Source organism: Malus domestica, chromosome 05 (genome assembly GCF_042453785.1).
Source record: "Malus domestica chromosome 05, GDT2T_hap1".
NCBI lineage: Eukaryota > Viridiplantae > Streptophyta > Magnoliopsida > Rosales > Rosaceae > Malus > Malus domestica.
Window position 1 is genome coordinate 28,824,025 of NC_091665.1, and position 72,089 is coordinate 28,896,113.

The 72,089-nt window shown below is 37.1% G+C and overlaps 5 protein-coding genes across 6 annotated transcripts in view; 3 read left to right on the top strand and 2 right to left on the bottom strand.

The window, feature by feature from the left end:
• LOC103435891 (probable xyloglucan glycosyltransferase 6) overlaps positions 1–3,526 on the top strand; it is a 3,837-nt gene extending 311 nt beyond the window's left edge. The window contains exons 1-5 of the mRNA XM_008374319.4: positions 1–581; positions 906–1,214; positions 1,800–2,090; positions 2,170–2,283; positions 2,449–3,526. The exon at positions 1–581 is cut by the window's left edge and continues 311 nt beyond it. Of these exons, the coding sequence (XP_008372541.3) occupies positions 1–581; positions 906–1,214; positions 1,800–2,090; positions 2,170–2,283; positions 2,449–3,084 (1,931 nt within the window). The 3' untranslated portion in view covers positions 3,085–3,526. The remainder of the gene's footprint in view (positions 582–905; positions 1,215–1,799; positions 2,091–2,169; positions 2,284–2,448) is intronic.
• A 28,398-nt stretch (positions 3,527–31,924) lies between these two features.
• LOC103419953 (uncharacterized) lies at positions 31,925–33,536 on the top strand. Its single transcript, XM_029103651.2, has 3 exons — positions 31,925–32,255; positions 32,401–32,559; positions 33,031–33,536. Exons 1-3 carry the CDS (start codon positions 31,925–31,927, stop codon positions 33,534–33,536), a joined length of 996 nt encoding a protein of 331 aa, XP_028959484.2.
• A 238-nt stretch (positions 33,537–33,774) lies between these two features.
• LOC139187507 (ankyrin repeat-containing protein NPR4-like) lies at positions 33,775–35,663 on the top strand. Its single transcript, XM_070821639.1, has 3 exons — positions 33,775–34,031; positions 34,115–34,560; positions 35,028–35,663. The coding sequence occupies exons 1-3, from the start codon at positions 33,914–33,916 to the stop codon at positions 35,637–35,639; spliced, it is 1,176 nt and encodes a 391-aa protein (XP_070677740.1). The 5' UTR covers positions 33,775–33,913; the 3' UTR covers positions 35,640–35,663.
• A 10,332-nt stretch (positions 35,664–45,995) lies between these two features.
• On the bottom strand, positions 45,996–49,590 carry LOC103435889 (peptidyl-prolyl cis-trans isomerase FKBP62). The gene is made up of 13 exons (XM_008374316.4): positions 49,171–49,590; positions 48,973–49,059; positions 48,277–48,537; positions 48,108–48,182; positions 47,936–48,016; positions 47,651–47,845; positions 47,466–47,558; positions 47,209–47,384; positions 46,973–47,095; positions 46,740–46,886; positions 46,528–46,655; positions 46,318–46,438; positions 45,996–46,220 (listed from the first exon to the last, which is right to left on the bottom strand). The coding sequence occupies exons 1-13, from the start codon at positions 49,349–49,351 to the stop codon at positions 46,170–46,172; spliced, it is 1,719 nt and encodes a 572-aa protein (XP_008372538.2). The 5' UTR covers positions 49,352–49,590; the 3' UTR covers positions 45,996–46,169.
• A 4,234-nt stretch (positions 49,591–53,824) lies between these two features.
• LOC103435890 (peptidyl-prolyl cis-trans isomerase FKBP15-2) lies at positions 53,825–57,564 on the bottom strand. 2 transcript variants are annotated; one of them, XM_008374317.4, is made up of 7 exons: positions 57,260–57,564; positions 56,642–56,784; positions 56,498–56,541; positions 55,804–55,866; positions 55,008–55,098; positions 54,253–54,357; positions 53,825–54,136 (listed from the first exon to the last, which is right to left on the bottom strand). In XM_008374317.4, the coding sequence occupies exons 2-7, from the start codon at positions 56,688–56,690 to the stop codon at positions 54,057–54,059; spliced, it is 432 nt and encodes a 143-aa protein (XP_008372539.1). In that variant the 5' UTR covers positions 56,691–56,784; positions 57,260–57,564; the 3' UTR covers positions 53,825–54,056. The 2 variants fall into 2 exon arrangements, with proteins under 2 accessions (XP_008372539.1, XP_008372540.1); XM_008374318.4 differs by having other exon boundaries at positions 57,385–57,551.
• Positions 57,565–72,089: the final 14,525 nt, after the last annotated feature.

Sequence of the window (72,089 nt, forward strand, 5' to 3'; positions counted from 1 at the left end):
AAGACCGCTCCCGCAGCGCCCGCCAGCTGTCCTGGGTCTGCCTTCTCAAGTTCCAGCAAATCGCCGCCTCCCTCACCTCCCTCGGCAACTCCTTTCTCGTCCTCCTCCGGACCGCCAATCGCCGCGTCACCTCGCCTGATTCGCCCGCTGACTCGGCCTCCTCGCGCCTCTACCGCGCCATTAAGGTTTTTCTGATCGTCGTGCTGCTGCTGCTCTGCTTCGAGCTCGTGGCTTACTTCAAGGGATGGCATTTCAGTCCGCCGTCGGTGAGATCGGGGGAGCTGGCGGAGCTCGTGTACGCCAATTGGCTCCACGTTCGAGTCAATTACTTGGCTCCGCTGCTGCAGAGCTTCACCAATGTCTGCATTGTGCTGTTCCTGATTCAGTCGGTGGATCGCGTTGTTTTGGTGCTCGGATGCTTCTGGATCAAGTTCCGTAGAGTCAAGCCCAAGGCGGTCATGGAGTACAAAACGACATCGTCGTCTTCCTCAAACAATGTGGAGGAGGGGAATGCTGAGAATGTGAATTTGGAGGATTATCCGATGGTGCTGCTGCAGATTCCTATGTGCAATGAGAGGGAGGTAAGCTGATGTAGGTTTCTCCTCCTAACGACACCGTTTAGATGTTTCAGTTGCTCTTTAGTTATACAAGCTTCAATCTTTCATCTTTTTGGATAAAATGGTAGAATGATATTACATGAGCTTGAAATTTGAATGGCATTTCATATGTTCTAGATTTTAGTTGCCAAAACAAATGAGAAGTGATAAGTTAGAATCCGGCTTCATTCGTTATTCTTTTGGATACACTGATAGAATGATGGGTGAAAAGTGTTCCGCTTGCACTTTCTAGCTACCTCTTGTCACTCATTTGAGTGTTGATATGGGCTCGTATTGGGTGTTGAACAGGTTTACCATCAATCGATTGCCGCAGTTTGTATTCAGGACTGGCCGAAGGAGAGAATGCTTGTACAGGTTTTGGACGATTCTGATGATAGAGAGGTTCAACAACTTATTAAGGCAGAAGTAAACAAGTGGCAACAACGGGGTGTTCCCATATTGTACAGACATCGGCTGATACGCACAGGGTATAAGGCAGGGAATCTGAAATCTGCTATGAGCTGCGATTATGTTAAAAATTACGAGTTTGTAGCCATATTTGATTCAGATTTTCAGCCGGAACCTGAATTCTTGAAGAAAACTGTTCCATATTTTAAGGTAACTTTTCAATCCCTGCTAGAACACACTATTCTGGTTAAACAGCTGAATGTTTTGGATAAATATATGCTGTATAGAATGGGACCATTCATTACACTCCTGTTGTGTACGTGATATGTTCACAATACTTCAATGACTGGAAACACAATACTTCAAGGACTGGATATGTATATTTTCCGCAAACACTAAGTCATGGTTCACAAATCACAATCTTCTCTGATGATGTCTAAAGTGCGACAATTAGGAGCTCACCCTCCCTCTCAATCTCATATTTTCTTTGACATCTTGGTAAAGGTCATCCTATCCAGATTGCCTGAAAATTTCAATCACACTCATTGGCAATTTGGTATATGGATATTATATGTTTTATTATAAACTTAATTTGTATCTCGTTTTCATACACTAGAACTGTGAGCTCAAATGTCAGTTTATGTTCAACTTAGCTCTTTTCGTAATAATGTCACCAATGTGGGGCATTGGGAAATACTAACTACCTCTTGACCTGGTGTCATGTAGTTTTTCAATTTCATTGCTTGGGCTTCTTGTTTACTGGACTGAAAGTTGGTTTTATATTTTGTCTTGAAGGGGAATGATGATCTAGGCTTGGTTCAGACAAGGTGGTCTTTTGTAAACAAGGATGAGAACTTGCTTACTAGACTGCAAAACATAAACTTGTCGTTCCACTTTGAGGTTGAACAACAAGTCAATGGTGTGTTTATCAACTTCTTTGGTTTTAACGGTACAGCTGGTGTGTGGAGGATTAAGGCTCTTGAGGAATGTGGTGGTTGGTTGGAACGAACTACAGTCGAGGATATGGATGTTGCAGTTCGCGCTCATCTTTGTGGGTGGAAGTTCATATATCTGAATGATGTTAAGGTTTGTGTAGTGTCCATGGTCAGAGTTTCTTTGTACAATTTGAAACTTGTATTGTTTGCTGACTTGCTGCTTTTTGTAGTGCCTTTGTGAACTTCCAGAGTCCTATGGGGCATACAAGAAACAGCAACATCGCTGGCATTCTGGTCCAATGCAGTTATTCCGCATGTGTTTCTTTGACATACTCCGTTCAAAGGTATAGAAGTTCTTTTCTGTTCATTAAATTATTAGAACAGTATGACAAAAAGAGACTCGCGTGGTCATCTAAGCCTCAAGTCAGGAATTATTTGGCTGTTTAATATAAGGGTTCTTTCCAATTTAAGTAAACATGAATGCAACCTTTATTGTTTTCATATTCCAGGTGAGTGTGACTAAGAAAGCGAATTTGATATTTCTCTTCTTCCTCCTGCGAAAGCTCATACTGCCGTTTTATTCATTCACTCTCTTTTGCATCATTCTTCCACTGACAATGTTCCTGCCAGAAGCTCAGCTACCAGCATGGGTTGTTTGCTATGTTCCTGGAATTATGTCTGTCTTGAATATCCTTCCTGCACCACGTTCATTCCCATTTATCGTCCCCTACCTTCTGTTTGAGAATACCATGTCGGTGACCAAATTTAATGCCATGATATCAGGATTGTTTCAATTTGGGAGTTCTTATGAGTGGATAGTTACAAAGAAATTGGGAAGATCATCAGAGACAGATCTAATTGCTTTTGAAAGGGAGTCTGAGCCTCTAGTGCCAACTACCAGTCTTCATAGGTCGGCCTCAGAATCGGGCCTTGAGGAGCTGACTAAACTCGAGACAACTAAAAAAACTGGAAAAAAGAGAAGAAATCGTTTATACAGGAAGGAATTTGTAATTGCCTTTGTACTGTTGACTGCTTCAGCAAGAAGCTTGCTTTCTGCCCAAGGAATTCACTTCTACTTCCTACTATTTCAAGGGATCACCTTTCTTGTTGTTGGTCTTGATTTGATAGGAGAGCAGGTGAGCTAACCTCTGAGAAATGTTTTCGAGTAGTGTTGAGCTCTTCCCCAGAATGTTCCATGGGGAGCTGGTTATTATGACCGGAGCATTGAAGTCCATATCAGCGAACTGATGACAGAGCTGTAGTTGGCGGCCAATCCCCCTAACCAAAGCAATTCCGTTGTGCTTGGCCTGTATTTTGTATACGATAACTATGCTTCTCAGTGCAAAAATGTATGTATCATTGTTTCCGTTGCCAAGCGACATTTTGTGAAATTGTTTAGACAAGGGAAAAGGGTCCTTAGAAATAGTTTGTAGGAGGATTCATTAGTATATCCGATTTGTTTGTCCAGTATAAAACCAATGTACAACTGGGTGGCATTGTTATATCATCACATTTGTTATTCTTTATCGCTGTCATTAACGAATTGTGTATGATAAAATATACTTTGATTTTATTGTCAGTTTTAAATTTCGTTGTTGTTTGCAGAAAGCTTTTGCAATTCGATATGTTAAAAGCATCTTTGACATTGTCAAATGGATGTCAAATACTAATCGGCTTCGACCGGATGCCATGTATCACGATGAAAATGTGTCCACAGAGGTGAACTCCAGCCTAACGGTTCAGTCCACATGAATCATCACTTCCTCCAATGGCGAAGCTACAGAGGCGCAAGGAGGGCCCCCCTCTCGCCGGAAACCTGCAAGAATTCCGTGTTTGCTCTGCTGCTGCGCAGCCTCCGGTGTGCGCAGTACTTTCTTTTTTTATGAGAAATCCAAACGAAAACGACATCATTTTAGACCTTGTAAAAACAAAAAAAAAAAACAAAATCTAAGCAGCAGGTGGTCGTTCCCTCTGTCTAGTTGTGGAATATTGATCAATGATCTATGCATATTCGTCTCGGGCATCACCCCTTCACGATTCCTTAATGGTAGACATCTCCTCAGTGAATGGGTTTAGATAGTCCTCAAGGCTCTCACCATCCTTGTGCTTGGTACGAAAGAGGACCTAGACGTCCTTATTCTTCTAGTTATGTTGGACTCTAATCCAACGGTTAATAGGTCAATATAGTTAATAAGGATTGATGTGGAATGTAAGTATGATTAGGGTTTAGTTATAAGTTATAACTTGGACTCCAAGTAAAGGTATATAACCTAGTTATAATTGGAGATAAGGGCTCTTGATACTATCCTATTTGGATTGAGATTTGGTAGATTATATCCTTGTGCAATAAGGAATATTAGCATATGTTTATGGGAATGTATGCTAGGGTTGTAGTAGTATAAATATCAAGGGAAGGGGGCATGCACCATCGAAATATATACTTAGAGAACTCCCCATAGGTTCGAGTAATACAGTGGTGGTGAGTGTGCAGAAGACCATCCTTTGAAGTTCAAAAGGGTTCGAGATTGCTTGCTGCTACTGCAGTGCTTGCTGTGCAAAGGAAGATGTCTTCTCAAGGTTAGTTCAATGAGTGTTTTCTTATACATGAACGTATTAGGTTTAACAGTTGGTATCAGAGCCAACGTTTGTGTGATTAAAATCCATAAAGAACTGACATACATGAAATCATGCATGCAATATGAATGAACTGATGTTTCTGTAAATTTTCGATTCCGGTTCTTTTCCTCTGCTATGGTTAAGACTTGCATGTATAAAGGGTTGAGATACTTTCCTTGCATATCTATAAGAATCTCGACTAAGTATAAGACTGAGTAATATGCATAAGAGACTGCAAACAAGCGCCATGAGTGTTGTGCTTTCATTCACAGAAACCCTAAAACTGTCTATCATGCATAACTAGTGTAAAGAACCGTTTTTGGCCTATTAAAACTAAGAAATTGTTTGCTTTAGAAGTTCTGATTGTTAAGCATGTCTGATAAATCGAAAGCTTTAAGGTTCATAACATGCTGAAAGTTATATCATGATCAATGTTTTTTGAGATGTAATTGAATGATTGAAGCATAAAAAATTCGTTCTAATCATTCAAGAACTGCTAAAAATTCAAGTTTTGAATTGATCAACTTGTATCAGTAGCCATAACAATGAGGTTATATCCCAAAATAAAGGTGTGACTAATCAACATTGGTTCGGTTACTGATAGCTCAGCGAGAATATATAAGATGCATGAGCTGTGAAAGTTAATTGCCAAACAAAGGTGGATGGCTTTCATGTTGTACAATTACTTGTGCAACTTATATGTTTTGCACCGATACTAATTAAACTTGAAAAACCAAACAAAGGTTGAGTTGTTTCAGCTACATAGAATATAAAGTCTTGAATGCTTGTTTTTCGTTTGAAAATCTTTCAGTAATTAGCTCCCTGAATTCAATTCAAACATTCAATGGAACCAACTATTAGAAGTGGAGGCAAGATATTGAAATACCTCTAGGGCTCATGGATTTCAATTTAGCTTTAAGAGATAATGAACCAGCCAAGCCTACTGAATATACAACTGCATAAAAGAAGAATGAGTATGAAAAATGGATTAAGGCTAACATAATGGCATTACTGCTAATCAAAAGATCAATGTCTAATCTCGTTCGAGGGGCAATCAATAAATCAGATAATGCTAAGGCATACCTTGACTCCATCGAAGCAAAGTTCAAGGAATCCGAGAAAGTAGAAACATGAACACTCATGAACACTCATATAACCACTAAGTACCTTGTTGGTGATGTGAGAGCACATTTTCTCAATGGTTGATGTAGTTGCAAAGCTTAATTCACTTAACATTAAGATAGAAGACCTTTTTCTAGTTCATCTTGCCTTGAATTCCTTACCCCCTGAGTACTCTTAGTTGAAGAGTACTTACATAGCTCAGAAAGAAAAATGGCTCCTGAACAAGTTGATTGCCATTTGTGTGCATAAGGAGAAAAATATTCGACAAGATAAGGGGAAGAAGCAAGTCAATGCAGTGCAGAATGTCAACCTTGTAAATTCTCCCAATGAGAAGGATAACCCTTCATAGAAAAACAATAAAAGGGTTGCATGAAGGGTCAATAAGGGCAATAACCATCTAAGAATTCATAAGGGTGTTGGAATGAAATGTTTCTTCTACAAGAAGGTGAGACATCAGAAAAAAGAGTGCACTAGGTATAATCGTTTGAAGGAAAACAAAGAAAGTAAGAAAAACAAAGGTATGGTGCATAAAATTTCAGTTTGCTTTGAATCAAATATGGTTGAGATATCTTTTGATACCTGGTGGCTTGATACTGGTGCTACAATTCATGTAACAAACTCATTGCAGGGATACATTAGTAAGAGGGTGCCAAACAAGGATGAGGTGTCAGTGTTCGTGGGCAATGGAGCTAGACTTGCAGTAAAGTTCATTGGAATAGTTTGGCTTGAATTATTTTTTGGTTTTTTGCTAGATTTGGTTGATGTTGCTTATATACCTTCCATGAGAAGGAACTTAGTCTTAGTTAGTAGACTTGTTAAATCAAAGTTTAAGTTTGATATTAATAAGATTGGTTTTTCAATATTTCGAAGTTCCAACCTAATTGGTGATGGAGTGTTGACTGGTGACATGTTCAAGCTTAACTACAATATACCAATGAGTGTAGTTAACACAATAGGGCACACACGGACATTGACAAACGACACCTCATCCAAGTTATGGCACAAGAGATTAAGGCATATTTCAAAAGAGAGAATGCAAAGATTAACTAGAGAACAAATTATGCCATCACTGAACTATGGTCGAAATCTGCACTAACTGCATTAAGGGAAAGTTGACAAATAAGAAGAAGAAAGGTTCAACTAGAAGTAAAAAGCTACTAGAACTAATCCACACAGACATTTGTGGACCTTTCCTAACACAAACACATGATGGCTACAAGTATTTCATCACATTCACATATGACTTTTCTAGGTTTAGGTATGTATACTTGTTGACTGAGAAGTCTAGTGCATTTGTTGCTTTCAAAATTTATAAAGAAAAAGTAGAGAATCAATTAGAGTGAAAAATCAATGTGGTAAGGTCTGATAGGGGTAGAGAGTACTATGGAAAGTTCAATGAGTCTGGTCGACAGCCTAGTCCTTTTGCATTGTTTTTGCAAAGAGCATGGAATTGTTGCTCAATACACCAATCCTGGTACCCTTGAGCAAAATGGAGTTAGTGAAAGAAGAAATAGAACCTTGATTGAAATGGTAAGAAGCATGATGAGTAATTCGAAGCTGCTTACTTTTCTTTGGGGTGAAGCAATCAAAACTACAAACTACTTGTTAAATATGGTCCATAGCAAGTCTGTTCCTAAAACACCATTCGAGTTGTGGACTAATAGAAAACCAGTGCTAAATCACTAGAGAATTTGGGGATGCACTGCAGAAGCAAGAGCATACAATCCAATGGAGAAGAAGCTGGACCCTAAAACAATCACATGCTTCTTTGTAGGGTATCCAAAAAGAAATAAGGGTTACATGTTTTATTGCCCTAATCATACTTTGAGATTCATTGAAACTGGGAGAGCCAAGTTCATTGAAGAAGTTAATGATGATCAATAGGAAGAGAATCTTGACTGGAATGAAGAGACCACAACAATGCAAGAAGAAAACCTAAGTGATGCTATGACAGATGAAGTAGCTATACCAATTCCAGTGCAAAACGACCAAGTTACAGAACCAACACAAGCTGTTCAACAAGAAGAGATAATTGTAGTAGAACATGTGCAGTCGAACAATGCACCAACCCTTTCAAAAGAGAACCTTGAGCCTGTGCGCATGGAAACCAGAAGATCCACTCGCACAAGAAAACCTGCAATCTCAAATGATTTCCTTGTGTATTTGCAAGAGGCTGAGTTCAGTAGCCAAGAAGAAGATCCATTAAACTTCAAAAAGGCAATTGAGAGTCTCAATAATGCATATTGGCAAGAAGCTATGCAATCAGAATTGGATTCCATGAATAAGAACAAAGTGTAGGAGTTGGTTGAGCAACCACAAGTGTGATATCGAAAGATACAAAGCTAGGCTTGTAGCTAAGGGATATACTCAACAAGAAAGAGTTTATTACAATGAAACATTCTCTTCAGTCTCTACAAAAGACTCTTTTAGAGTGATCATGGCATTAGTGGCTCACTTCGATCTACTTCTGCATCAAATGGACGTTAAAACTGCATTCTTGAATGGAGATATTGAAGAAGAGATCTACATGAAGCAACCAGAGGGTTTCATTCAAGAAGGGAGAGATAATTTGGTCTATAAACTTAACAAGTCCATTTATGGATTGAAACAGGCATTGACACAGTAGTATTTGAAGTGTCGAAAAGAGTCCTAGTGATGAGTGTGTTTACAGGAAATGGAATGGCAACTATTTTATTTTTCTCATTCTTTACGTAGATGACATATTACTAGCATGCAATAATGCATCATTCCTGAGTGACACTAAGAAATTTTTGTCCAAACATTTTGAGATGAAATGCATAGGAAAATCAGTTTTTGTTCTTGGTATTCGGATCACAAGAGATCGAAGTAGATGACTGCTTGGTTTATCACAGAGAGCATATGTTGAAAATGTACTTAAAAGGTTCAATATGGAATACTCGAATGGTTGTGTTGTTCCCATGACAAAGGGAGAAAAGCTCAGTAAGGATTAATGCCCTAAGACTGAGTATGAGAAGAAAGAAATAGCTAGCAAGCCTTATGCTTCTCTCGTTGGGAGTCTTATGTATGCACATGTATGTACAAAACCTGATATTGCATATGCTATTAGCATATTGGGAAGATTTTTGTCTAACCATGGCAATGCACACTGGATAGTTGCCAAAGTTTTGAGATATTTGTAGAGAACAAAAGAGTATCAACTAGTATACAAGAGGGATTCAAAACTTGAGCTAGTAGGCTATAGTGACTCAGACTTTGCAGGCTACCTTGATTCATTTAAGTCAACTTCAGGTTATATATTCACGTTGGCAAATGGGGCAGTGTCATGGAAGAGCATGAAACAAGACACGGTTGCTACTTCGATCATGCAAGCTGAGTTTGTAGCTTGTTATGAAGCTACATCACAAGCTATATGGTTGAGAAACTTCATCAATAGTCTCGAGATCATGAATTCTATAGCAAAACCTGTTCAAATTTGGTGTGATAACAAAGTTGCTGTATTTTATTCTACGAATAATAAAAGGTCTCCAGGAACTAAGCACTTGAACACCAAATATGCATTGACAAGGAAGAAAGTAAAGTCTGGAGAGATCAAGGTTGATTACATTAACACTCATGCAATGCTTGCTAATCCATTTACAAAGGTATTACCAAATGTAGTTTTTCATAAGCATGCAGTCAATATGGGAGTGACTGCGACCCTAGATTTGTTGAACTAGTGAGAGTAGCGATAGTATATAGTATAATTATACATGTTAGTTATTATCGTGATAGTGAGTATTAAGTTTTGGTTTTATGATTAGCTAGTTGCTGCACTTGGTTGAATTGAATATTTAATAAAGGGATGTTGTTTTAGTAATTCATACATTGTTTCAATATAGTTCTAGTTCATATTTTATGTTGGAAATAGAGGTTGCTAAAAGATCATAAGCAACTGATGTGTATTGTTGTGAGACAATGTAGTAGCAAAAGTTATTGGCTGCAATTAGTTGTGCCAAGAGATAAATTGGCATATGAACTAAGTATTTCACAAAAATATATGTGAGCTATTCTCATAGCTTGAAAGCTTCATAGGAAGCATTAAGCAGTCATATATAAGGCTGATTAAGTGGACCTAGAAGTGATGGAGTCGATGCTTTTGACTCATGGTTTTGTGACTCACTTCTGTACCAAGTCTGTGATCGATTACTTCATGTAAGTAAGGGTCTTTGTTCAGTGATTATAAGAGCTCATGAACACTTATGTAAGTTCATAGTCTCTGATAGTTCTGAATGAGCAATCTTTACTTGACAGAAGTGTATGCAAGAGGCTTATTAGCTAACTAAATCCATTGGCCAATAAAGAATCATACTTATAGATTCATTAAAGTTCTTTCTTGAATTAACTAATTGACCTAGTGGGAGAATGTTGGATGTTGGACTCTAATCCAACGGCTAATAGGTTAATATAGTTATTAAGGATTGATGTGGAATGTAAGTATGATTAGGATTTAGTTATGAGCTATAACATGGACTCCAAGTAAAGGTATATAACCCGGTTATAATTGGAGAATAAGGGCTCTTGATACGATCCTATTTGGATTGAGATTTGGTAGATTATATCCTTGTTCAATAAGGAACCCTAGCGTATGTTTATGGGAATGTATGCTAGGGTTGTAGTAGTATAAATATCAAGGGAAGGTCTTTGCATACACCATCGAAATATATACTTAGAGAACTCCCCATAGGTTCAAGTAATATAGTGGTGGTGAGTGTGCAGAAGACCATCCTTTGAAGTTCAAAAGGGTTCGAGATTGCTTGCTGCTACTCAAGTGCTTGCTGTGCAAAGGAAGATGTCTTCTCAAGGTTAGTTCAATGAGTGTTTTATTATACATGAACATTTTAGGTTTAACAGTATTGGGATATCACATGAATGCCTTCATATATTTTGGCTTCAACTGCTTGAACCAAAGTTAGTATCACATGTTGAAGGAAGTGATTGATATGTTCAATAGGGTAAATCACACATTCAAATGACTTGAACTTTGGTCGAGGGTACTTTGCAAGTTTATTAGGGCCTATTTGGTATGCAATTTGAATATGTTATGATTTATCTCCCTCATTTCTCCTCTGCCTTTCTCTTTCTTTCTTTTCCGATCTTTTCCCTCAACTTTCTCTATCTCACTCTCAATTCTCTCTTTCATCTCTCCTTTATCCCTTTCTTTCGATATTCTCTCTTCGATCTCTCCCTTTCTTACTCCTTTAAAGGAAAATTAGTGAAAATGACTTGAAAACTTTGAGTTTTAACCAAAAACTACTTAATAATTTTATTTAATGGTTGGGACAAATCCAACAACAAAACAGCCAAACAAGTTGGCCCAAACAATAAGCTTCTAATTTTACCCCTGATGGAAATCCTTTACCCGTTTAATCTGTATCCTTTTGTCGATCTCTCTGCCGATCTCCCTTTCTAGATCTCTCCACTTCACAAAAACAAATTTCTATTTTTGGTTTTCTCGACTCAATCTCTCTCGATCTCTCTACTCAATCTCTATTTTCGTTTTCCATCGGTTAGAATTCAACCATTTTCCGAATAAAAAGGTCAGTTTGTACTCCTTTATGTGTCCAAGATTTCAGCTAAAGAGGTCAGTTTCAGATAGATTTGTTGTGGGTTTTCTAAATTTTTTGATCTGGTGTTGAATTTGACATTTATATGATACGGGACTGGTATAATTTAGTCTCAGTTTATCCGGGTTTGATGTTAATTGTGGATTTCAGATTGAATTTCTTATCTCTTATTTGATGTGAACTCATTTGGGTATTCTGTTGTTTTATAGTTGTAGCTTCTTCCTTCTTCTTCATCGGAAGATCAATGCAATCTCTTCCTTCTTCTTCATCCATTCCAAGCCTTACATAGGGGAAGAGAATGACACGACAGGACGTAGCTTTTTAGTTGATTTTCCAATCGATGTCGTCCAATACTCTTTTAAATTTGCAATACTCTTAGCAGTGCAATAGAAACCGCACTCACGTCACTATCAAACTTTGGTATTCCAAATTGGTATTGGGCAGAAAGGAAGTCTGCCATCGGACGTGTGGAATAGATTTGTGTGTCCAAGTCAACAACTTGAAAGAACTTCAAAGCTATTTATACCTCTTCCAACCCTGGGCTAAATGCCAAATTACCCCATTTATTCCCCCCCTAAACACCACCTAACCCAAGTTAAAACATTGGGCTAAAAGCCAAATACTAAAACTGGGCCAAATATCCCCCCAAAGGCATGGACTCGCCAAACTTTGGGCTAGTCTCGGCCCGCCCACTTGCTGAAGCGCCACACACGACCCGCCTCCATTTAGCTCCTGACAACGGGAGGCCTACTGTCAGGGCCCCTGTCGGCCACTTCCCCGAGCCCAACGACTCTTTTCCGCATCGAACGGCCAGCATTTAAGGACCATTGGTTGATCCAATGGTCCAGATTCAATTTTTTTTTTTAAAAATGCTATTTTAAAATACATTGAATCCAACGGCTGAATATAATCAAATCTAACGGTAAAAAAAAAAAAAAAATCTAACGGCCCAAATTTAAATCCAACTACTAAAATTATTTAACTCAAAATTCACCCAAAAACTCTATAAATACCTATGTATTTGTTCAAACATCCACACAAAACTCAATTTTCTCCTTCAATTATTCCAATTTATCTTTCTACAATTTCTTTCCATTTCCAAATTGTTCAACATGGCAAGAAAGCATATTGGAGGTCGTAATTGAACCTGTGAGGAAGATGTTGCTTTATGCTTGGCATGGGTTTTTGTTAGCGAAGATGGTGCAGTTGGCACAAATCAAAATAAAAAGGTTTTGTGGGATAAAATCATTGCAAAGTTTCAAGAAACCTACAACAACGGCGGGATCGAAGGTGGTGGTGTTTACGATCGGTGGAAGACTATCAACAAAGCATGCACCTTAGGGAAGGGAAGCTTGGAGAGAGCCGTGGTTGACATGGCTAGTAGAAGGAGCGCCACAGAAGTTGTGAGTTTTTTCTGGATATTTTATTTGTCATGTACATAATATTATTTTTGCAACTAATTGTTTCTATGTATTTTTTGCATAGGGTGACAAAATAACGGAAATTTACAAGACAAGAGTAACACCAAAAAAATCAAGTTTTTAAGTTGCAACATGCTTGGGACGTCCTCAAGGATTGTCCGAGGTGGGGAACCGATATGGACCAACAATGGGGAAGATTATTTGAATGTGAAGCCGCACTGACAAATGCCAGAGATGAAGGTGTCAATGAAGATGTCGATGAAATGACACCAACTCTTTCTTTTGCAAGGCCCCCGGGAAGAGAAAAGCAAAAGGAAGTAAAGAGAAAAGGGAAGTCCCAATATCCTTCGAGTGGACACATTGCTATCAGAATTGCAAAATTGAGCGAAACCTATAGTGCTCGCCACGAAGAAGCGGCCCGAATGCGTTTGCAAATGAAGGAAGAAGGGGATAAGGAGCAAGAGAGGTTCGAAATAAATTTGATGATGGAGGACCTCAACAAATACACTCCAGAGAGGAAGAAGTACTTACGTGGTAAGCAAAGGGAAATTTTGTAAAGGGATGCTAGAAGAAGTATATTTCAAGATGATAATTCATCTGAAGGCTATATCCCAAGTCCACCATCACAAAATCAAGATGGTGGATATCATTATTAAGTTTATGTAGTTTATGAATTTTCGATTGTATTAAGTTTATATAGTTTATGTGGTTTATTAATTGTCGTTTGTATTAAGTTTATGTACTTTATTAATTGTCATGTGTATTAATTATTGTTTCTATTAATCTAGATGCCTTCAATAATTATTGTACTTATTATTCCACACTTTGATGTAGAGTAGATGTCTTCAATAATTCAACCTCCATTCAATAATTTATCCAACGTACTACTGATAGGAGCATATTTATGCAACTTAGTTAGCTTGTTTCTTGGCATTTACTTAGTTTAATTCTAGTTATTTTAGTACTTTAGGCTATTTTCGTGTGTTTGTAGGTTCGAATAACAAAGTTAGCAACAAAGTGCTATTTGGAGCATTTTGGAGCATTTTTGGGCCAAGATTGGATAGTGCAAGCATGGAGACATGAGGATGGACGTTTTTGAAGATTTGAAGGCTAGAAATCAACATGTATGTGTGCAAGTGTGTTGGCCTACAACTACAAACATCCATCCACTACACCCATTACATCCACTCATTACCACAACACTCACCCACTACACCCATTACATCCACTCATTACCAAACATCCACCCACTACACCCATTACATCCACTCATTACCAAACATTCACCCACTACACCCATTACATCCACTTATTACCACAACATACACCACTACCACCTTAATTAGATGGTGGTCCTCTCCCTAGCCTATAAATACATCCACCCTTCACCATAACAAGGGAGAAAAAAATCCATCCAAAACACACACACATCATCTACACAATTCTCCACTCTTTGCCGCATTCAATACAACCTTCATCCAAACACATCCATTCATCTTCACATCCATTCCTCCATACAAACAAACCTTCAAACACTTACCAACAACTTGTGCCGTAGCAAAGGAAGGGAAGGAAAATGCTTGGACGTGCTTGCTGTCCAACTTGGATCGTTGGAGCGTTTAGGTGTTTTCTTTCTTTTGTTTCCAATGTTTAAATTCATTTTCTTTTGTTTTGTTGTGAATATGAGTGGCTAAACCCCTCTTGGCTAGGGGTGATTTCAAAGCCATGATTATGTGTGCAATATAATTTGATAAATTCCAGTTATGAACTCTTGAATCGTGAATGCAGTTGGCTTAACTATTTGATTGACAACTTATTTGTATTTGTTAATTAAGGGTCGACACTTAATTGGCATGCATAAATCCGTTGCTAGAATATAAGGAAGTTTCACATAATCGTTACAAACTTATATTCACATGTAGTGAATGTCGCTTATAAACGATCGCGTTAAGTTCAATTCCTAGCATGAGTGACATGATGTCATAGTTGCAAGTGCTTTGTCAATGCTTATGATTTTCATTAAATGTAATGATCTTTTATTGTATCTCTATTATGATGTCATGTAGGGAACTTTAGAAGAATGTTTTGGGTTGTCGAATGATGTCATCCAATCCAATAAAGCAAGGAAAATCTGAGAGTTAACTAGTGATGTCACGGTTAATTTGGAGCATTGTTGTTCATAATTCAATGAAGTAGTAACTGGAAATCGAGTTATTTGCATACATGTCATGTGTGGAGAAAAAGTCTCTAGCTATCCCATCCATCATCTTATTTCTCAAATTTGTTTTACAATCTATCTAGTTTTTCATACTTGTTTGTTTGTTTCAACTTCGTCCAAAACTCAATCCCCCTTTACTTTAGTGTGTCTAATTAGTTAGAATCTATTTTAATTTGTGTTTTTAAATGTTTTGATTCAAGTAAAAGTCAATTTTCGTCCAAAGTCATTCCTAGTGTCTAGTTTAAGTTTATTTAGTTGTTCTAAGCTGGTTTGAGTATTTTAAGTTTGCTTTGAGTCTTGTGAGTCGTGTGAAGTATTTTTAAGTTTAGTTTTATGTTTTTGAGTCAGTTTAGAGGTTATTAGCAAGCCCTCCTAATCCCCGGTCCAGAACGATCCCTACTTATACTTATACTACAGTTGTCAAAAGAGGGTTAAATTTGTGTGTTAAGATAATTTTCGCATCAAGTTTTTGGCGCCGTTGCCGGGGATTAGCAACTTTCCTAATCCCTTGTTATTTCTTTTTGTTTATTTTCATGTCTTTTGTTTTTAGTTACTGACTTTGTTTCTGTTTGTGTTTTTTTGTTTTGTTTTACTTTTGATATTTGATTTAGTTTTGTTTCCTTGATTTCAGGTACTAGAGAAGTAAGACATGGATTTTGCTACCATTCAAGCTCAATTGGCGGAACTTACTGCTCAATTGTCACAATATGCCGAAAGGACCACAATGCAAAATGTCCTTACATGTGGTATGTCCTATGGGCAAGGATATCCAACTCAGCAATATTCTTAATTCACTGCAAATGAAGATGCTTGGGGTTATCAAGGCCATAGCCAATCATGGGACAACATGTTTTCCACCGCTTACAATTCGGATTGGAGAGATTATTCAGATTACATAGAACCTCAACAATTCCAACAAGATGGATATTGGTAGCAAGAAGAGGAGTTCCATTCAAGACCTATGCAGCCATCACAACCTCATATACAATATGCTCAATCAAACTCAGGTTCGTCAATAGATTATGATCGAATTTTTGATGAAATAAATTCTTTGGTGCAAGGCTCACAAAATCAAACCAAGGAGGCTCAACAAGATGGATATTGGCAGCGATATGAGGAGTTTTATTTAACACCTATGTAGCCACCACAACTTCCCATACAACAATTCCAATCAAATTCAAGTATGTCCACGGATAGTGATCAAATTTTTCAATTACTAACCTCTTTAGTGCAGGGGCAGCAAAATCAAAATGAAACAATGCTCAATCAAGCTAAGGAGATGAGCGAATTGAAAAATCAACTTGGAGAGATTATGGAGTTCACGACACAAATTCAAGAGCAAAGTGAGCTCTCCAACTCAACTATTGAAAATTTGAAGGAAGATTTTGAAATCCATGATGCTATCACTTTGGGAAGTGATATGGAGGTTGGAGGTGAACCCAAGACATCCAAACCAAGCCAAAACATGGATGAACAGCTGTTGCTTGAAGAAGAGGAGAATAACAAGGCCACGGCAAGGGAATAACCACCCTTGCCGCAACCCCATATGCCCTCTATGCCGTCCATTACAACCAAGGTAAGCCTAAATTCAATTTGTCTTGACCCCGTTTCACCAAATGTCCTTATTCCTTGCAGGATCATGCAATCCAAGAAAGAAGAAGGTGAGAAAGGCATCTTCGAAACCTTTCCAAATAATCAAGAGCAAGAAGTGGATGGGGAATGTCTAGAATTCATCAAAGAAGATACACTTAAGACGAAAATTCCCAAAGAAGTTGGATTTTATGACACGGGAAAAGTCATAACTCTCAAAACACCAAATCTGGCCAAGTCCCATATCCCTAATGTGGTGTTCGTAATTGAGTTTGTGTTGGAACAAGCAAGTAAGCCATCTTCTCAAACTTCGATTTTATTATATACTAACTTGCTGATTTTGATGATTTAGGCACCTACACTAGAATTTAAACCATTGCTGGATCATGTCAAGTATCACCTTCCATTCAAGGATCAATTCCATGCTATGGGCCCTATCCAAGTTTAGAAGGGAGTTTCGTCCGGCTGGAAGACGTTAAAGCAAGCGCTTCTTGGGAGGCAACCCATATATTCAAATAAGGAAGATTTTTTAATTGCCCCACGATTGGTTTTGCGTTCCTAAAAACCTTCCATTTTCTGCAGTTTTATTTTGCCATGATTGTCATTTTGATTTGTTGCTTGTTTAATTGTTTTTGGTGTGGGTTTATTTTTGAAACATTGACAGATATGCAAGGTATTTTACATTCATTTTCATAAAAAAAGGGAATATTAAGCAGAAAAATACAAGAGAGAGCCTTCACAAAGGCTTCTTAGGAGAAGTCTCAGTAGTCGGCGGAGCCCCAAAAGGAGGAGGCATCAGAGGTTGATCATTTGGAGCTTCATTACGCGGTACAGCCCTAGAAGACGAAGGCAAATGCTGTTGGAACAAACCCACAAACCTCTGATGATCAAGTAAAATCTGACCATCAGATTCCTGCATTTGGTCAATCTTCATCTTCATGTTTGTAGCATAGTTATGTGTGAGCCTGTGCAACTGTTTATTCTCATGCTTGAGCCCTCTAATCTTCTGTTTGAGACTCATCACTTCAGCCGCCAATGATTCAACTTGACGGGTTCGAGCAAATAGGCTTTGGGCCATATTAGACACAGAACCTGCACACTGCACACTAAGAGCCAGAGAATCCTTAACAGCCAACTCATCAGACCGTTTGGAAAAGAGTTTGTTATCTTTGGGAGTGACAAGGTTCTGGGCCACCACCGCAGCGGTCATATCATTATTCATCACCGAATCCCCAACGGTAAGAGGACTAGTATGGGATATGAAGGATGGGCGTTATATGTTGTCTGGAGAAGGCATGGCTGCCTCTTCACCAAGGTTCAAGTCAAAACGATGGTCGGAGGGGCCAGACATTTTCAAAGGTGTTGAAGAAAGAAGAGGTTGGACAAGTCAAGATTGTAGAAGTGCAAGAAGGGAGTTTCTACAGGCATAAATTCAAGTGTGCTTTGAAACATACTGCGCGCCTTTATAAAAACCAGCACTCGACGAGATTTCAGAAATCGAATAGGCGAGCTCAGAAATCGAAGAGGCCAATTCAAAAATCTAAGAGGCGCTAGCTTTTTCAAAAGCTGGGCTTGCTCAGAAACCACAGGTCAATCTTTTTTTCCAGATTTGTCCGTACTTGTCACATGCAACCTCTGCACTAGACGGAGCTCAGAACTCGAAGAGGCGAGCTCAGAACTCGAAGAGGCAAGCTCAGAAATCGGAGAGGCATCTGTTTTTCGAAACGTGTTAGTGCCTGTCACATACACACTCAGCTTTACGGAAATCACGGGCAGTTTGTCGAAGCGCCGATTCCAGATATCGAAGAGGCATCAGCTTTATCCAGACCTGTTAGCATCTGTCACATACACACTCAGCCTTGCGGAAATTACGGGCAATCTATTGAAGATTTCTGGTGAAGTAGAAAACACGTGAAGTTTACTGTTCAATCGTCCAACGGTTGCCGACAAGAGTGAAAGAATAGTACCGGTTATTATTTCCTATAAATGTTGACCTTCACCCTCCATAGCAAGGAAGACATACATAACCTTCCGTCATCTCCGAGAATGCCTTCCCAATGAAGCCTCTCGAGTCACTCAGTGTTCCTTATTCCTTGGGGTACATCTGCAAACAACTCATCCAAAGCAAAAGTATTTCATATCATGAAGGTTGAAGGCAATAGTATCTCATATCATGCTTTCTTCCTGTCTTTCTCCTTATCGTTGTTTTCATCTGCGGGACAAGGAGAAAGAGAGCAATCAGCCAGTACTTGATATCAATCTTTCGATCTAGAACCGATTGCCTGGAACCCCTTCCTGATTGCTTACCTAGCCCTGCTCTCAAGTACTCATCTTCAACATCTTATGCTTCCTCTTCATCTACCACATCTGCTTGGGGAACAAATAAGGGAAATGAAAATGATACCTCGAAGCATGTGGAGGCAATATGCTAATTCATCCTTAGCTAGGGACAAGGAGAAAGAAAGCAAGAGGTGGGCACTTAGAAAGATCGAAGAAAGAAACAGACCATCACCTCTAACTCGTGCCTGTCTGTCGTGCAGAAGAAACAAGCAAAGAAGAATGCAGACTGCACAATCAAATTAACCCAGCAGAAGGAGTCTGATTTGAAACCAAGGAACTCTCGCTCGGAATTCCGAACCAGTTCGAGATCAAAGCTGTGGAAAGACAACAAGATCATCTATCTCCAAAACCAGATTTGCGTTCTTAAACTCTACTCTGTCTGGTTTTTACTTTGCCATACTTGTCATGTTTATTCGTTGTTTGTTTGATTGTTTGCTTGTGTTTTTTGAGTTTATGCTTGAAACATTGAGAACAATGTTCGATTTAAGTGTGGGGGGTAACCAAGTTATTTTGCATGAAATTCGTGGAAGTTTATCACCCATTACTTCTAGTGTTGTTCCTTGCTATTTTAAAGTGTTTTTATGTTGTTTTGGAGTGTTTTAGTGTGTTTTGACATAAAAATCCAAAAATCTCATAAAAATTTGAAAAATTGTTTTGAAAAACCCAAAAAGAGTTGTTTTTGTGTGTTTGTTTGTGTCTTAGGGTACCTTCCAACACAATGATGATGATTTGGTTTTTAATTACATGACTGTTAAAGAGAGTTATAAACATGGATGAAAATTTGATTTACTCTTTGGTGTATGCTTTGTTGTGGTTATAATTTATGAATTCACATGCAATCATAAAGGAAAAAATCAGTTTTTGTAACATGCTTGAAAGAAGGAACTCAAATGAACGCTACAACCTTGTGAGACTTGAGCCTAAACGTTTATTTGGAGAGTTAATAATCTGTGCATCATGGTTTTCTAAAGTCGTTGCATGATCTCATTATTCTTTGCTTGGTTGCTTCTTAGAAGGCGTTTCATCATTTAGTTCCAAATGCTAGAACTCATGCCTATTTCATTCAAAGCATGCTATTGATTTGCATAACACATATTCAAGATGAAGTTGTGTAGTGACCACCAAAGCCAAATTGCCATGCCCCTATTTCATTATGTGTTTAAGTTTAACCCCATTGAGCCTTGTTAAGCCTATGTTCTTTGTTAACCCACACTATCCTTACCTAGCCTAGTGTTAGGACCATCCATACCCTTGTTCTTGAAGCATAGTAAAGCATGACTTAAAATGAACTCCTTTTATATCAATGTATTGCAGAAAGTAAGTGTGGGGGAAGTGATTCTTGTGTGTGTGTGTACCAGAGTCTTTAATAAGGCATGGGTAGAGAAAAGAAAAAAAAAGTATGAAAAAGAGCTCTAAAGTGTTATTTGTTAAAAAAGGGTCCAAAACATTGAATTCAGCCCTAAGTGTTGCATGAATCTTGCCTTTGTATGTAAAAGTTGATTCTGCATTCTAAAGTGATTTCCAAGTGTCTATTTCATTGCTTTGCTTGCTATCGCTTTAAGAACATTTGTTATCCCTATCCTTTCTTTGTTAGCCATTACCCCCAAGCCCTGTTACAACCCTTGACTTCAATCTTGAGTGTTGTGTGTTTCAATTTGTGGAGTTCGAAATTGGTATGAGCATATGGTGTCACTGGTTCTCGCATCTAAGTAGTAGCATTCCATTCATGAGATCATATCTAAACATGCTTAATAACTCCAGAAAATTGCTTTCTTTGTTATAACATATGTGAGTCCTAATCTTTCGTGTTTACATCAATCTTCTCACATATACTAGTGTAAGGTGTGTAGTCAGAAAATGTGTGTGAAAATAGAGAGTATCTTGTAAGGAATTGAGCAAACTCTCTAAGGCATGTTACTACATTCAAAACATCGTTTTAATTGGTTAATTGTGAACTAGTAAGTGGTGACTGTGATTAAGTATGTGCTCAAGTGTAAGGATGACCAAAATCTGTGGGAATGATGATTTTTAACACGTCATGTTTCGTTAAAAGTCCCTGAGGCAAATGTTGGAAGGTTAGGTTGTGTTTTGTTTGTTTTGTTTCATTTTGTTTGTTTTGTTTTGCTCGAGGACTAGCAAAAGCTAAGTGTGGGGGAATTTGATAGGAGCATATTTATGCAACTTAGTTAGCTTGTTTCTTGGCATTTACTTAGTTTAATTCTAGTTATTTTAGTACTTTAAGCTATTTTCGTGTGTTTGTAGGTTCAAATAACAAAGTTAGCAACAAAGTGCTATTTGGAGCATTTTGGAGCATTTTTGGGCCAAGATTGGATAGTGCAAGCATGGAGACATGAGGATGGACGTTTTTGAAGATTTGAAGGCTAGAAATCAACATGTATGTGTGCAAGTGTGTTGACCTACAACTACAAACATCCATCCACTACACCCATTACATCCACTCATTACCAAACACTCACCCACTACACCCATTACATCCACTCATTACCACAACACTCACCCACTACACCCATTACATTCACTCATTACCAAACATCCACCCACTACATCCATTCATTACCATAACACTCACCCACTACACCCATTACATCCACTCATTACCAAACATTCACCCACTACACCCATTACATCCACTCATTACCAAACATCCATCCACTACCACCTTAATTAGATGGTGGTCCTCTTCCTAGCCTATAAATACATCCACCCTTCACCATAATAAGGGAAAAAAAATCCATCCAAAACACATACACATCATCTACACAATTCTCCACTCTTTGCCGCATTCAATACAACCTTCATCCAAATACATCCATTCATCTTCACATTCATTCCTCCATACAAACAAACCTTCAAACACTTACCAACACCTTGTGCCGTAGCAAAGGAAGGGAAGGAAAGTGCTTGGACGTGCTTGCTGTCCAACTTGGATCATTGGAGCGTTTAGGTGTTTCCTTTCTTTTGTTTCCAATGTTTAAATTCATTTTCTTTTGTTTTGTTGTGAATATGAGTGGCTAAACCCCTCTTGGCTAGGGGTGATTTCAAAGCCATGATTATGTGTGCAATATAATTTGATAAATTCCAGTTATGAACTCTTGAATCGTGAATGCAGTTGGCTTAACTATTTGATTGATAACTTATTTGTATTTGTTAATTAAGGGTCGACACTTAATTGGCATGCATAAATCCGTTGCTAGAATATAAGGAAGTTTCACATAATCGTTACAAACGTATATTTACATGTAGTGAATGTCGCTTATAAACGATTGCGTTAAGTTCAATTCCTAGCATGAGTGACATGATGTCATAGTTGCAAGTGCTTTGTCAATGCTTATGATTTTCATTAAACGTAATGATCTTTTATTGTATCTCTATTATGATGTCATGTAGGGAACTTTAGAAGAATGTTTTGGGTTGTCGAATGATGTCATCCAATCCAATAAAGCAAGGAAAATCTGAGAGTTAACTAGTGATGTCACGGTTAATTTGGAGCATTGTCATTCATAATTCAATGAAGTAGTAACTGGAAATCGAGTTATTTGCATACATGTCATGTGTGGAGAAAAAGTCTCTAGCTATCCCATCCATCATCTTATTTCTCAAATTTGTTTTACAATCTGTCTAGTTTTTCATACTTGTTTGTTTGTTTCAACTTCGTCCAAAACTCAATCCCCCTTTACTTTAGTGTGTCTAATTAGTTAGAATCTGTTTTAATTTTTGTTTTTAAATGTTTTGATTCAAGTAAAAGTCAATTTTCGTCCAAAGTCATTCCTAGTGTCTAGTTTAAGTTTATTTAGTTGTTCTAAGTTGGTTTGAGTATTTTAAGTTTGCTTTGAGTCTTGTGAGTCTTGTTAAGTATTTTTTAAGTTTAGTTTTATGTTTTTGAGTCAGTTTAGAGGTTATTAGCAAGCCCTCCTAATCCCCGGTCCAGAACGATCCCTACTTATACTTATACTACAGTTGTCAAAAGAGGGTTAAATTTGTGTGTTAAGATAATTTTCGCACCAACTACACAAAAAACTTTGCACAAGAAGACACTTAAATTTATTACTAGAAAATACGAATATAGTACACTTAACATTATTACATAAATGCTCAACCAACATCATTAATGTTTACCTTCTCGGCGCCATACATGCTCAACCAAATCCTTGCGGAGTGTGTCATGACCTTGAGGAGCTTGAATTCAATTTAAACGTCTCATTTACTTACTCAATGTGAGCCTATCATGTCGGGTCTCATATGTGGTTTCAGCGAGATATTCAACATCTCTTGCAATAGCTTTCGCATGTGTTGGTTGGTCATCATCCACATCTTCGTTTGAATCTTCTTCAATTTCGATGTACTCATCTTCCACAATCATGTTGTGCAAAATTATGCATGTCATCATGATTGAATGGAGGTCTTCGGTATGCCAAAGTCGCACATACCCTCTAACAATGGCCCATCGAGCTTGTAGGATCCTGAACGCTCTTTTCACATCCTTCCTGTAAGACTCTTACCTCTGCGAAAATAATTTCTTCTTTGCACTTTCGGGATGAGAAAAACTTTTAACAAAGGTAGACCAACTAGGATAAATACCATCAATTAGGTATTAACCTAGCTCATACCTACTACCATTTACCTTGTACCGAAATTCTAGGGCCCATCTATTAACAACATCATCGAATAGATGAGAAGACCAAAGAACGTTGATATTGTTGTTTGATCCAGGAGCGCCGAAGAATGCATGCCAAATCCATGTGTTGTAAGACGCCACAGCCTCAAGCACGATGGTTGGCTTGTTATGATGGCCCTTGAATTGGCTAGCCTAAGCAGTGGGACAATTCTTCCACTCCCAATGCATACAATCGAGACTTCCTATCATGCTATGGAAGCCTCTTTTGTTTGCCTTGCGTAGAAGCCTTTTCAAGTCTTCATGATTTGGCTTGCGGAGGTATGTGGCTCCATATATGGCTTGAATTGCCTGACATAAGCGCTTTAGGCTCTCAATAACAGTACTCTCCGTAAGTCGGCAATACTCATCAGTTGAGTCTGCAGAGCACCCATTAGCTAGCATCCGAAATGCAAAAGTGAGTTTCTGATAAGGTGATAGACTTTGTCAGCCGACGACATCTATCTTCCTTGCAAAGTAGTGGTCATGATTGACAACTACATTCAAGATGCTATCAAAAAGCTCTATCCTCATCTGAAACTGCCTCTGAAAATCATGAGCAGGAAATCTCGGACGCTCGATGAAATAATCTTTCATCATTCAGTCATGACACTTTTCTCTATCATGTTGCACAAATGAACGCCCCATGACAGAACCACGATGGCTAGATTCGACATGGTGCTCGTATTGCATAAGCGAGTTTGCAAGTTCAGCTTCGGCGTTGATCATTTTAGCATCCTCAATGTCAAGCCTTGCTTGGTATTGTGCCATCTACATTGCCTTGCAACGCCTTCTTCTATCACCCATTAATGAGATATTGAGGATTTTTAGGAAATAAAAACACTTTGAAAGTTGAAAGATTGATGAATATAAGGGATGATTGAAGGTTGAAAGATTGTGTGATCAATTGATATTGGACCTGTGTTTATATAGAGGATGAAAGTTAAAAGTTTGGTGAAAGTTGAAAGATTAGTGAAAGTTGAAGGCTTGCTTTGTGGAAAGATTTAATGATTTTTCAATATTTATCGGAATTTAAATATTTTTGGATTAAAATGTTCATAAAATTAATTTACGATGGTCTACATAATTTGTTTTTTTTTAAGTTAATGTAAGAAAAAAATTAGCCTAAGTTCATTCTTTAATAATCTCGGGCTAAAATTTTAGGCCAGAAGGGTTGGAGTAGAAAAGCTGTTTTTGGGTTAAAAGCTAAATTTTCCGGGCTAAAAAATTTAGCTTTTAGCCCAAGGGTTGGAGATGGTCTTAGGACTTATTTTTGAAATTGAACCAAAATAACCTACATTATTTCTGAAACTGAACGAAAATAATTTTACATTATTTCTGAAACTACAGCAAAATGATACATTATTTTTGAAATTGAACCAAAATAGCCCGCAATATTTCTAAAATTACAGCAACATAACGCACTCTATTTCTAAAACCGAATCAAAATAGCCCACACCTATTTCTGAAAGTGAACCAAATAAACATTATTTCTGAAATTACAGCAAAATAACCCACATTATTTCTAAAACAAAACCAAAATAACCACACTATTTCTGGAACTATAACAAAATCACACGCATTATTTTTGAAATTGAACCAAAATAATCCACACTATTTCTGGAATTACAGCAAAATAAACCATATTATTTCTGAAACTATAGCAAAATAACCACACTATTTCTCAAAGTGAACAAAGTGAACAAAATAAACACTATTTCTAAAAATACAACAAAATAAGAACAATGTTGAATGACAAACACCCAAAACAAATCCAAACAAAAATTCCTTTTCTTTCCCAAAACTAAAAGCAAAAAGAAAATTAATTACCAAATAACTGTTAATGTGCCAAATGTAGAGAGAAACAGAGATTAATTGGGAGAAATTCCATTTCTAGAAAATTGTTGCAAAAATATATATAATTTCAGAATTTAATTAATTAAAAAAGTTGGGAGGAGTTGGAGAGAAGCTTCCAGTTGTTGCCACACAAAAAGAAATAAACAGAAAAGAGAAGTATGTACAATAAAAACTCAAATCAAATTCCAAAACCTCCCCCCTCCCCGTATTTTATTGCAGGTTGTGAAACGCCCTACCAATTTATTTCGGAATTTACATTTAGTGGTAGGCCAAAAATGTCTTGGTTGTTATTAACCATACTAACATTTTTTTCTTTGACGATTTTCCACTAATATTTAATCTTGTTTATTTTATGGCTACATCTAATATCTCGTTAGACTATCTACATACCCTTTGGAGGAATAAAGCCAATCGTAGTTCACAATTCATTTTTAATTTGGGTGTACTTGATTCGACTCCAAAACAGCTTCGATGCATCAACCAATGCATGGGCTTTGTTCCAAGCCTTAAGGGGAGTCCACAGGTGGTGGTAATTGAAGGGTTTAGCTTCAGGATTTGGAGGAATCGCCACCATGAACCCCGTCGCACCAACTATGAAGATTTCACCATTTCAAGGCTAAATTTCACCAAATTTGGGGTGGAATGGGTAGAGGGGAGGTCGAGGAAGGGTTTCCAGGTGGTAGCTCAAAGAAATTTGTCGAAAAACACATGGAAGCCCAGCTAAACCTGGTCAGGTCGACGGGTTTGAGAACTAGTCCAAGGGATCTGGTGCCTTCCCACCCCCCTCCCCCCAATTTTCCTTTCCCTCCATTCCCCTTTTCTGATTAGGCTTCTCCCCCTCTCTCTTAGCCACAACCACCCACGTGGCACCTCAAATTTTTCTAAAGCTTTCCAGATTATGGTCAAATGACCATTTCACCCCTAATTTTGCTCGTTTATATCTTATTCGTTATAACTCCATTTCACGAATGCTTTTTGCCTACGCGCTCGTAGGACGGAGTTCTATCCAAATTTAACAAGAAATAATTTAATATGTATGAGTATAAAATACATCCTCATATAATTAAGTAAAACCAACTAGGACCATTTTCATATTTTTCACTTATCGATACATTTTACGACATAAATTATAATAATTTCTGGTAATAAAACTTTAAAATTTCTCAATTAAATTTTCATAATCATAAATCGATTTATTTTTTATTTTCTCCACATATTCATAATTATGAATATCAAATTCATATACTTAAATTTTTCAGGGTATTACAGGTTGGGCTTTAATTCGGCCCGCGTTTTTAATGTTTGTAGGGCTGGTATATGAATAGTTGTGTTCTTATGGTTAAATCTCAAGCCTTTTTGGTTAAATAAAAGTTTAAGGTGGTTTTTTTTATTTAAAAAAGGTTGCCCCAACCTCTTTTCATTAAAGCTCCCTTTCTTTAATTGTTAAGATTTAAAAATAATTCTTAATTTCATACCAAACAAAATTTTGAATCTTATAAAAAACTGTTCTTAAGAAATGGTTCTAAGAAATATTTTGAAAATGATGAAAAACTTTGAGTAGGATGTCAAACAAACCCATAGGATGTCCTCCATGGTGATCTACAAATAGCACTAAGCACATGCGTCATCGGGGGCGTGTAAAAGGTGTAGTGGCACATGGTCCCAAATTTTTTAGGACCTCAAAAATTTTCATCGTCCTATATATTACATTTTTTTTGTCGTACCCAGTGCACAAGGCTCCCGCTTTACGCAGGGTCTGGGAGAGGTGAATGTCGGCTAGCCTTACCCCCATTTATAGAGAGGCTGCTCCCAAGTCTCGAACCCGAGACCTACCGCTCATGGGCGAAGGCACTTGCCATCGCACCAAGTGCGACCTCTGTCCTATATATTACATATGAGTATAAATTTTTCTAACAAAAAAGTTTTTAACTGAAATGATATATCATCATCATTTTATCTATATCACAATTGATTAAGTGGAGTCTATACTTAATATATTAAATTTTCACTTTTCTCTAACAATAAAAAAAGTTGTGTATTATTTTCTTCCACTTTTCTCTAGCAATAAAAAACTAACTTGTTTATTACTTTATTCCACAAACACAAGCGTATTTCGTATCTCTCTTTCCGTCATGCTTTTTTTTTTCATGGATGAACCTTAAATCATTATTTCATGAAAATTGAAAATTATTCAATTAGTAAGAATGAGATTCTGATTTTAATTAAATTTGAATATTAATTATTGAATTATGTATGTATATACTATTGAAAAATTATTATTTTTTAAAATAAAGATGACCTTTTTAATTAAATTCAGGCCTCCGAAACGTTAGGGGCGACCCTGGCACTAACTGCTGGAACATGGTGTATTACACATAGGAATGATGCCACATATTGCTGACCAAATACAACACGCTTCCAAGGTGTTTTATGGAAAGAAACCATGAACGCTTCAAAGATTCGTAGAAAATGGGAGGGTAGTGTAATTGCAAAAATTCTTCGACGCTCAAATCAGAATACATACCTTAGGGTTTAAACTCGACTCTCATAGCATTTCACTTTCAGTTTTCTAAAGATCGATAATGCCCTCTCCATCCTCTCGTATAGTCAAGAGTCCAGTAATACACACGATTGCTGCTAGCAAGATTACATAGGAACTAATTGTGTGCAACTTTGAAATGTTTTATTTTTATTTTTATCACAAATTGGCACACGCATGATACGTACAGATGCAATCTACATGGTTTGGCTTAAGGACTTCTGGCACAATCTATGCTCATATTGGAAGTCTAAAGCCATATTTTTTTTTATTTTTCATAAATTGGCACAAGCAAGATGCAGATGCAATCTAGACGTTTTGGCTTATGGACTTGGCACTATCCATGCTCATATTGGAGATTGGATCTCAATCGTTTCAAGAGTTCACAGTCAGTCGGATTAGTATTTCACTATTACATCGATTTGGTCTCAACTTAACTATTTACACATCCCAACCGGTTCTAAGTTTTATCACAAGATGTTTTGGTACAACTAAAAGTAGAACTATTCAATATAAACTATAATTTATCGATATGAGATTGCTATCTTTAACTACTCATTATATTAAGAATTAGGAAAATGAGTATTGACATTAGACAAAATCTCTTTGAAGCTTCATCTGTTCTGTTGGTACCTTTTTAATATTAAATAAAATAATTATAATTGTCACTATTTGGTTGTTAGTGAGAATTAAGTCCGTTATGTGTAAATATTTGTTATTAGTAAAATTATAATTTCCTAAGTCTTTGATATGAGATTCAGCCACTCATTATATTAAGAATTAGGAAAATGAGTATTGACATTAGACAGAATCTCTTTGAAGCTTATCTGTTGGTGCATTTTTAATATTAAATGAAATAATTATAATTGTCATTTTTTGGTTGTTAGTGGGAATTAAGTTTGTTAATATTTGTTATTAGTGGGGAATTAAGTGCAGTTTTTCAACCTTTTACCAATCGTAACTGTTGTATCTCAAGGCTGTCACCATCGTTGTGCTTGGTACGAAAGAGGACCTAGACGTCCTTATTCTTTAGAAAACTGAAAGCAAAATGCTATGGGAGTGGTGTTTGACCCTACGGCTACGGTACGTACTCTTATTTGAGCGTCGGAAAATGTTTTGCAATTACAGCACCCTCCCATTTTGTACGAATCTTTGAAGCGTTCACATCACAATTTCTTTTCATAAAATAAAGAAAGTTTTAATAAAATACTTCCAATATTGTTTATTTATAACGAAAAACCACATTTATACCTTTATCTGTTATTATTTATTATACCTTTAAAAAAGATTTTTCATTAAAAGGGAAGTTTTTTAGGATTTTTCGTTAGTTTTCCTTAAAATAAAACACCTTGAAAGTAGATATAACAATTTCTTACACGACCCGTTACCACGACACGTAAATGACACGAAAATAACGGGTTTTGGTCAACACGTAACTAATCGGGTCACTATTGGGTTACACGATAATAACCCGTTAATAACGGGTTCTTAACAAGTTTACACGAGAGTGACACGCGAGTAACCTATTTCGACACGATAAAAAAAAATTATTTTGATAATTTTAATTTTTTAAACTACTAAAAAAAAACTTACTATATAATACAATAGATATAATGAATATGTATATATTGTTTATTAATTATTATTCTATATAAATTTTAAATTTTAAGTTTTATTTATTTATTTATTTTTATAGTATATTATAGGCAAAGATTGAGATTAAAAATCATAAAACACATTAAAAATAAAAATATCAAGTAATTTAAAAATACCAAACACATTAAAAAAATTATAATAATTAATTTACATGCGCGAAAAATATGAAAAAAATATGCAAACGCTCGTAGTCGCATCATCTACGCTTTGAGGATGGCTATATGATCGTTTGAATTCTTAAAATCATACAAACTCTCATGAATAGTATTTTAAGGGAGTTCAAAATAAACAAAATTCATAATCATTAATATATAAGTATGAAAGATGTGAAAGCATAATAAACGTTCATAATTGCATCCTCAACGCTTAGACGATGGTTACATGGTCGTTCAGATTTTTAAAACCCTCCAAATCTCATGAATAGTGTTTTTATTTGACTGCAAAATTAATAATAATTATTGTAGAAGTGTGAAAAATGTAATCACTCGTAATGAAAAACTTTACAACTTTCATAAAAGGGTCAATTCTGAAATTTAGTATTATGTTTTACATTTTTTTGGGTCAAATTATGTTTTTCATTTTCATTTTTATTGATTTAAAATATATTTTTCTTAATGGGTAACGGATCGGGTCATATTACTTGATAATATTAACGGGTTGATTTCAGGTTGAGTCATATTACCCATTTACTTTAACAGGTATTACACAACACGACCCGTTAAGCTATCGGGTATGACACGAAAAGTGGAATCATTTCTATATGTAATACATCATGTTCCAGCAATTAGCGGCTTAGGGTTAATATTAAGTCACCACGGAGGACATCCTAAAAGCTAAGGGTCCATTTGGTATTCTACTAAATTTTTTTTATCATTTTCAAAAATAATTCATAAAACCATTTATTACGAATAGTTTTTTATAAGACTCAAAAACTTGTTTGGTATAAACGAAAGGGAGAGAGAATGGAGAGAGAATTTGGAGTGAGAGAGAGAGAGAGAAAGAGAGTTAAGGGAAAGGATCAGAAAAGAGAGGAGAATCGAAGAGGAGAGAAGAGGGAGAAAAATCATAATAGATTAAAAGAGAAGCTAGAAGGAAATGATCGGATAAGAGAAAGGAGAGAAAAGACGAGAAGAGAGAAAAATCAAAACAATTAGAAAGAGCTAGATGAGAGAGAAAGAAGAAAATAGGAAGCAATAAGATAGAAAGAGAAGAGGAGAGAGAAAAATTTTAAAAATAGTCTTAGAAACAAAAATTATTCAGTTGAGACTAAAAAACTGTTTTTGAGTTAAAACAATTTAATTCAAATTGGATGCTAAACAGGCCCTAAGAAACTTGCAAATTCACTCAACCAAAGTTCAAATGAACACAAGCAGTAGCTGCTAGCAAGATTACATAGGAACTAATTGTGTCCAACTTTTGAAATGTTTTTATTTTTATTATTATCATAAATTAGGACACGCACAATACAGATGCAATCTAGACATTTTGGCCTGTGGACTTCTGGCACTATCCATGCTCATATTGGAAGTCGGATTTCAATCCTGTCAAGAGTTCACAGTCGGACCATTATTTCACTAGTAATCACATTGATATAGTCTCAACTTGACTATTTACACAATCCGACACATACTAAGTTTTATCACAAAATGTTATAGTACAACTCAAAGTAGAACCATTAAGTATAAATTATAATTTATTAAGTTTTTGATATGAGATTGCTTTCTTCAACCACTGATTATATTAAGAATTAGGAAAATGAGTACCGACATAATTTCTTTGAAGCTTCATCTGTTCCCTTTCTGTGGGTATGATGTGTGTGTGTATATATAGAAGTATATAACCAATTAATAATTACGTAAACGTCACCAGTCTACTTGTTATTTCAATGATTAATAATGATATATATAGATGCATATATATACCTTTGCAGTCAAGGACATTATCCTTTTCCTTGCCACGAAAATTCCAGATTCTTTCACGAATACACAAGTATATTATATATCCATATGTGTGTATTCGTATGTGTATATATACCATATCGTTGTGCTTCAATATTCCCATAAAACTTTGTGTTGAGTCTCCCTCCAAAATTGGAAAGAGCACGAGCTTTTCCAAGTTAGCTTGTGGTCTCTGATCGTTCATACTTAAAAGGTACGTAAATTTTGTAAAACTCACATCATATATATATATATATATGTCAGTTCTTGCTTTAATTAATTTCCCTAACTGCATGGTACTCTTGCATGGAGATAATTCTACAAGCTATATGGATTGTTTTCAAGCCAGTCCCTAGAATTTTTGCTTCGGGTCAGATTGTTAAAAATAACACTTTTAACGTTAATTTTTAAACTAGAGGAAGGTAGTACAGGATGGATATCCGATCCGATCGATCAATCATATCAGAAAATGGTTCAACAGACGTTGTAGGGTCGTCTTCAACCCATCGGGAGCAATCTTCACAAGAAATTGAAGGGAGCACTACAATTGTAAGCTTTCAAGGCTACACTTGTTCCACGAGGACACGTCGTTATCCATTACCACCACTCGTCGGAACACCAATTATAGCAATCATACCTAGTCCAGAAATATATCAACCTCCACCCCCTCCAGATAACACACCATGGGGTGATAATGATTCAGGATGTACACATATCTTCGATCAAGTAAGAAAAGAAAGGCTTGCTGCTAAAGAAACTCAAGGTAAGCGTGAAGCCATCAGTATTTCTTGCATTATTTTTATTTAATACAGGCACAACTTTTTTTTAAATTTTAATCGACTTTTTTGTTCCTTTTGCTTTTCTTTAATTTTGTAGTGTTTTTTTTTTTTTTTTTTTTTTTTTTTAAGGAGGGAGTAGTTGGCTACCGAGCAAATTTCTTGAATGGGGAAGGAGTCGAATGCATTTCAATGATGATACAGTAACACCAAATGGGAGCGTGCCAACTGAAGTTGCAGCAGCTTCCACTCCAGCAGCAGCACCTACACCGAATTCAAATACCATTTCATGTATATGTCTCCTTCCACTGCATCACATATGCCGTATATATGCATATTTTCTCTTCATTCACCACAACACAAACTGACGTTTATAGCATGCCAGAAACGCTATAATATGATAGCGTTTATTATAGTGTTTTAGAGAGTGCTATGTCAACCAACACTAACTTGTTGGAACTAACGTGAGAAGAAATTAAGTATGAAATAAGGATGATGCTATTTGGGTCGTAATTAATGATCACATTATTGATCACCTCTCTAATATAGATGAGACTCACGTACAAGGGGTGGTTCAACTCTATTAGAGAGGTACAAGATATAGTCATTGAATATAGTACAAATTATTAAAGAATGGTAACAGAACTCAAATAATGGTTCACTACTGAAGAAAAAAGGAAAAAGAAACTCACATTTCAAATTGTATATCCTAACCCATTATTTAATTAGTTACTGAATTGTTTGCTTAAATAATCTTGCCAGCGTTGCCAATTAACGCCTCCCTAGTTCCCTATGTTCAACTACATCTTGCTGCTCTCAATGGTGACTGGATTGCTGCAAACAATTTCTTGGTATCAAATCCTGAAGCTGTGAGGGCTAAGATCACAAAGGGTTCAGAAACTGCTCTCCATATTGCTGCCGGGGCCAAACATACAACATTTGTTCAGGAGCTAGTTAAATGGATGATGCCGTCTGACCTAGAACTGAAGAATGATGTGGGAAACACTGCCCTCTATTTTGCTGCTGTTTCCGGTGTCAAAAGGATTGCCGAGATAATGGTAGATAAGAATCCGAGGTTACCCCAAATCAGAGGTAGTAAAGATTCAACACCTCTTCATATGGCTACTTTGTTAGGGCACAGGGAGATGGTATGGTATCTTTACGACAAGACTGATACAATTTTGAAGGACTCCGACCGTGTGGGGCTTCTTATTGCCGCAATAGCAGCCGATCTTTATGGTAAGGACGTACGTACCTTTTCAATTTAGATCTTTATCATATGATAAACTTATGAAAGTCCCTGTAGACAAGTATAATTTGATTAGGTCCCAAAACATGATCATATATGTATAGGTCGTATACCTTAAAATAATTTATCTGTGAGAATGCATCTACGTGTATGTTTGCAAACGTAACATTTTATTATGGTCCCCTATGCCTATGCAACCGAGTTCAAATTCATCTCTCCGCATTCCTGCAGTTTAAATTAGCTTTAAGAATATCGCTCCTAAAACAAATAAGGTATATATTGTAATCAAATTGTCTAGCTAAAATTCGTCGAGATATACATATATCATGATAATTATTAACTTCATGATAATTAACTACAGATCTTGCACTGGATATAATTCAAAAGCACCCTGACATGGCTTTTGCTCGAGATGATGAAAATCGAGAGACTGCACTTCATGTGATGGCACGAAAACATTCAGCTTATTATAATGGAAGTCAACCGGGAGTTCTGCAACGATTCGTATTTTCAGGTTAGGGTTTATAACATGTTACATGTCATATTTTAACTCAACTCTTTTGCTTAACATGCAAGTTAATTTTCTGTTTTATGCAGTCCCTCGTATCAAGGTTTGCTACAACAAAAAAGTTATGCATACGCAAGCCATTGAGCTTGTGAAGCAGCTGTGGAAGAAAGTACTTACTTTAGAAAATGATTCAAAAATTAGTGATTTAATCAGAGCACCCTCTCGCTTATTGTTCAGTGCTGCTGAGTTGGGGAACATCGACTTCCTAATCATACTTATGAGAACATACCCTAATCTTATATGGAAAGTTGATGAACAAAATCGAAGCATATTTCACACTGCAGTTGTTCACCGGCAGGAGAAAGTTTTCAATCTCATATATGAATTAGGTGGACTGAAAGATATAATTGCATCTTACAAAGACGAAGACAATAATAATATGCTTCATTTGGCAGCCAAACTTGCACCGGATGATCGATTAAATATTGATACGGGGGCAGCATTGCAATTCAGAAGAGAGTTACAATGGTTTAAGGTAAGATTTTTCCCTCAATAAACACAGATTAACTGTATCTAATCTTCCTAATCTTTGTTGACTAAACTCTTTAATTGCAAAGGAATGATCTGAAATGAGGAATCTGAATTTGATTTTCTAGTGCAAAGTTTCTCAATTTAATCTGAGAGAGTAGTCATTTCTTGAGTTGTGACCTAGAGCAAATATTTTGCCATTTTCGGGTAAAGGATTCATAAGCTTGAAAAGCTAAAGGTTATAGATGTTTACTAACGAGATCATGATCCAATTTTTCTCTTCTTAATACCTCTGATGGCCAGTTGTGCGGCATGAGCGGAACATCTAAAGTTCAAATCCCCCTCTCAAGTTGATAAGAAAAAGTGTATTTTTGTTTACACATGATTTTAATTACTACTAATAATGTTTGTCATTTTACTTTGTTCAATACTTTTAGTTAGACTAATTGAGATCACACGTGCATAAAAATTTAGGAAGTGAAGAAGATCGTCCAACCATTATACAAGGAAATGAGAAACTCGGATGGAAAAACACCTCAAGTCCTATTCACTGAAGAGCACAAGGACTTGTTACGAGAAGGAGAAAAGTGGATGAAGGGCACTGCATCATCGTGCATGCTTGTGGCAACGCTCATTGCCACCGTAATGTTTGCCGTTTTCTCCACAGTACCGGGCGGAAACAACAACGACACGGGCATTCCGATTTTTCTCAACTCGAGGGCCTTCATGGTTTTTGCCATATCAGATGCACTCTCCCTCGTCTCCTCCGCCACATCAATCTTGAGTTTCCTGTCCATTCTTACATCACGCTATGCAGAAGAAGATTTCCTCCACTCGCTACCGAATCGGTTGATTGTAGGACTGGCAACCCTTTTCATCTCTATAGTTACCATGATGATCACGTTCGTAGCGTCGCTATACATCGTTCTAGGCCATGGATATCAAGGGATCAAATTTCCAATAACTTTGGCCGCGGGCGTTCCTGTTAGTTTCTATGCTCTGTTACAGTTTCCTCTTCTTGGAGATATGATCAGTCATGCTTATATTTCAAGGGTATCCTTTCGTCCCATGGGGGCACTCAACTAATTATGCAAGGCCAACTGTAAAGCTATGAAGTTTATGCTTTGTAAAATTATTATGTTTTGAAGTGGGTTGGATAAATTTTTGGGTGATTTTGTACAAAATCAATAAAAAGTTAAAGTATTAACAATATATCAACAATAGGTATGTTAATCATATATAAGTCAATCATGTATTAGGAAACATATGCATTTATAATAAACAAAATTTACAAAATATACCATTGTGGCTGGCATCCACCACAACCAACACCCCCTTTCTCATATTTTTTATATTCTGGTATAAGTCAACACGGATCAAATACTGCAATGCAGTGTTCATTTCTTGGTTTGACTTTTCCACCACTCACACATCCTACGTGTCCGTATATACTTTTAAATTCAGACACTGCAATGCAATGCCCATTTTCTGGTTATGTTTTTACTTTTGAATTCAAACGTTGCACTCCAGTGTCCACTTTCTTATTTCATTTTTTCACCACTCACATGCCTCCTAAGTGTCCAACTTTACATTTAGATTTAGATAATGCAATGTTTTATATTTTTTACATTTGGATTCAGACACTGTGTTCCATTTCCTGGTCCTGTTTTTTTCATTATTTACACACCTCCTACTCTTCACACCTCCCATAACTCTTGATCTTATACATTTGTATTCAGACAATGCAATGCAGTGTTCATTTTCTGGTCCATTTTTATTTATGTTTTGTCTCTGCAACTACAACCATAATATTGACCGACTTTAATGGAATAAGGATACTGATGCTAGTATATCCTCTTGATATTAATTAACAGATGTGAAACAACGTTTATAACCCTAATTCAAAGAATAAGAAAGATTTTTGTTTTTTTTTTGAAAAAAAAAATGGTCACTGGAAAACAAATTTGTCTTAAGGATTAAGAAGTCTTCAAACGTGGGTTGGCACTTCAGGCCCTCAAAGCTCAAGCAAACAAGAAAAGCGGCACCAATGATAGAATTTGCATGATTAATTTGAAAGAGTTAGACAAACAAACTGTACAGAATTGAAAACAAGGCAGGTTTTGAGAATGTGTTCATAGAGAGAAAGAGAGAAGGGTATAAGAGTAAAGTTCTAACTATTTATAATGAAAAAGTCTCATGTGACATTCATTTATTGATCAAATGATGTGGATATTGATGATTGAATTTTACTTAACTATTTATTAACGTGCCTATTTTCTATTAATGACACATCATTTGGTTTGCAAATTTGATTTCCCTAACATTATCCATAAAAATATATCATTGATTAAGTTCAAACCAAAAATATGTCATTGATAGATGACTAAATAGCAATGTATTAAAAGGGGAAGACACAGGTAAGGCATCCCATAGATAGCCCCGCCTAAGCATGAGGCGTGAGGCTACCTAAAATTTTAATATTACATATATATATATATATATATATATATATATATATATATATATATATATTTAAAAATATAATACTTTGTAAAACAAATATAATTATAACTAAATAAAAGATGATATCATCTGCTTCATTACTATGACTAGTTGTGCTTAGAAACTATGTCATAAAGTCTTCAAATGTTGTACCTATTTATTTTATTGTAAGCAATTATAGAGAACATCAAGATAAATAAGGGTGAGTGGCCACAATTATAGGGAATTTCAAGAAAAATAAAGGCTAAATGTCACAATTATAGGGAAATTCAAAAGAAAATAAAAGTTGAGTGAAGCAATTATAAAGAATTTAAAATGAAATAAAAGTTGAGTGGTGTTGTAGGCCTATTTGATTGAAAAATCTAGGTTTTAGAGAGAGAGGGGGCCGACCACTATTAGAGAGAAGAGAGATTGATTTAATTGTGAGGTGTGTTTGATTCACTCCATTGTGCCTTTATTTATAGTAGTAGGAAAGGTAAAACCTTTCCCTTTAGGATTACAACATTTAATAGGTAATCTAATCATAATAGGAATATAAGATACATTCCCAGATTCCTTAGGATTTACACAATCACATTCCTATTCTAAATATGACTGCAACACTCCCCCTTGAGTGTGTAAATACTCAACAAACCATCGCATCAGATCTTCAGCAAATAAGGTAGAATAGTTGATGAATTCATCAACACAACGGGTGATCGCGAGTCTCAAATTTACTTTGAACTATGCATTTGCAAAAACTCACAAAAACCTTGCTATGGTAAAACCCAAGATAGGCAAAAACTCATAGACTAAGGAGAAAAGTAAGAAAATATGCATAATGTCTAAAACACTCATCAAACTGGACGAAGGTAGTGAACTCATCAGAGTATGATCATCCCAAGGTGGGTGTCTCATTAAAACCTCGTTAGGTAGCAAAAACCCAGTGGGAAAAATGCTCATAATCGTAGGAAAAAGAGTACATTAAGATCATGTGAGTATGCTTCTAGATACTCCCCCTAAGTTAGACATAACTTCTAAATAAGATAACTACAAGTGATTCAACTCAGATAATTTACGCATACCAATTCCTTGGACAAGCTTCTGAAATATAGACTTGGGCAATGACTTGGTAAAGAGATCGGCCAGGTTGTCCTGGGAACGGATTTGCTTGACTTCAATGTTCTGATGTTGTTGTTGTTGCTTGTGTGAGTAAAAGAATTTCAGCGCTATGTGCTTAGTGTTGTCTCCCTTGATGTATCCCTTCTTCAGCTGCTCAATACATGCTGCATTGTCTTCAAAGATCGTCGTAGGAAGGTCAACGACTAATGTAAGACCACTAGTGCTTCGAATATGTTGCATAACTTCTCTCAGCCAAAAGCACTCACATGATGCTTCATTTAGGGCGAGAATCTCAGAATGGTTAGACGAAGTCGCAACTAGTGTTTGCTTGGTAGACCTCCAAGATATAGTGGTGTCTCTAACGGTAAAGACATAACTCATTTGAGAACGTGCTCTATGTGGGTCAGACAAATATCCAGCATCTGCATAACCAACAAGGTGAGAATCAATCTGAGGGCCATAGGAGGCGGTACCACTTAGAGATTCGCCGGTATAGAACAAACCCAAATTCGTAGTACCTTTGAGGTAACATAAAATGTCTTTAACATCATTCCAGTGCCTGCGTATAGGCGCATTGCTGTATCTAGCCAATAGATTCACAGCGAAGGAGATGTCAGGTCTAGTGCACTGAGCCAAGTACAATAAAGCCCCAATTGCACTTAGGTAAGGAACTTCGGGTTCCAAAATCTCTTCCTTTTCCTCATTTGGACTGAAGGGATCTCGTTTAGCATCTAGAGTTCAAACGACCATGGGTGTACTCGAAGGCTTCGCTTTATCCTCATTAAAACGTCGCAACACCTTTTTGGGTGTAGTTCGATTGATGTACTAGGATTCCATCCGAACAATGCTCGATCTCTAGGTCGAGACAGTATCGAGTTTTCCCAAGATCCTTCATCTCAAATTCCGATTTCAAGTGTGTAGCAATTTCCTCAAGCTATGTGGAAGTCCTAATGAGGTTCATGTCATCGACATAAACTGCAATGATTGCAAATCTGGAATGTGACTTCTTTATGAACACGCATGGGTATAGTTCATTGTTCACATAACTCTGACTTGTCAAATATTCACTCAAATGGTTATACCACATCCACCCGGATTGTTTTAATCCATAAAGTAACCTCTTCAACCTAATTGAAAGAGTGTTCCGTGGTCTAGAACTATTTGAGCCAGTCAATGGAAGTCCTTCTAGAACTTTCATATAAATTTCCGTTTCCAAATCCCTATAAAGATACGCAGTTACCACATATTTAGTTTTTCGAAACTACCAAACTGATTTGGTAGCGAAACGTTATAACGTCCATTACGGGGGAATACGTTTCTTCGTAATCAATCCTTGGGCGCTGAGAGAAGCCTTGCGCTACGGGGCGTGCTTTATATCGCACTATTTCATTCTTCTCATTACGCTTCCTCACAAAAACACACTTTTAGCCAACGGGCTTCACGCATGGTGGTGTAGGAACGATAGGTCCAAATACCTTACGTTTCGCGAGCGAATCGAGTTTGACCTGGATTGCTTGTTTCCAATTTGACCAATCGGTTCTACGTTAACATTCATCGACGAAACGTGGTTCAATGTCATCGCTAAGCATGATGTCAATAGCTACTAAGTACGAGAATGCATCATCGACGATCATCTCATTCGTATTCTAAACCTCATCCAATACTATGTAGTGGACCGAAATCTCACAATTCTCAGGAGGCCGGCATGTTTCATCTGAAGCATCACCGTAATCTAGAATAACCTCATGCATTGGAACGGATGAGTGAGCGATGGTCGGACTCAAACTAGGGTCATTAGTTGGTGCCATTTTCCTCTTCTGGGGTTATGAATCCTTTGATCCAAGGGGTCTGCCACGCTTCAAGGTCGGAGCAGATGATTGGCTAGCCGCCAATGTACCTTGCTGCGTGGAAGGTGTGACCTCCCCATCTTCAGGGACGGTCTGACCTTCCCAGATGGGTTGTTGACGTACACGGGTACATCTATCCTTATAGGTGTGTTTGCAGCGAGTATATGTGATCTTGTCACATTTGCTAGATCATTAAAAGCATCCAGCATGCTTTGAGCAATGCTCTGAAGATCTATAATTCGACGTACCTCAGTTTCAGACTGAGCAGTGCGGGGATCTAAATGAGACATAGTGGGAGCATACCACGACAATTTGCGGCATTCTATGGGAACGTTAGCATACTTATCTCCCCTTAACAACGGGAAGACTGTCTCATTAAAGTGACAATCCGTAAAACGTGCGGTAAAGAGATCTCCTGTCAAAGGTTCTAAGTAGCGAACAATTGATGGCGAATTATAACCGACATAGATTCTCATTTTTCTCTGAGGACCCATTTTGGTACCTAGCGGCAGCGTTATTGACATATAAATAGCACACCCAAACACCCGTAAATGCGAGACGTCAAGCTCGTATCCAGTGATCAACTGTAACAGTGAATGTGGTTGGGTAGTAGTGGGCCTCAGGCGGACCAATATAGCTGCGTGCAATATTGCATAGCCCCTGGCAGATACCGACAGTTTGGTTCTCATAACCAAAGTTCGAGCTATCAATTGAAGGCGCTTTATGAAAGCTTCTGCCAGGCCATTTTGTGTGTGAACATGGGGTACAGGATGTTCCACATTTATCCTTACTAACATGCAATAATCGTCAAAAGTCTGTGACGTAAACTCTGCAGCGTTATCCATTCGAATCGACTTGATCAGATAATCAGGGTAATGAGCCCTTAGCGTAATGATTTGAGCTAGGAGTTTAGCAAACGTGGTGTTGCGTGTGGACAACAAGTAAACATGTGACCATCGTGTCGATGCATCAACCAACATCATAAAGTATCTAAATAGTCCACAGGTTGGTTGGATAGGTCCACAAATGTCCCCTTGAATCCTCTGCAGAAATTTAGGAGGGTCGTGAATGATCTTTGTATATGAGGGTTGAGTATTTAACTTCCCTAAAGAACACACTTTGCATGGTGGGAGTCCAACATAAGGATGTAACTTATGCTCGTGTGAAGATTTGAGGATACGGTGCATCGTGTCACGTCCAGGATGTCCCAAATGATCATGCTAAAGCAACAAAGTGTTCGGGAACTCAAGCATAGGGCCGGCCACACTATGGGCTTCTATGCCACGAATGGTTGTGATGTACAACCCACTCGGCAAGTGTTCCAACTTCTCGTGAATATGCTTCTGGACATATGCATACGAAGTGATACAAGGAAATTCAAAACCATGATCTTCAGTGGTTTCAAGATGATATTGATTATCTCGAATGTCTCTAAAACTCAGCAACATTCTTCCGAAACGTGGAGAATAGAGTGCCTCTTTAATTGTCATAATTGTACCATTAGACAACATGATATGTGTATTTTCGTATCTTTCAATTAGGTTGGATGAGCCTGAGATAGTTGTTAAATGAGCTTTCTTGGGTATGAAGTTAGTAAAATAATGTCGTTCACGCAAGATGGTGTGCGTGGTTGCACTATTTGCCAGACAACTAACTTCCCCACTAGACATACCTAGAAATAAATTGATTGAATTGGTCACATGTATAAATATAAGTCCATTCAGTCAATTAAGCAATTCGAGAAAATAATATCCATTCAAATAACAATCCATAATTCTAAAACAAACCAAAACCAAACAAATTATTCCAAATACTTAGAAAAATTGTTCAAAATTAAACCATAAACCTAGCAAAATAGAGGGGTAGGGCCAACCACTCCTAGTAGGTTCCGCCACCTAGGGTAAACACCCTAAATACATGTCTATTTTATACATCCATAGGCGTTAACGCCTCCTGGAAATCCGATATCTCCATTGATGTAGTTTCATCTTCCGAATGATCCACATGTGCAAAGTTAGACTCACAACGGGAATGATACTTGGCAATAGCCTTAGGGGAAGCTCGGGATATACGTGACTAATGATCCCATGATCCACAGTGATAGCACATGTCCAGTTCAGTAGAAGCAGCCTGAACGGGAGCTTTGCCCTTGTTCTTGAAGTTGGGGACCTTAGGGGCGAGTGGTGGACGTTGCTAGGTCACATTTCTTCGTTTAGGTGCGGCACTCTGTTGACCTTGGGCCCGTGGTTGGGTTTGCAGCCCATGGCCACAGCCATGACGGTTTTTTCGTCGTGTATGGCTGCTAGAATAGGTTGCATGCGCTTCAAGCGCAGCTTTCGAGCCAATAGGTCGAGCTTGATGATTCTTCATCAAAATCTGGTTCTGTTTTTCAGCGAGAAGTAAAACAGAGATCAAATCCGAAAACTTGGTGAATTTTTGTGCCCTATATTATTGCTGCATGACAATATTGGTGGCATGGAAGGTCGAATAGGTCTTCTCCAGGAGATTTGATTCGGTTAGTTCCACTTTGCAGAATTTCAACAGAGAACGGATTCTATAAACTTCAGAGTTGTATTCATTCATGGACTTGAAGTCCTGGAAGCGAAGATGTTGCCAGTCGTGTCTTGCTTCAAGCAAGTATATGTCTTTCTAGTGATTGAAAAGGTTGGCCAGAGTAAGCCAGAGGGTGCGTGGGTCCTCCTCAGCGAGATACTCAATCTGCAGTGCATCATGAATGTGTCTTCGGATGACGATCATTGCAGTAACCTTCTAAGGTTCATCAACAGGTTTCTCAGCGATAGGTGCCTCAATGGTGGCTCTAATACCCTTTGCAGTGAGATGGAGCTTCACGTCTTGAACCCACTTCAGATAGTTTCTTCCAGAGACTTCTAGAGTGGAGAAATCAAGCTTGTTCAAGTTCAACATGTCCCTAAAACGGAGGGAGAAAATGTGATTAGTCATATGGTAAGCCATAGACATATATTGTAGAACATACAGGTTCTATAGACATGTAGTGGTTTAATTTATGCATGAAAACTACGGGCTTCATGTGGTATGTTTTGAATGAAAAATTCAGGTTTCAAAGGCACTAAATTTGAAACTACAGGTTCAATTTAGTTTTATGAACAATTAGTTCATAATGAAAGGTTCCTGCAAGAAACACCGAATGCAATATACTAATTTGAATATAGTGGATTTGAGTTTCTTCGGGAACTCAAGTGTGAGAGCTTCGTTACTATGAAAGTATGTGACGGTTCAAAGTATAAAAATAAATTATTGAATCGTTAATGTCCAAAACTGATCTTCAGGTCAATAATTTTGGATTCATTATCAGATTCATGGACTGCATTTCACTTTTAATTAATTTAATAAATCGGGCCATACGAGGTCGATTGTCGAAGCTAAATAATATTAAAATAATATTATTGGATAAAAAAAGATAGTCCCAAAATAATTTGGGCTTGGTGCCGTGGGTAAAGGCACGGGTGTGGGTGCCTTAAGCATAAGGCGAGGCCCAAAAAAAAAAACATTGGGGTGGTCTATAGGCCATGGTGAAGGGAGAAAACCCCAGCCGCAAGCTGGGTTTCAAAATTGGACCGTGAGGACGGCATGGAAACAAGCCCAGCACACGCTGGCTTATAGGCGAACACGCGGGAAGGCCCAGCGAAGGCTAGGACCTGGGTGGTAGGCACGGGAAGCTAAGCCCAGCGCATGGGCTGGCTGCTAATGATGCAGGCCGTGACACAAGGGGCCCAATAAGCTAGGCTTGCAGACTGTGGACCAGAAACTAGGCTGCAGGCCCGTGGTTGTGGAGCAGTAAGCCCTACAGGGGATGCGCAGGTAGTCCAAGGGCATCAAGGTGATGCCATCCCACGGTGAGACCAAAAACATACCCAATTTTCGAACCTAGGGTTTCAGAAAAACCCAATTTTGCTTCTAATTTAATTTTATAATTTGACTCACAAATTCCACATAACAATGTAATTGTGCGATGCATGAAACAAATATATATATATATATATATATATATATATATATATATATATATATATTGACAAATATATGAACATATACAATATATATATCGAAAGGAAAATATAAACATAGAGGGGTTCATGCATCATGGAGAATGTTTTCATGCTTCATGGACGTTTCAAATATCTTCTTTTATTTTAAGCGTACCTGATTAGTAGAAAACGAATAAGCCTTTGAATATGGTGGATGATAGCCTCCTCCAACGATGCGTTAATTCCTCAGCTTCTGGCAAGAGCGTGCTGATAACTTGTTGTAGGCATATCTGATTGAACGATCTAGGGTTTAGAGAGAGAGGGGGGGTCAGCCACTATTAGAGAGAAGAGAGATTGATTTAATTGTGAGGTATGTTTGATTTACCCCATTGTGCCTTTATTTATAGTAGTAGGAAGGGTAAAACATTTCCCTTTAGAATTACAAAATTTAATTGGTAATCTAATCCTAATAGGAATATAAGATACATTCCCAGATTCCCTAGGATTTACATAATCACATTCCTATTCTAAATATGACTGCAACAAGTGGAGCATTATAGGGAATTTAAAAGGAAATAAAGGCTTAGGGTGCAAATATTATAAGAAAATTAAATGAAAATAAAGGCTGAGTGGAGTAGTTATAGGAAATTTGAAAAGAAATAAAACTTTGCTAATCAAAATGCAGGGGCGGAATCTGAATGGGCAACAATTTAAAAAAAAATTAAGAAATAGAGATTCCCCAATATCATGCTAAGAATAGCTAGGATTTCTAGAAGAAGATGTCATTCGTTTGATGAGAAATAAAAAGGAATATAAAAAAATTCGAGTGGCTGAAGCTGAAGCAGCTATTTTCGAAGTAACAGAAAGAAAAGCAACAACTTAAGTGGGAGAGTCAGAGTCAAAAATAGGATTCCTCACTTCTTTCTCTTATTCAAAACCATGCATGAGACTTTCTTCTCGCTCGGCTCCCAAGTGATAAAAGAAAGAAGAACTCAAGAAAGAAGAACTCATCTTCTTTCTTTTTTTATTACCTTCCTCGCGTATGTATAAGACCGAATTCATTCAATTTCTAAAAAGGATTACTAATCCTTAACTTTTTGAGGAATCCTTCATCAGTGGTTGTGAATGACTCTCAATCTTTTCGACCTTGGTTCCGTAGGAGCAAGTCAGAAAGATTGAGAAATAGAACCATCTGATTTGATTCATGCTCAATAGCCATGAGATGATCATCTTTGGGTGATCCTTTTGTCGATGAATGCTCCTATTACACTTGTTTCTGAAGGATGAGAACCAATTATGTAACATCTACATCGAGAATTCAAGTACTGCATTACAATGGGATAACATAATCAATTAAAAGAGATCCTCTAATTTTAATTACGAATTCGTTAGGCCCTTTCAGAACAACCTCTCAAATTGATAATTTTTATTCATTTTACCATTTAATAACTCATAATCAGATTTCGTTAACTAAATATTTGCAACTCACCAATTTAAAAAAGACTTCTCAAGTATTTCAATATTATTTAATGGATGAAAACAAAAGAATTCTAATTTCAATATGAACACACTTTTGAATGCATTCAGTTTGAATTGGCATTTTCTCCATCATAATTATTGTGATGCAACATCCACAATAGTTAGCCTCGAACAATTAGAGTTAAACTTTGTCACGTAAAATTTGGAGAGAGAAACTCTCCTTCTTCGTTGAAACTAGAAGAGTCTCCTGCATTAGAAACAGACATGGATTTTGAAGGTAAAAAATGGCCCAAGTCAATCGCCTAGGCACCGCCTTCGTAGCCCTAGTGCGCCCCTACGCCGACCTACGCCCACCTCCACAAAACAGAAGCAAAAACCCAACTGCCCAACCTCCAAGGCCACCTAGGCACGTCTTGAGACAAGTTTTTTAAAACACTGCTAAATAGTAAAGTTGTTATTAATTTTTAGCTAAATTACCTTTAAATTCTTTTTCCTTTAGTCTATGGTTAAAAACAAACAAATTAAAATTTCATTTCCATAATCCACGTAAAGAGAAAAGCAAATCCATTACACTTCTTTGTGCCAATACCAAGTAGTCCTACAAAATAAAAGAAAAATAGGGAGTTTACTCCTTAATGACACAATTGGAAGTCAAGAGCCGATGATGCGATGCCGTCCCCCTATGCCTTGCTGTCTACGCTCATGGGTTCCGCGTCTTTATCCGTTGCTTTCTGCAAAAGCCAAAAAATTGAACCCCCAATCAAAACCAGACGATAAAAATCAAGAACGCATGAGAAAACACCAGTCTATGACCAGAAGGACGCTTACATTGTTATCGGGAGAGTCCGACTTGGTCAATTTGGCAAACATGTTGCCATAGAACTTGGCCTCCTTTTTATTGTATTCTTTCATCTTCTCCTTCAGTGTCTTGTGCTCCAGCTTCACATCCCTGTTTTAACAAAGAAACAAGTGTTAACATTTTCACTTCTCCGCGAAACTGTGCGAGCGGAAACAAGGATCCAGATAAGAAGCACAGACCTGTTGTTAGGGTCTATTTCAAGAGCTTTCTTGATGTCAAGCTCAGCTAAATCCAAATCTGCCAGCTGAATATATGCCTGAGCCCTTCTGTACAGAGCCTTCACATTTCTGCCCTCGAGTTCCAACACCTGTGTACAATTAGATGTTCGGTTATATAAAAGTAGACAATTAAAAGGGACCTATCAAGCATTTCTTAGTTCTAAATTGCAGACCTTGGAACACAATTTTTCAGCCTGTTTATAATCTTTCAGCTTCAGCTTGCAAGCTGCATCGTTAAGATTGCAGGCAACCTTCAACGCCTTGGCTTGTTTTTTCGCTTCTTCACTGAAGCTAGAGTCATAGTCGATGTACTTCACAGCCTGCATTGAAGAAGCTACGCTTCAATAAGCATAAAAGCAAAGGCCAAACCATCGGGTTTCACAAGTCCATATGTTTGTCATCCTACCTTCTCATATCTCTTGGAAGCTCTTGCATATTTACCCGCCTTAAACAAAGCATTCCCTTCTTCCTTCTTCTTACCAGCAGCTTCAATTTTTTCCTCAGTATTCATGTCCCACGATTCCTTATCCTGAGGGTCGAAACGAATTAAAAAATTGTTTGAAAACAAAACATACAATCCCACTAATTTCATACCAACGGGATACATGATGCAATGTAAACTGAGCGGCATTATTGACGCACCTTCTCAAAAGATGCAAGCTCAACCTCATAGTTGACAGTTGAGTTAGGAGGTACCACAGCCAACTCCTGCTGGGACTCCGAAGAGCCAAATGCATACTCTGGTGCAATAGTCAGGAGTGCTACCTCACCCTTCTTCATTGTCAATACAGCTCTATCAAGCCCGTCAATCACTTGCTCTGTCCAATACAAGCAATGGCTCAGCACCATTGAAGGCCAAAAACACAAAGAAACGTTAACAAAAGCGCTAGTATTATTACCTTCATCTGTTTTAAACTCGAACAGGTCTTCTCCTTCGGCATGACCTTTCTTCAAAAATTCCTTCCCATCTTGCAGCTTCCCAATCAATTTCACTGCCAGTCACAAAATCAAATAATAATTAATAACATACAAATGTGCTAAAGATTTCACAGTACTCATCCCATATTAATGAAGAAACACTTACATTTAACAACAGCCCCTTCATTTGGACGCTCATATCCCTCCCCTTCTTTCAGGATCTTCTTAATAACCTTCTTGTCATCTGTCACTTCAGATACAGTTCTCCATGATACCAACTCTAAAGTGATATGCAGAGTTGTATTTGGAGGAACTGCACCCTCGGAACCAGATGCAGGTTTGCCTTTATCCCCAAATCCATCTGCAACCACACACAAGTAGAAATACATATTTAATTATTGTTATTTTCAAATTTCATATAAAATCAGACTGGTGGCTCAAGGCAACTTACATTGTGGTTTAACCGTTAACAATACCTTCTCCCCCTTCTTCATTGTTTTAACAGCCTTTGAAATTGCAGGACAGAAGTAACCTAATTACATTAATTAGAAGATTACCAGTCCATTAAAAAGCAAAATTCTCTACAAAATTAATGAACTGATATACGACAAGCAAAAGGTTACCATCTTTGATAGTGAATTCCACATCTTGAGATTTTGCAACAAGTGTTTTATCTTCAAGCTGCGCCTCAAAATTAACTGCATAACAAACAGGGAGGGAAGGAAGTTAACAGACAAAGGTGACAGATAGTGCACAAGCAAACAATAACACACATCGAAGAGAAACTTTTACCTATAACTTCGTCGAGGTCTTTTGGGTTCTCCCATTTTTCTCCCTCTTTCAAGATCTTCTTGATTACACCACCATCCTTGGATATGTCATTGACACTGGTCCACGATAGCAATTCAACGTCGAATTGCAATGTGGCACTGGGAGGGATAGTTGGTGGCGATCCAGACTCACCATAAGCCAACGCAGGAGGAATGGTGAAAAGGGCATTCTCACCTTTCTTCATTGTTCTAATACCTTCATCCCATCCTTTAATCACTTGCCCTGCACAACCACATCACAAAACTCGCTAAGTGAGAGAGCGCTCACCCGGAAGAAAAATTTAACTACTAAAATTCCCGGTTCAGTAGCACAACAACTAATCTTAACAAGGAACATCATAATCGATATCCATGCAACTACACCAAACACAGTTCCATCTTTTTTAACATATTAAAAAAGAGACAAACTTAACCCACAACAGGGACGGCACTGTGTCAGTATCTCAAGCCAATCAGCAATGTCATGTGCTTAGCTTAGGATCCCGCCACAGTGATACTTACTAAAATTGCATTGATACACACTAACAAAGAAATTTAAATACAAAAGCACTATATTTGTGCAAAACTAGCCTACCAACTAATCCAAATCAACCAGAAACATAATCAAGTTCATTAATTTCATCAGATTGAAGCTGAAAAGGTAAAAAAAAGCCCTCACCTTGTCCAAGAGTGAACTTGAACGGAGTCCCCCCGTCGCGGCTCGAATCGAACTGAGTCCCGTCCAGCAATGTCCCAGTATAATGAACTAAAACCACGAACACCCCAATCAAATAATCAAACCTAATCCAGAACCAATCCCAAAACATCAAAAATTTCCAAACAAAAAAATGAAAAATAAAACAGAAAAAGAGCGAACCTTCAACTTCGTCGCCATTATTGGGGGTGTCCCAGCCTTCACCTTCCTTGAGGAGCTTCTTCTTCAAGCCCTGGTGGCCGATCTCCTTCTCCTCGCCGACCTTCAGCACCGGCCCCTCATCGGGGAGATCGAAGTCCTCGTTCATCTCCTCCGCCCCCGGCATATCGAAGTCCTCGTCCATTTTCTCGAAAGCGCGAGATGAAAAATTCAACGATTCGAAAGCGTATTACGAGATTCTGGAGATTGAAGAAAATTGGGGAAGAGTGAGAGTGAGGAAGACGAGGCTTTTATAGTGTTATTTTTTCGAGTTCTAGAGGCTTCTACAAGGGATTTGGGCTGCAGCGCGAGGTTTGTGACATGATTTGGTGCTTTGTCGAATTGATGTTTATCGTGCTCCGGGGTTTAACCGACGGCTCAGATTAATGATTCAGCATAATAGACGACATGTCCTTCCATTTATAGAACTTGGTACTTGGTAGGCCCGAATTGTTTCGGTTTGATTCAGTTCGTTTTTTTTTTTTTTTTTTTTTTTTTTTGAAGCAATGATTCAGTTCGTTTTAATACGGCTTAGACGTCATTTCACAAGAGGTTTATATAAAATAGATGAGAAAATAATATTTATGAGAATACTAATAACATTTTCATTTTTCTTCATGTCACGTGCACTCTATTGGCAATTAAATCTAAAATTAATTATATTAAAATTCCATCATTTTTTTCCTTTTTAAAGAGCATAAAAATGTTAGTTTGTAAATAAAAAAAGTAATTAAATTTTTTATTTTACGTGCTATTACAATATACGTGTCATGAGTAGATTGCTAGCACTATCCAAGATCTATTTAACTTTGGTATTGAGATATTTTCGATTTGAATTGCATATATGAGTTTATGTTTAGAAGAAGAAGAGAAAAAGAAAAAAAGAAAAAAAAGAAAGAGGGAGTAGTAGTAAAATCATTAGTAAAATTTTCAATAAGTGTCATGAGTACTAAAATTAATTAGTGTTGTATTAATTTGATACATAAAAAAACACATAAATTCAAAGTATCTTATAAAATCCCTTGGAGTTAATCCTATCCAAACCTTCTGCACGTCGTTTTCTTTGCGATGTTTGTGTTTTTGTCTTTTCAGGACGGATCAGGATCCTTTCCTAAGCTTAGGAGGCTGAGGTGAGCGAATCATACTTGGCTACTCAAAGATAAATAGAAACTCGTATTTAAAATTCTTAGTGTTTTAATCATAGAGCTTTATGCTTATAATCAGAACCGTTCATACTATGAATCACACTGTAAAGATCATCCATGAAAAAAAAAATTAAAATTAAGATCGTTTAGTGAATCTATTGTAGTAAATATATAGACGGTTCGTAATGCTTTTACTAATTCCGTTCATTTGTTTTTAAACAGTTTGATAACTAAATGAGCTTAGTTTTAATTTCTTTTTCTCTTTTTTTTTGCACAGCGATCTTTATAGAGTGATTTATAATATAAATGATTCTAATTATAAACACGAAGTTCTATAAATTGACAACGAACAATTTTGAAATTTTTTTAGTAAGAGTTCTTACTCATCTTTGAGTAGTCAAGTATTGTTCAGGTTGAGCCTCATGAGCAAACTCATTGGACTGTTGAAATTTGATCTAACGACTACAATTATTATAACTTTTAGAAGGGCTCCTTGTTTGTAGACGTTGGATCAAATTTCAATTGTCCGATGAGTTTGCTCAAAAGGCTCAGCCTTCTAAGCTCAGCAGAGGATCCTGATCCTTTCAGTACATGCAAAGGCTCAGTGGCTCAGTAGAAGCAGTGTGTTTTTACGTGCAGTACATCTTCTGTAGTTTTAAGGACCACTAACAGTGTTCTAAAAATCGGCCTAGGCGTTAGATGGTGAAAGCCTGTCCCGATTTTAGGCAAATCGTTTCGAAAAATCGGTCTGGAGCTAGGCGGCTGCCTAGGCAGTCCTAAGCAGCACTTATGGAAATGGTGTGCCTAATTTACAAATGATGAATTTACTACAAGTTCATCAAATAGTGAAACGAATTGGAGTACTTTTGAGGGGATACAACAAAGAAAAGAAATACGATAGATACAACAACGTTAAATAATTTAGCCTATGTCAAATTCAAAGCAAGGATCATGATTCATCTACTTCTAATTTGTGTATTGAACTTTTTTTGGATGTATATAATTTGTGTATTGAACTTTTTTGGATGTATATGCTTTGTGTATTGAACTTTTTGGATGTATATAATTTGTGTATTCTTCTACTTCTATTTTTGCATTTTATTGTTCTTTTATTATCCATACAAGTATAGTTTTTTTTAGGTGTAAATAGACACTTATTTACAAGATATATAATAAATTTACATAAATCTTCATAGGCGGCCTAGGTACCCGCCTAAATGCTAGGTCCCTACCCACCGCCCGACTAACACTTAGCGATTTTTAGGATCTTGACCAATAATACTTAATAGCACTATTTACTATGTTCCGGTTCTGGAAAATCTGTTGATTGTGTTACCATCCGCGCACACGTTTGCTTTATTCGGAAGGAAAGCCTCCCCACCAAAATAGGGCAGAGGCCATTGGTATAAATGCACCCCAAATCTATGAGGACAAAGATATTTTGTGTATGTGAAAATTGGGCGTGGCTTCAATGTTATTAGTATTTTAACAGATTTGATTTTTACAATTATTCAGATCTTCTATTTTTAGTCATTCAATCATTCATTTTTTGTGTCATTCAATGATACACAATATTGAAGAAAAATCTGTGACGATGAGAAATGAGAAAATTGAAAAGCAAACCAAGAATAATTGCGCTCATTAGCATGAAATCGTATTGGTCAAACTTGAATGCTTTTCAGTTGTGCAAAGATTTGAACCATACTGTTTGAGTTTACAATTCATTCAACATTCATACCTTTAAAACTTCGTTTGCAAGTTGTAAAAATAATATAAACTCTTTCCGCGGTTTGCACTTTCTAAAACACTTTGCAAATGAAGAAAATGGTTGTTTGAATAAAATTTAAAGGACAAAATCTCGTCTTAATTAATTCGAACTCTCCATGATGAACCGAATCATATCTCGTCTTATTTAATCCGAACTCTTCATTACATGCAGCATACCCATCACAGATCAAAGTAGATCTTTGGACGACAAATTTAAAACAAAGATAAAAGGTCGTACCCAGTGCACAAGACTCCCGCTTTATGCAGGGTCTGGGAGAGGTGAATGTCGGCTAGCCTTACCCCCATTTATGGAGAGGCTGCTCCCAAGTTTCGAACCCGAAACCCACATAACATTCTTTACAAACCCAGAATTAATTAAAGTTTGACAGGAATCGAAGCTATTAAGATCACACGGCGAACGTATTATCTTACTAAAGTACATTCAGTAAAGTATAGAATTCCGTCATAGAAAACACATCGTTAGTATACTGTCGGAAGCAGATTAAAGAGTATTTACAAGCTGAAAAACCAGTAAACTCTCATGGCCAGTGGAAACCACTATCAAATGTGATTATCTGAAATTGGTTACTTAGGCATAGGCTTAGGTATATGGGTTTGCCTGTATCCTGCTATGTATTCCAACTTTAGGAATTCAGGGAACTAAGTTTAGGTCAATAAGTAATTTCTTATTTTAGCGTAAGTCAGTGGTCATTTATTTTCTAGCATAGGTCAACAGAAATTTAGAAAATCATGTATCCCGAGCTCAAAAGATATTGGATCGCCCCTTTCAAAACTAGAATGAAATACAGTTCCATCAGTAGTTTCACCTGCAAAGGTCGAAGACGAAAACTTTTAGTCATTTCAGTCTCTTAAGGCCTTCAAGGGTGGTGTAACCAGATGCCTATTAGGTTTCGCTTCAGGTGGAATATGGGCTCCCTTCTAACCATAACATATAAAAAGACGTATAAGATATGTAAGAATATATTTTTATTTTTTATTTTTTAAAAAGAAGTCAACTAGTGGCAAGTCACGGTTATCCAGTCCTTTTAGGGGCGGGAAGACTCACAAAGGCATTTCAGCCTTCTTCTGGCCACAAGTCTCGCTTCCACATTAACAACGGGTTTTGAACCCAAAACCTCCATTTTTTAGTTTTAAAGAAGCCCCCCCCATAAGATGTAGGAATATATTTAAGAATGATGAAATAACAATTGATTTGTCGGGTTTCTTGAGCAACGCTTACATTAAAACCGGGTATGACTCATTTCCAAAGTTCATAAACTGTATTAGAAGATTTTCAGTTCAAGTAATAACCAATAAACAAAGAGTATGCTTTGTTTGGCAATCAAATTTATTTACGATATGCTTATCTGATTTTGCAAGAATATGAGCTTGAGTTCAATTTGTTTTCGTTTAATTTATTCAAATCAACAGCAAATAAAAAAACCACTTGGAATTTATGCGTTTAATTTATTTACAATATGCTTATCTGATTTTGCAAGAATACCCACTGCTGGTGTTCCTCTTCACTTGTAAGTGAGTATTCTTAGGTTCGCCAAAAGCAAATTTGAACAACATTATTGCTAGCTAATTCCTTCCCTTTTAGTGTAGATGATATCGTTTGTTAAAAAAAAAAAAAACCTGCAAATAAAAGGAACGTGTGAGAAGCTATGCAAAAACCATCTCCCTAACAATATGGCAGTGAGATATGAAAGAAAAAAACATGCCGAAGCTTGCACGAACATTAACAATTTTACACCGTATCATGACATGACAAGTGAAGCCACTATTTTTTGGTCAATGTGAAGCCACAGACAATCGACCCTGATTACAAAGTTAAAATAGTACACTAGAATATAAAGGAAAATAACGTTTTGGCTCCACTGGGTTGTGGATACAAGAAACTTCTTGAAGAAAACTAAGAACGAAATCATTGCCCACCTACAGCTCTTCATCTTCAGCTTTTGAATTTTTTCCCAGAATTTCCACCAGCTCGGTCTCGAATATCAGTGTTGCACCACCTACAACGTTCAAATAACAACCTCACTCAATTGATATTCTAATAAATTAGTACTTCTAAACATATGTCTCACGTTAAATGAGGTCTGGACACGCGGGGATTGGAATAATTTATTACCTGGGATGGTTGGTGGAGAACCTTGCTCCCCATAACCTAGTTTTGCAGGTATCTTCAACTTACGCTTCTCACCTACGCAGGTTCCCAACAATCCTTGGTCCCATCCTGCAAAGAAGAAATCCTTTAATATACTACTAAGTTTTCAGTAACAACACATATGCCCACCTCTGGAGATCTTAACCAAAATATTAAGAGTGCAGTTAAACTATATGTCTTGTTCTAGTAACAGGCTACCATGCCGTTACATGCAGCATACCCATCACACTTGACGTTTGCCAAAATTGCATGATGTAGATCTTTGGACGACAAACTTAAGATTGACAACGTGGATAGAAACAAAATGCAATGAGGGCAATCTAGTAAGCATTCCTTACAAATCCAGCATTGGTTAAAAATTGAAAGGAATCCAAGCTATTAAGACCACAAATATAATACAAAAGTACACTCAGTGAAATTTAGAAAATAGTCATAATTAACCCATCATTATTAGACGAAGCAGCTTAGAATACTGACAAGCTGAAAAAAACCATTAAACTCTTATAGCCAGTAGAAACAACTAATGAATGTAAAGTATCTGAAATTGGTTACTTATGCATAGACTTAGATATGTAGAATGATCAAATGCTTCCTATATGAACATTTGTCAAGCTATGGGTTTGCCTATAACCTGCTATGCATTCCAGCAAAAGGTATTTTTACAAGAGTAAGAAAACTACATTCGAATATGGACACGAATTAAATAGCAAACCCCAAACCTTTTATAACTTGACCAGTCCCAAGCTCAAAAGAGATTGGATCGCCTCTTTCAAAACTAGAATCAAATACAGTTCCGTCAGTGAGTTTACCCTGCAAAGGTCAGAGACAAAAAACTATTAGTCTTTTCAGTCTTCATTATAGGATGAGATATTGGCTCAAAAATCAAACTTATGGTAAGACAACTACATGAATGCAGGTAGAGTTTAGATATTGAATGAAAAAGATTGCAAGCAATTAGAAAAAGCTTCTGATGAGCTGAAACTGAAAGTTGAATGTCAGAGTGTACTATGTGACACAAAGTCTGCCAGAACCTAAACATTCTCAAGAGGTATTGCGGAGGATTCGCTGATATCAGTTGGTTATTAGTTTCTCTCAAATTCCTACATCGTATTGAAGGAACTTTTTGGGCCTAACAAGCTCACCACATATAAAAAGACGTACAAGACCAGGAGTAGCGAATACATAGGCAGCATAATTTACATAAGAATAGATCAAAGAAATGATGAAATAACAATTGCCTTGTCAGGTTGCTAAAACAACGCTTCAAATTTCATTAAAACAAGATATTACTCTCATTTTCAGCTCAAGTAATAATGTGGCAATCGAAAAGAATATGAATGCAAAGCTTGACCTTTGTTAAGAAAAACAAAACGTAAGCTATGTTTGGTAATCACATTTATTAACGAAATGCTAATCTATTTTGAGTACAAGAAAGTATTTACACGCATATACCATCACACTATCATGACATCCATCGTACATATCACTGTCAACTGTTCCATAGATTCTACTTACCCGATAGTGTACCCTGACTGTATCACCTTTACGAGCCTTAAATTCACAAGTTTCCGGCTTATACTGCAAAATAAAAGCAAGTTCCAAGTATCAATAATCAATAAAGGTGAATGACGGATGAGCTCCAAGCCTCCAACCAATTCTAGCAAACCCTCTTCGTCCAAAGTTCCATACACGACCAGAGAACAACAAAGAAATAACAACAATTTCTAAAAAAATAAAACCCAAGAGTCAAAAGCACTTCATAGCATAATGATAGCACTTCATAGCCAAATCAAAAGCACTTCATAGCATAATGATAGGAACAACCAACCCTTAAAAGAAAATGGCCCAAATCCAAAAAGCAAGCTGATCAACGAAAATAACGGGGCGCAAAAAATAACCTAAGGGTCTTAAACGAAATATACTATTCAAAAAGATCATAACTTGCATATGTGAGTTAGGCCATTTGGCCGCGCAAATCTCCGTAAATTGGAGTAGTTTAGTATACCGCTTTGTAAAGCAAAGATCATAATTCAATGAATCATAAAGTAAGAAACTTTAAACTCAACCAAGCAGTTGCCCCACGCACAAATCACAACAAATCAATCAGCTCCAGCAAATCATCCACAATTTCGACACAAACATCGTTTCAGATTACAAATTGGACTTGGAAAACAGAAAAATGAAACACAAAACGAAAAGGGTAATTTACCTTGACGCCAATCTGCAACTCTTTGACCTCCTTGTCCCCAAAAACTAGATTCAGAAAAGCAAACAAGTTAGCAAATGGAAATTGAAATTTTTGTCCAAACGGAATCGGAAATTTATATGATTCGGTGAAAGATTTGAGACCTACCGGAGCTGGAAAGGAAAAGGAAGAAGAAGAGGATGGCGACGGCCCTCATTGCAGCAGCAGCGGTGCTAATTATTTGCGATCTACCTCGCTCAGTCGGAGTGTGTCCGAGTGCTTTTTTGGTGGGTCTCGGGTTTTAAATGGGTCTGAAATCCAGGATTTCTATTGGTTATCAATACGTCGATACAATTCTTTTTTGCTTACTTGGCAGTCGATTTTGCACTTTGCTTTGCAACCCATTTTCTTTTTACAATTATTTTCAAGAGAAACAGGTGTAGCTCCCCTCTTCTTTCAAAGCAGCTCCAGCGGGAGCTCTTGCTCGGGGGACAGGGGGTGAACAGGGCCAGAGAGCCCGACGGATTTGGTCTAACGTGTGGTAGCCCGAGGGACAAACCCGGCCAGAGCGACAGGTCTGGCACGGGTTGCCAGCCCGAGAGCCCGAAGGCAACTTGACGCAAACGTCAGCCACGATTTAAAACATGGGTCACCGGAACCCTCGAGGAAGAACGCAGGATTATTTGGCAGGGATTCATCCCGATTCCGATTTCGATTTAAAACTCTATTAAAAATTATAATTTAAGCACAAAAATGATGCTAAAATGAAAATGAACAAGATTCTACCACTGTAAGTAACAACCGTGGTCAAGCTTGGTCGGAATTGGTCGCGGAGCTCACCAGATTCTGGAAAAACGAAACAGAAAGCACACAAAATATCAAAATCTGCGGTAAACCCAAAAGTCAATTACCTTGCAGTGCTCTTCTCCAGAAATTTGTAGGAAAAAACGAAATCAAATTTGGAGTTGTAAAACATAAATTTGCAGTGCTCTCTCGTTGCAGTGCAAGGAAGAAATTTCTGAAAGAAAGAAGTGGGAAGGAAGAAGAAAGAAAAATGGTAGAAGTTTCGGGAAGACCAAAAGGAAAAGATAAATTAATAATATAATATTAATTCATACAAAGTAAATAATATAATATTAATTATAAATAATAATAATAATATTTTATTGTCAATTGCCAGCACTATTCAATGTTGGGTAGAGATACAAAATACGATTACTGTTTATTAGGGGCGATTACTGTTTACTTGGTGGATAGCATAGTGGATAGCTTGGGAAGAGGGCTCCCATGGAACTGCTCTCATGGGTTTTGCCGTTTTGGAATTGGGGCTACCACCATTTTTGAAGATTATTCAACCAATTAAGCATCTCCAATTTCCAATGAAATTGGCAGCAACTTTAATTGCGATATGTCGGTTAGAGTTTCTTTTAAAGAACTTTAACGAAAAGCACCCGGTACTGTTCACTTTAACAAAAAATCACATTTTTACACTAAAAAGTCAATCCTGGTACTATTCACTTTACCCTTTATTTTGTCCTTATCATTAAAACTTAAAGTTTTGAAACCATTTTCATTAGTTTTCCTTTTCTTTTAACTTTCAAATTTGAATTGAGTGGCATTCCACTTAAGATTTAATTTTCTTTCGAGATCAAATTAATCCCTTTGGTTGTCATTGACATGCTATTAACAATAACAAAGGTACATGAACTCTTGGAACTCCAATCATTTCAACATAACTTCATTTGAACTTGTGTTCTTTTAATGTCCCCGAACCTCAAAAGAGATTCCACCATACAACCGATAGTATAGACAGCGCCGATCTTGAGATTTTGGAGGCCATGTGCGAGACTCAAAAGGATGCCCTTGCATGGTCTAAAATATTGGTTGCTCTTTTTTTCTTTATATTTTTTACTGTTTATAAATTGATATAACAAAAAAGAAAATAAATAAAAATTAAGCATGGTATGATGGCTATATACCAATCTGCATCCCTTATATTTTTTGGTTTGAAACTATTTGTTTTTTAATACAAAAAGCATGGTGTGGTGGTTATGTACCTGCCATACACTGTACAAAGATTGAAATTAATACCATTCTTGCTTGTCCAGAGTTTATATTTTAATTTTCGAAATTCTCATTTTAAATCAAATTAACCTAATGGTGATCAATGGGAGGGGGTACTTTAGGGATGTGTGGAAAGCTGCAATATGGAAGATTAAATGATTTTCAAATAGAATGAAAATTAAATAATCTTTAAATAGTGATCAAAAAATAAATAATTAAAGATTATATCTTCAAACTTTTAAGAATTTTAATTTATTATGATTTTCCTAATTATAAATTTATCAGCAAAAGTTATCTTTTGTGATGAAAGAAATTATCTACATATATTTAAAACAAGAAAAAAAATATAAAATAAAAAATGGTGTAGCTAAAATGTGCCAGAAATGCCAAAATAAAAAAGTGCCTGAATGATCGAAAAGAAATCATAATTAAAAGGCTAAATAGCCAAAATGGTTATTGAGATTTGCATTGTGAAATCTCGTTCCTGGATTTCATTGTTATAATCTACGTATTTGTATTATTGAGATTTTATATTATTTTTCGAGAATTTATATGAATTTATTTGAATTTAGATTTCAATTAAACTAGTTACGAAGAGTGAAGTTTGGAAAATTATTATTTACTCGTTGACCTTTCGAGGTCACAAGTAACGTTTTTGAATGGATCTCGAAACCACGAACGCATAGGTGAAAGCTGTTTGCAAGTCCGGATTATTACAGTATAATTACAGACGTTTGAAATCGTTTTACTAAACTATAGGTTATAAATTAATTAAAACTCTCATCATGTGGGAATGGTAACCAATCAAAGTTTAGGACCAATTAGATTAGTTGTTGATGGACCATTCCAAAAAAAAAAAGTAAGGGACCAATTAGAAAGGAAGGAGGTTTTTTAAAAGAAAAAAAAAAGGAAAAAAAAATTGGCATTGATAAGAGTTTCCCTCCTTTGTGAGAGCCCTTCTCTCTAAGTAAGGGTTATTCTCAGTGCTTATCTGAGGGTTTCGATTTTGTGCAGCTTTGGGGGCGCCTGATGCGAAAATTAACTTAACACACAAATTTAATCCTCTTTTGACAATTGTAGTATAAGTATAAGTAGGGATCGTTCTAGACCGGGGATTAGGAGGGCTTGCTAATAACCTCTAAACTAACTCAAAAACATAAAACTAAATTGAAAAACACTTAACAGGACTCACAAGACTCAAAGCAAACTTAAAATACTCAAAACAGCTTAAAACAACTAAATAAACTTAAACTAGACAATAGGAATGACTTTGGACGAAAATTGATTTTTACTTGAATCAAAACATTTAAAAACACAAATTAAAACAGATTCTAACTAATTAGACATACTAAAGTAAAGGGGGATTCAGTTTTGGATGAAGTTGAAACAAACAAACAAGTATGAAAAACTAGACAAAGTGTAAAACAAATTTGAGAAATAAGATGATGGATAGGATAGCTAGAGGCTTTTTCTCCGCACATGACATGTATGCAAATAACTTGATTTCCAGTTACTACTTCATTGAATTACGAATGACAATGCTCCAAATTAACCGTGACATCACTAGTTAACTCTCAGATTTTCCTTGTTTTATTGGATTTGATGACATAATTCGACAACCCAAAACATTCTTCTAAAGTTCCCTACATGACATCATAATAGAGATACAATCAATGATCATTACGTTTAATGAAAATCATAAGCATTGACAAAGCACTTGCAACTATGACATCATGTCACTCATGCTAGGAATTGAACTTAACGCGATCGTTTATAAGCGACCTTCATTACATGTGAATATAAGTTTGTAACGATTATGTGAAACTTCCTTATATTATAGCAACGAATTTATGCATGCCAATTAAGTGTCGACCCTTAATTAACAAATACAAATAAGTTATCAATCAAATAGTTAAGCCAATTGCATTCACGATTCAAGAATTCATAACTGGAATTTATCAAATTATATTACACACATAATCATGGCTTTGAAATCACCCCTAACCAAGAGGGGTTTAGCCACTCATATTTACAACAAAACGAAAGGAAATGAATTTAAACATTAGAAACAAAAGAAAGAAAACACCTAAATGCTCCAACGATCCAAGTTGGACAGCAAGCACGTCCAAGCACTTTCCTTCCCTTCCTTTGCTACGGCACAAGGTGTTGGTGAGTGTTTGAAGATTTGTTTGTATGGAGGAATGGCTGAATGTGTTTAGGTTGGATGGAGGTCACGGCAAGGAAAGGGAAATGAAGGTGCATGAAATTGTGTTTTTGTTGTGGGAATGTGTAGAATGGTTAAGAAGAAAAGACTCCGCCTTGTGGCAGAATGTGTCTTCCTCCCTTCTCCCTAAACTATCCCCTGAATGTGTCTTTGGATGGATATATTTATAGGCTAGGGAGAGGATGTAGTGGTAGGTGAATGTGTTGGGTGGTTGAAATGAGTGGATGTGTTGGGTGAAATGAGTGGATGTAGTGGTAGGTGAATGTGTTGGGTGGTTGTAATGAGTGGATGTGTTGGGTGAAATGAGTGTGCTAAAATGGTTATTTATAGGGAAAGGATGATGCACAAACTTCAAATTTCGTCCATTCCTTTTGCTCCAAGCATATGTTATCCATTCCATGCCAAAAAATGCTCCAAAATGCACTTCTTTGCCACATTAACCCTTTGGACCTACAAACACACGAAAATAGCTTAAAATACTAAAATAACCTTGAACTAACAACATAAATGCCAAGAAACAAGCTAACTAAGTCGCATAAATATGCTCCTATCAAATTCCCCCACACTTAGCCTTTGCTAGTCCTCGAGCAAAACAAAACAAACAAAATAAAACAAAACAAAACACAACCTAGAGCTTCCAACAATTGCCTCAGGGATTTTTAATGAAACATGATGTGTTAAAAATCATCATTCCCACAAATTTTGGTCATCCTTACACTTGAGCACATACTTAATCACAGTCACCACTTACTAGTTCACAATTAACCAATTAAAACGATGTTTTGAATGTAGTAACATGCCTTAGAGAATTTGCTCAATTCCTTACAAGATACTCTCTATTTTCACACACATTTTTTGACTACACACCCTACACTAGTATATGTGAGAAGATTGATGTAAACACGAAAGATAAGGACTCACATATGTTATAACAAAGAAAGCAATTTTCTGGAGTTATTAAGCATGTTTAGATATGATTTCATGAATGGAATGCTACTACTTAGATGCGAGAACCAGTGACACCATATGCTCATACCAATTTCGAACTCCACAAATTGAAACACACAACACTCAAGATTGAAGTCAAGGGTTGTAATAGGGCTTGGGGGTAATGGCTAACAAAGAAAGGATAGGGATAACAAACGTTCTTAAAGCGATAGCAAGCAAAGCAATGAAATAGACACTTGGAAATCACTTTAGAATGCAGAATCAACTTTTAATTACAAAGGGAAGATTTATGCAACACTTAGGGCCGAATTCAATGTTTTGAACCCTTTCTTTAACAAACAACAATTTAGAGCTCTTTTTCATACTTTTTTTTTCAATTCTTTTTTTTTCTTTTCTACCCATGCCTTATTAAGGACTTTGGCGCATGCACACACACAAGAATCACTTCCCCCACACTTGCTTTCTGCAATACATTAATAAAAAAGGAGTTCATTTTAAGTCATGCTTGACTATGCTTCAAGAACAAGGGTATGGATGGTCCTAACACTAGGCTAGGTAAGGATAGTGTGGGTTAACAAAGAACATAGGCTTAACAAGGCTCAACGGGGTTAAACTTAAACACATAATGAAATAGGGGCACGGCAATTTGGCTTTGGTGGTCACTACACAACTTCATCTTGAATATGTTTTATGTAAATCAATAGCATGCTTTGAATGAAATAGGCATGAGTTCTAGCATTTGGAACTAAATGATGAAACGCCTTCTAAGTAGCAACCAAGCAAAGAATAATGAGATCATGCAACAACTTTAGAAAACAATGATGCACAGATTATTAACTCTCCAAATAAACATTTAGGCTCAAGTCTCACAAGGTTGTAGCGTTCATTTGAGTTCCTTTTTTCAAGCATGTTACAAAAACTGATTTTTCCTTTATGATTGCATGTGAATTCATAAATTATAACCACAACCAAGCATACACCAAAGAGTAAATCAAATTTTCATCCATGTTTATAACTATCTTTAACAGTCATGTAATTAAAAACCAAATCCTCATCATTGTGTTGGAAGGTACCCTAAGACACAAACAAACACACAAAAACAACTATTTTTGGGTTTTTCAAAACAATTTTTCAAATTTTTATGTCAAAACACACTAACACTCCAAAACAGCATAAAAACTCTTAAAAACAGCAAGGAACAACATTAGAAGTAATGGGCGATAAACTTCCACGAATTTCATGCAAAACAACTTGGTTACCCCCCCACACTTAAATCGAACATTGTCCTCAATGTTTCAAGCATAAACTCACACAAACACAAGCAAACAATCAAACAAACAACGAATAAACATGACAAGTATGGCAAAGTAAAAACCAGACAGAGTAGAGTTTAAGAACGCAAATCTGGTTTTGGAGATAGATGATCTTGTTGTCTTTCCACAGCTTTGATCTCGAACTGGTTCGGAATTCTGAGCGAGAGTTCCTTGGTTTCAAATCAGACTCCTTTTGCTGGGTTGATTTGATTGTGCAGTCTGCATTCTTCTTTGCTTGTTTCTTCTGCACGGCAGGCAGGCATGAAGTAGAGGTGATGGTCTGTTTCTTTCTTCAATCTTTCCAAGTGCCCACCTCTTGCTTTCTTTCTCCTTGTCCCTAGCTGAGGATGAATTAGGACATTGTCTCCACATGCTTCGAGGTATCATTTTCACTTCCCTTATATGTTCCTCAGGCAGATGTGGTAGACGAAGAGGAAGCATAAGATGTTGAAGATGAGTTCTCGAGAGCGGGGCTAGGTAAGCAATCAGGAAGGGGTTCCAGGTAGTCAGTTCCAGATCAGAAGATTGATACCAAGTGCTAGTTGATTGCTCTCTTTCTCCTTGTCCCGCAGATGAAAACAACGACAAGGAGAAGGACAGGGAGAAAACATGATATGAGATACTCTTGCTTTCAACCTTCATGATATGAAATACTTTTGCTTTGGATGAGTTGTTTGCAGAGGTACCCCAAGGAATAAGGAACACTGAGTGACTCGAGAGGCTTCGTTGGGAAGGCATTCTCGGAGATGAAGAAATGTTATGTATGTCTGCCTTGCAATGGAGGGTGAAGGTTGACATTTATAGGAATTAATAACCGGTACTATTCTTTCACTCTTGTAGGCAACCGTTGGATGATTTAATAGTAAACTTCATGTGCATTCTACTTCACAAGAAATCTTTCACAGATTGCCCGTAATTTCCGCAAGGCTGAGTGTGCATGTGACAGGCGCTGACACATCTGGAAAAGCAAGTGCCTCTTCGATATCTGGAATTGGTGCTTCGACAAACTACCCGTGATTTCCGCAAAGTTGAGTGTGTATGTGACAGGCGTTGACACGTCTGGAAAAGCAAGTGCCTCTTCAATATCTAGAATCGACGTTTCGATAAACTGCCCGTGATTTCTGCAAAGCTGAGTGTGCATGTGACAGATGCTGACACGTCTGGAAAAGTAGATGCCTCTCCTATTTCTGAGCTTGCTTCTTCGCGTTCTGAGCTCGCCTCTTCGAGTTCTGAGCTTCGTCGAGTGCAGAGGTTGCATGTGACAAGTGTGGACAAATATAGAAAAGAAGATTGGCTCGTGGTTTCTGAGCAAGCTAAGCTTTTGAGAAAGCTAGCGCCTCTTCGATTTTTGAATTGGCCTTTTCGATTTCTGAGCTCGCCTTTTCGATCTCTGAAATCCCGTCGAGTGTTGGTTTTTATAGAGGCGCACAGTACGTTTCAAAGCACACTTGAATTTCTGCCTGTAGAAACTTCCTTCTTGCACTTCTACGATCTTGACTTGTCCGACCTCTTTTTTCTTCAACAACTTTGAAAATGTCTGGCCCTTCCGACCGTCGTTTTGACTTGAAGCTTGGTGAAGAGGCAGCCATGCCTTCTTCAGACAACATATGACGCCCATCATTCATATCCCCTACTGGTTTTCTTACCGTTGGGGATTTGGTGATGAAGAATGATATGACCGTTGCGGTGGTGGCCCGAAACCTTGTCACTCCCAAAGATAATAGACTGCTTTCCAAACGGTCTGATGAGTTGGCTGTTAAGGATTCTCTGGCTCTCAGTGTGCAGTGTGTAGGTTCTGTGTCTTATATGGCCCAACGTCTATTTGCTCGAACCCGTCAAGTTGAATCATTGGCGGCTGAAGTGATGAGTCTCAAATAGGAGATTAGAGGGCTCAAGCATGAGAATAAACAGTTGCACACAACTATGCTACAAACATGAAGAAGAAGATTGACCAGATGCAAGAATCTGATGGTCAGATTTTACTTGATCATCAGAGGTTTGTGGGTTTGTTCCAACAACATTTGTTTTCGTCTTCTGGGGCTGTACTGCGTAGTGAAGCTCCAAATGATCAACCTCCGATACCTCCTCCTTTTGTGGCTCCGCCGACTGCTAAGGCTCCGCCGACTACTGAGATTTCTCCTAAGCAGCCTTTGTGAAGGCTTTCTCTTGTATTTTTCTGCCTCTTGTTCATTTTCCATGAATTTTAATGTAAAAGTACCTTGCATATCTGTCAATGTTTCAAAATAAACCCACACCAAAAATAATTAAACAAGCAACAAATAAAAATGACAATCATGACAAAATAAAAATGTAGAAAAGGGTAGGTTTTTAGGAATGCAAAACTAATCGTTGAGCAATTCAAAGATCTTCCTTATTTGAATACATGGGTTGCCTCCCAAGAAGCCTTGCTTTAATGTCTTGCAGCCAGACGAAACTTCCTTCTAAGCTTGGATAGGGCCCATAGCATGGAATTGATCCTTGAATGGAAGGTGATACTTGACGTGATATGGCAATGGTTTAAATTCTAGTGTAGGTGCCCGAATCATCAAAATCAACAAGTTAATATAAAATAAAATGGAAATTGGAAAAAATGGCTTACTTGCTTGCTCCGACACAAACTCAATTACGAACACCACATCTTTGAAGGTTGCAGAGATATATGACTTGGCCAGATTTGGTGTTTTGAGAGTTATGACTTGTCCCGTGTCATAAAATCCAACCTCTTTGGGATTTTTCATCTCAAGTGTATCTTCTTTGATGAATTCTAGACATTCCCCCATCCACTTCTTGCTCTTGATTCTTTGGAAAGGTTTTGAAGATGCCTTTCTCACCCTCTTCTTCCTTGGATTGCTTGATCCTGCAAGGAATAAGGATATTTGGTGAAACGAGGTCAAGACGAATTGAATTTAGGCTTACCTTGGTTGTAGTGAACGGCATAGAGGGCATATGGGGCTGCGGCAAGGGTGGTTCTTCCCTCGCCGTGGCCTTGTTATTCTCCTCTTATTTGAGCATCAGCTGTTCATCCATGTTTTGGCTTGGTTTAGATGTCTTGGGTTCACCTTCAACCTCCATAGCACTTCCCAAAGTAATAGCATCATGGATTTCATAATCTTTCTTCAAATTTTCAATAGTTGAGTTGGAGAGTTCACTTTGCTCTTGAATTTGTGCCGTGAACTCCATAATCTCTCCAAGTTGATTTTTCAATTTGCTCATCTCCTTAGCTTGATTGAGCATTGTTTCATTTTGATTTTGCTGCCCCTGCACCAAAGAGGTTAGTAATTGAAAAATTTGATCACTATCCGTGGACATACTTGAATTTGATTGGAATTGTTGTAGGGGAAGCTGTGGTGGCTGCATAGGTGTTAAATAAAACTCATCAGATTGCTGCTAATATCCATCTTGTTGAGCCTCCTTGGTTTGATTTTGTGAGCCCTGCCCCAAAGAATTTATTTCATCAAAAATTCGATCATAATCTATTGACGAACCTGAGTTTGATTGAACATATTGTATATGAGGTTGTGATGGCTGCATAGGTCTTGAATGGAACTTCTCTTCTTGCTGCCAATATCCATCTTGTTGGAATTGTTGAGGTTCTATGTAATCTGAATAATTCTCTTCAATTCGAATTGTAAGCGTTGGAAAACATGTTGTCCCATGATTGGCTATGGCCTTGATAACCCCAAGCATCTTCATTCGCAGTGAATTGAGAATATTGCTGAGTTGGATATCCTTGCCCATAGGACACACCACATATAGGGACACTTTGCATTGTGGTCATTTCGGCATATTGTGACAATTGAGAAGTAAGTTCCGCCAATTGAGCTTGAATGGTAGCAAAATCCATGTCTTACTTCTTTAGTACCTGAAATCAAGGAAACAAAACTAAATCAAATATCAAAAGTAAAAAAAAAAAAAAAAAAAAAAAAAAAACACAAAAGACACGAAAATAAACAAAAAGAAATAACAAGGGATTAGCAAAGTTGCTAATCCCCAGTAACGGCACCAAAAACTTATGCGAAAATTAACTTAACACACAAATTTAATCCTCTTTTGACAATTGTAGTATAAGTATAAGTAGGGATCGTTCTGAACCCGAGATTAGGAGGGCTTGCTAATAACCTCTAATCTAACTCAAAAACATAAAACTAAATTTAAAAACACTTAACATGACTCACAAGACTCAAAGCAAACTTAAAATACTCAAAACAGCTTAAAACAACTAAATAAACTTAAGGGAGACTTTGGATGCGGTCCCTAGTTATGAATAATCTTTGATTGAAACTTTGTTGGTTTTCAATTTTTTATCCAAGTCCCTAAAATTAATTGATAATTTATTTCTATGTACGTTACTATATTTTTTAAATTAAAAATTAAAATTTATAGTTGTTTATAGTAATGAGATTTTAAATAAAAAACATAATTTGTGGGATTAAAAATATTAAAATATAAATATACTATTGTGTGTGTGTGTGTAAACATGGGTACATTCATAAAAAATAACCAAAAAATTATTGTATCAAAACATGGGTACATTCTTCAAAATGGGTACATTTAGCAAAAATAAAAATGGGTACAAATAAATAAAAAAATATGGGTACAATACAAATAAAACTTTAAAAAATATGGGCACAAAAAGAAATTAATATATGGGTACAAATTAAAATTGAAAGGAAAATTGGTACAAATTAAAAAAGGGTTGCAAATTAAAAATGGGTACAAACTAAAAATAAAAATATATGATAAAAAATTTAGCCATAAATATAAATATACTAATTGTAACATTTTTAATATTAAATGAATATATTTAGAAATAAAAAATATTTTATTATTGAAATAATTAATGATATTATTAATACAAAGGACCTTGATTAAAAATTGAAAAGTAATAAGGTTTTAATCAATAGAGTAGTAAAAATAAGGATGAAAACCTAATTACTCCTAAACTTAAACTAGACAATAGGAATGACTTTGGACGAAAATTGATTTTTACTTGAATCAAAACATTTAAAAACACAAATTAAAACAGATTCTAACTAATTAGACACACTAAAGTAAAGGGGGATTCGGTTTTGGATAAAGTTGAAACAAACAAACAAGTATGAAAAACTAGACAAAGTGTAAAACAAAATTGAGAAATAAGATGATGGATGGGATAGCTAGAGACTTTTTCTCCACACATGGCATGTATGCAAATAACTTGATTTCCAGTTACTACTTCATTGAATTACGAATGACAATGATCCAAATTAACCGTGACATCACTAGTTAACTCTTAGATTTTCCTTGTTTTATTGGATTGGATGGCATCATTCGACAACCCAAAACATTATTCTAAAGTTCCCTACATGACATCATAATAGAGATACAATCAAAGATCATTACGTTTAATGAAAATCATAAGCATTGACAAAGCACTTGCAACTATGACATCATGTCACTCATGCTAGGAATTGAACTTAACGCGATCGTTTATAAGCGACCTTCACTACATGTGAATATAAGTTTGTAACGATTATGTGAAACTTCTTTATGTTCTAGCAACGAATTTATGCATGCCAATTAAGTGTCGACCCTTAATTAACAAATACAAATAAGTTATCAATCAAATAGTTAAGCCAATTGCATTCACAATTTAAGAATTCATAACTGGAATTTATCAAATTATATTGCACACATAATCATGGCTTTGAAATCACCCCTAACCAAGAGGGGTTTAGCCACTCATATTTACAACAAAACGAAAGAAAATGAATTTAAACATTAGAAACAAAAGAAAGAAAACACCTAAACGCTCCAACGATCCAAGTTAGACAGCAAGCACGTCCAAGCACTTTCCTTCCCTTCCTTTGCTACGGCACAAGGTGTTGGTGAGTGTTTAAAGGTTTGTTTGTATGGAGGAATGGCTGAATGTGTTTAGGTTGGATGGAGGTCACGACAAAGAAAGGGAAATGAAGGTGTATGGAATTGTGTTTTTGTTGTGGGAATGTGTAGAATGGTTAAGAAGAAAAGACTCCGCCTTGCGGCAGAATGTGTCTTCCTCCCTTCTCCTTAAACTGTCCCCTTGAATGTGTCTTTGGATGGATATATTTATAGGCTAGGGAGAGGATGTAGTGGTAGGTGAATGTGTTGGGTGGTTGAAATGAGTGGATGTGTTGGGTGAAATGAGTGGATGTAGTGGTAGGTGAATGTGTTGGGTGGTTGTAATGAGTGGATGTGTTGGGTGAAATGAGTGGATGTAGTTGTAGGTGAATGGATGTGTTGGGTGAAATAAGTGTGCTAAAATGGTTATTTATAGGGAAATAATGATGCACAAACTTCAAATTTCGTCCATTCCTTTTGCTCCAAGCATATGTTATCCATTCCATGCCCAAAAATGCTCCAAAATGCAATTCTTTGCCACATTAACCCTTTGGACCTACAAACACACGAAAATAGCTTAAAATACTAAAATAACTATGAACTAACAACATAAATGCCAAGAAACAAGCTAACTAAGTCGCATAGATATGCTCCTATCAGTGCCGACCTTAGCTTCGTCTAGGGTTGGTTACCCGCTCTTCCCTTCCTTTCCTTGTCTTCTCTTTCTCCTTTCAGCAGTGGTTTCCCCATGCTCTCTGTTTCATTTTTCCTTTTTCTTCTTCTCTTGCTGACATCTCTCCTCTTTGGTCATCCTTGCTCCAATCTGCACTTTTGTTCTTTTGAGATGGTGTGTAGAGCTTCGGTGATTGCACAGGCTCGAGTGTTCCTTACACTACCACCTTCTCTTGGTCTGCCTTTGATGGCTGTGTTGCTCGTAGCTTTGCACGGGTTTCTTTCCTCAGGTAGCCAAAATTCATTTTCTGGTTGCTTGATTTCTTCATTGGTGGCTGCGTCCCAGGTGATGCTTGAGGTTGGATGCGATGATCGACGAGTCGGCGTATGGTCGGAGACGTGGATTTGGGCGACTCTTGATCGGATGTTGCGGCGGGGGCTACTACTGCATTCTTGGGTTTCTTTTTTGTTTTGGGCCCACGCTGTTGGTTGGGCTTTGCTTTGGTTTGTTGGCTGGTCCATTTTGCTTGTATATGTACTTTGGTCTGGACCTTTGTTTGTTTAGTATGTAAGTTTGTGTGCTTCTTGTATCTTTGTTGGCCTTGTAGTTTGGCTTTGCCCTGAAATAATATCCAGTTTTCCAAACAAAAAAAAAGGGGGAAGGATCGGATTCTAACCTGTTTTAGGGGGGAGAATGGACTCGGTAACCCACCAACTTGACCCGCCTATATCTCCTCCGTCCAAGCTCCGTTTTGGGTGATCTTGGTGTCCATAGAAAGCTCTAGACGAGCCCTTCATCTCTGTAGTGTTAGATTTCCCATTTTCGTTTCCATCTTTGCAATTCGAAGCCACAAAGCCCACGACTTTTCCGACGGTTTTATCATTTTTCCAGTGATTCCGCCAACCATTTCCTTTGACTGAGGTATGAAACTTCATCTACTCTTTATAATATTCAAGTTGGTATGCTTAGTTTGTGCTTTCGTATTCATTTTAGAGTTGGGTGTTTAGAACCTTAGCAATCCGGTTTTCTCCGGTGAATTTGGACGGTTTTCGGTTAGAATTTATCATTAGCTTAGTTATGAAAAGTGTTTCCCTTGTTGAGCTCTAGCCATGTAAATTTGAGCTCATTTAGTTAATGTTGAAAATTTGGGGTTTCTAAACTCTCCACCTTGGCTACCACCACGTGTGGCGGTGTGTGGAACCGTCCACGAGTGTTGTCTAAGTACCAAATACCTTCTAGTGACCCTGTGAACCTATGTCTAGCTCGGTTTCCCGAAATTCAATTGTTTGGTGTGGTGATCAAATTGGACCACCACTTGTTTGTGTGATTGACGACAATCCGACCGTTGGATCATAATGAAATTTTAGTATGTTATTCTAGAAGCATAATGTGGACTTTGGGAAGTTATGAATCAGCAATCCAATGTGCAAATCTTCAAGATCAAATTACGTAGAGTTGTGGACCCTATCGTTGACCGAGAGTTGACTTGTGGTTAACATGTCTCGAAACGTTCTAAATAATAAAATTAGTACTACGGGACTAATTGAAGTCTAGTGGGCCTATATTGGTTAGATATTGACTTGAATATATGATATATGATTATTATCTTAATTTCTTATATTGGTATCATTTGTGAATATGAATTGGTCTTATAAATATGATTTCTATTGAAATGAGATTTTTATATATTTAGCCATAGACCTATGCTTATTACATATGATTTGACTTGTGTACTGATGATGTTTGTGATATATATATGTGTTTAATTATCTTTTTAATAATGTGAATGATAATTATGATGAATGTTATGACAATTATGGGATCTAATTATTGTTTGATAATTATTTGGATATGATTGCCAACTGAATACCTATTTGAACTTGACATTACTACCTAGCATGTGATAGGGATAAAAGTTAGGAGATGAGTTAGGTACTTTATTAGATTTTTAGTAGAAATAGTAATTAGGGGAATTCCTTTTGCTGTGCTCCATATGACTAGATGTTGGTTGATATGTGGAATCAATAGCGTGTATACGTATAATTGGGTATAATGTGTGATGATGAGACCGCACAATGTAGTAGTGGTACATGGATGGTCCTGCTTGGTATATCTGCGATGGGGGACCATACATATGCTAGGAGTGATCATGCTTGGTATATCCACAATGGGTGATCACTACCTAGAGCTATATGACACAGTCCTGCTTGGTATATCCGTGATGGGGGACTATTAGAAGTGATCATGCTTGGTATATCTGCGATGGGGAACCATACGCATGCTAGGAGTGATTATGTTTGGTATATCCGCGATGGGTGATCACTACCTAGAGCTAGGATGTGGTCTTCCTTAGTATATCTGCGATGGGGGGCCATATGTATTTAGGGGTGATCATGCTTGGTATATTTGCGATGGGTGATTACTGTTTGCACGATGAGATTATGCCTATGGTTCTACTTGGTATATCTGCGATGGGGGACCATAGGCATTCTAGAGGTGATGATGATTAGTTGTACTTGGTACATTTGATAGACG

Excerpts from the sequence above, each read along its gene's own strand:
- LOC103419953 (XM_029103651.2), top strand. The coding sequence starts at position 31,925 with ATGGATATCCGATCCGATCGATCAATCATATCAGAAAATGGTTCAACA. Across the intron at positions 32,256-32,400 it reads TGCTGCTAAAGAAACTCAAG|GAGGGAGTAGTTGGCTACCG; the intron begins GTAAGCGTGAAG and ends TTTTTTTTTAAG. Across the intron at positions 32,560-33,030 it reads GAATTCAAATACCATTTCAT|CGTTGCCAATTAACGCCTCC; the intron begins GTATATGTCTCC and ends TAATCTTGCCAG.
- LOC139187507 (XM_070821639.1), top strand. The coding sequence starts at position 33,914 with ATGGCTTTTGCTCGAGATGATGAAAATCGAGAGACTGCACTTCATGTG. Across the intron at positions 34,032-34,114 it reads GCAACGATTCGTATTTTCAG|TCCCTCGTATCAAGGTTTGC; the intron begins GTTAGGGTTTAT and ends TGTTTTATGCAG. Across the intron at positions 34,561-35,027 it reads GAGAGTTACAATGGTTTAAG|GAAGTGAAGAAGATCGTCCA; the intron begins GTAAGATTTTTC and ends ATAAAAATTTAG.
- LOC103435889 (XM_008374316.4), bottom strand. The coding sequence starts at position 49,351 with ATGGACGAGGACTTCGATATGCCGGGGGCGGAGGAGATGAACGAGGAC. Across the intron at positions 48,538-48,972 it reads CAAGTTCACTCTTGGACAAG|GGCAAGTGATTAAAGGATGG; the intron begins GTGAGGGCTTTT and ends GTGGTTGTGCAG. Across the intron at positions 48,017-48,107 it reads GGAATTCACTATCAAAGATG|GTTACTTCTGTCCTGCAATT; the intron begins GTAACCTTTTGC and ends TAATGTAATTAG.
- LOC103435890 (XM_008374317.4), bottom strand. The coding sequence starts at position 56,690 with ATGAGGGCCGTCGCCATCCTCTTCTTCTTCCTTTTCCTTTCCAGCTCC. Across the intron at positions 55,867-56,497 it reads AGTTGCAGATTGGCGTCAAG|TATAAGCCGGAAACTTGTGA; the intron begins GTAAATTACCCT and ends TTTATTTTGCAG. Across the intron at positions 54,358-55,007 it reads GACTGGTCAAGTTATAAAAG|GATGGGACCAAGGATTGTTG; the intron begins GTTTGGGGTTTG and ends TCTTCTTTGCAG.